The sequence below is a fragment of the Callorhinchus milii genome, unplaced genomic scaffold (genome assembly GCF_018977255.1).
Source record: "Callorhinchus milii isolate IMCB2004 unplaced genomic scaffold, IMCB_Cmil_1.0 Scaffold7, whole genome shotgun sequence".
In the NCBI taxonomy this organism is placed as follows: domain Eukaryota; kingdom Metazoa; phylum Chordata; class Chondrichthyes; order Chimaeriformes; family Callorhinchidae; genus Callorhinchus; species Callorhinchus milii.
The window spans coordinates 15,548,521-15,620,609 of NW_024704748.1; the positions used below are offsets into that span (position 1 = coordinate 15,548,521).

At 41.1% G+C, this 72,089-nt stretch overlaps 3 protein-coding genes across 4 annotated transcripts; 1 reads left to right on the top strand and 2 right to left on the bottom strand.

Annotated features, from left to right (window-relative positions):
• Positions 1-5,391: 5,391 nt before the first annotated feature.
• csgalnact2 (chondroitin sulfate N-acetylgalactosaminyltransferase 2) lies at positions 5,392-25,845 on the top strand. Of its 2 annotated transcripts, none has more exons than XM_042337082.1 (8): positions 5,392-5,414; positions 17,057-18,543; positions 20,961-21,177; positions 21,531-21,632; positions 22,836-23,014; positions 23,335-23,429; positions 24,436-24,517; positions 24,973-25,845. In XM_042337082.1, exons 2-8 carry the CDS (start codon positions 17,898-17,900, stop codon positions 25,263-25,265), a joined length of 1,614 nt encoding a protein of 537 aa, XP_042193016.1. In that variant the 5' UTR covers positions 5,392-5,414; positions 17,057-17,897; the 3' UTR covers positions 25,266-25,845. The 2 variants fall into 2 exon arrangements, with proteins under 2 accessions (XP_042193016.1, XP_007895714.2); XM_007897523.2 differs by lacking the exon at positions 5,392-5,414 and adding an exon at positions 6,392-6,451.
• Positions 25,846-34,258: 8,413 nt separating this feature from the next.
• Positions 34,259-34,762, bottom strand: LOC103182661 (basic phospholipase A2 Sms-N6-like). Its single transcript, XM_007899734.1, has one exon. It carries the CDS (start codon positions 34,760-34,762, stop codon positions 34,259-34,261), a length of 504 nt encoding a protein of 167 aa, XP_007897925.1.
• A 2,220-nt stretch (positions 34,763-36,982) lies between these two features.
• On the bottom strand, positions 36,983-55,881 carry LOC103181192 (ras-GEF domain-containing family member 1A). The gene is made up of 14 exons (XM_007897504.2): positions 55,788-55,881; positions 52,789-52,968; positions 51,073-51,201; positions 47,101-47,238; positions 44,111-44,332; positions 43,733-43,807; positions 42,535-42,630; positions 41,997-42,099; positions 41,771-41,850; positions 39,155-39,250; positions 38,908-39,003; positions 38,681-38,804; positions 38,392-38,464; positions 36,983-38,016 (listed from the first exon to the last, which is right to left on the bottom strand). Exons 1-14 carry the CDS (start codon positions 55,791-55,793, stop codon positions 37,992-37,994), a joined length of 1,443 nt encoding a protein of 480 aa, XP_007895695.1. The 5' UTR covers positions 55,794-55,881; the 3' UTR covers positions 36,983-37,991.
• Positions 55,882-72,089: the final 16,208 nt, after the last annotated feature.

A 72,089-nucleotide genomic window follows, 5' to 3' on the forward strand; every position in this document is an offset into this window, starting at 1 on the left:
CCTCTGGCTGATCTATCCCCTTTTTCTGATGCTGTGATATAATCCCAGTGTTTTGTGTGTGTATGTGTGTGTGTGTATATAATTACTACTGTAAATACAGGCTATTTCAAAGCAAACCTATAGTTTTGGCCTTCCTTGCTTGTTCTTTTTAAATAGTGATTCCTGTTGTAAAGTCATTGGTGTTTGATTCAGAGAGAATGAATTAGGCAGTATTTTTTTAAATGTGTAAAAAAAAGGAAAATCTTATCTGAGAAATGCCATCATATTATGTTAATTAGATCCAATTTATTAATTTTTAAATGAACTATTTAAACTGAGTATTTCAGTGTTTATTCAAGTGTAATATTATTTCCGCATTGGTCATGTAGTTGAAGCAGGCGCGATATTGATGAACTGTTATGCAATAATAATGTATTACGGATGTAAATGGTTTTGCATAAGAATAAAAGGTTACTCTCACACTCTAAGGTCTTTTGCTTCAAATTATTAAGAAGTTAGTTGTTAAACCCATTGAAAACAGGAGTTGACGTGTTGTTCACATTGACAAGGTGTCGGGCGGCTGGTCTGTGTCCCTTCTGAAGTTCTGTGGTGAATTAATCTTCTTGAAGTATAATTTCGATTTTAAAAAAATCCATTTTGAATTGCCACATTGGTATTGTAATGCACCAAAAGAACAAAGGAATAAAAAACACATAACTCTAAAGAGAATAAAAAGATCTCGGAATTTAAGATGTACAGATGTCCACAAATACTTATCTCCAAGTTTAGCAGCTTCTATTCCTAAGGATGTCACAGGGTGGTGGAATAAGCACAGAACACTCAAGGTTTACGGAGGAGACGTTCAGAACAGATGAGCACTGATCTTCACTCCACGTTATGTGTGTTCCTGCTACACTTTCTCTTATGTTCTGACTGTTTGTGGGACGGGCGTGGATGTACACAAATCACCTGCCACTTTCACCTACAAAGTACATGGTCATTACACTTTACAGTATATATTCTGTGAAGCAATTTGAGATGTTGTAGCAAATGGAAAGATGATGATTATTATGTGGATTCCTGGCTCACTCAGTAATGCCGTAGCTATAAATAATTCAGTTTATTTTTAAATCCATAAACTTAACAACAACTTTTACACAATGTACAAGATCCAATAACATTGGGAGCCTTTATTTTTACATTTGGGATTCTCTTTCTGTAGCAAATATGATATTGAAGATTCACGTTCTCTTCTTAATCAAATCTGATTTGGGTGATTTGCTGGGCACAAATACATTCATGAAATCAGCACATCTCTAATCCTTTGGCCTCACATATAAGATGAGTCTCTTTTCCATTCAGAGTTTTTTTTAACTTTTTAGTAGAGTAGTCACCACTGATGACTGGATAGAAACTTAGTTTGAATCATAATTTAATCTGGATTCTCCAAATTGTTCATTGCTTAGACTTGCTTAGTTTATTCAGCGCCTTGGGACGTCCTCCTGACATGAAAGGCGCTATACAAATGTAATCTTGTTGTTGGTGTAGACTTGGGTTGTGTCATTGGGCACAAGGTTGATATAACCCAAAGAGACGAAAAAGGCTTTGCTGATCTGTAGGAGTGAGCAGAACTGCTCGGTCCACTATTGATCCCAATAGATGTCAACCTGACTCTGACCACGTTTTTTTTTGCTTTGGGGTAGTACTGCCTGCCAGAGGTATTTCTCTTTAGAAACAATCTCTTTTGTGGTGTCGGGAGCCTGCAGAGGTAACAGTGCCAATTTGTTTATTTTATTAGTGCTGTGCTGACACAGCAGAACACAAGGTAAGAATCTTTAGCTTTTCTTCATCATAGAAGGATTATGAGATTTCAAATTAACTTAATGGAGACAAAGCCAAAGCAGAATTGGTCAATCAGGTTGCTTTAGTTGCAGAATTCACAGTTTGTAGTGGTTTTGTGTTTGTTTTCTGTAAGTAGATATTTTGCATTTGAATGAATTCCTATGGACTCAAAAAGGTCTTCTATAATGCTTGGCACATGTATGTGCAGAAAGACAACCAGCAGTTTTTAATATTTCCTAAACTGGGGCAGATGTTTGCTGTATGTTGAACTGCAGCTCTTAATGCTTTAAAGACTGAGATCTTGCGCAGTCTTGTACTTTACTTTCTTAAACCGGCACTGACTGGACCTCTGCTAACAGATTTCTGTGGTTTCGAATGGCTGATTACAAGATTAGGTTCCTCATCTCTCAGCTTTCATGTTCCAGCCAATGCTACTTCTCAAACAATACAAACACACAATCTCCTTGCAATGTAATAAATGTATATCTTAATACAAAGCCATCTGTGTTTTACAGAGTTTTTTTCCCTGACAGAACTCTCCTTTTCTCTCATTATTGTCTTTAAATCTAACAGCGCAATAAGGACTATGAACTAAACCTAATACAAACCTGGAGGAGTGAAAACTTTGGGGATAGCGAATTGTAGTAACATCTCTTCTGGTTCCCTTGTTGTTCACATTATTCAGAAACAATATGGAAGTGTAAAGTTTGAATGTAAAACTATAGATTCTCCTTGTGTATTTCTAGTGAATTGTCTAATGTAACACTGAGTCATACAAGTCAAGAAAGATCCATCCAAGCATGAGTAATAGAGAAAAACAGATGGCTCTGACTTTTTCGGCCCCTGAAAGTCCAGATGTGTGGGTGAGAACAAAAACCAGACTTTGCTATGATCGCACCGAGAATAACACGTCCCTCAGTTGCCTAATACGTTCTATTAAGGATTTTGTCATTTTGAGTGGGGATTCATACTACAGAATGATCTTGTTTTACTCCTCTGGGACCAGGACTCGGCTGATCAGTTGTAAATGTTTTAACTGCTGTAAGGATTCTATGTGAAGTGAGATCACAGACAGACTGGACCCAGTTCCTTATGGGTATGTATGGTCTCATGGAAAAAAACAGCCTCTAGTTTGGCATAATTTGAAAGTCTGATTTGCCATCTGACTTAGAAGGGCCTCAAGCATACTTTATGTGAGAAAGGAACATTTCACTATATCAGTCAAGGGTGTTCTTCTGAGCTTAGGTAAAGGCATGTTGCTTTGATAGACTGGAGATGCTCGTAGAAACTTCTGTCAGTGCTTGATGTTAAGTGTACAGGACAGAAAAATGTTCCCTTCTGCAACACCGTTATGCTGATGAACAGAGACTAACAAAATCATCAAGAAATATAAATTTAAAGGAAATATACTGTGTTTATTTCTGTCGCAAGATTATGCTGCTGAAACTTTTCTCTTTAAATGTTCATTTTTGTCACAATGCAATGCAATTTTACCTGTACTTTTCATTGCAAACTATTTATGCACGTGCTATGCAATTTTCACTTCTATTTTCTATCATGCAACATTTATTGTTGTGTAATTTTATAGTGCAGCTGTAACGTATTTGCGGTTTAAGCAATGTCTATTGCACAGTGCAGTCCAGCTTTAATGCCAAGATCTATTGTAACACTTGAATCTTTCGCAAATTCTCACCGACAGATATACTCAGAATATTGACAGAACATTTATTCTGTTATTTTGATTTTAAACACTCCTGAAATCTATTTTCCTGCCTGTTCTCCGGGCTAAGTTTTTTTTCTTTCTATTCATATTTTCTGTGTAGTTGAGAAGATTCCCCCTTCCTCTAACAGTGCTAACATTATGTTAACATAGTATAATTGTATTCCCAATGACCATTATGATATAGAGTAATACTAGAAATTATTTCTATCTGTTTAAGATTTTTTTTAAAAGATACACTGTTGGAAAAAGAGTTTTATTTTAACGACCAGTGGAAAATAGTGGGTGGGTATTCTGGAGGGATGAGATCAGATGGGCTGAAGGGCCTTCTTCAGTCAAGCCAATCTTGTGACCCCAAAGATTGCTCAAAGTCATATGAGGTGCAAATTAAGTTCTTAAGCTTTACTTGTTTAGAGAGATTAGTTTGGCTCAGTTTGTAGCACTCTCGCCTCTGAGACGGAAGGTTGTGGATTTAAGCCCCACATTGAGACTTTGAGCTCACGGTTTTGACTTACATTCCAGTACAGTATACTGCACCACTGTATTGTCTAAGGTGCAATTTTTTGGATGAGACAATAACCATGGACCTGTTTGCCTGTTTGGGTGAATGTTAAAGGCTTTAAATTTCTTTATTCCACTATCGGCCGTCGGGTCTTCAGCCTTTCTGCCCCCATCCTCTGGAACTCTATCCTGGAGCCCCTCTGCCTCACCAACCCCCACCCCTTGCCTCCTTCAAGGCCCATCTCAGGACCTTCCTTTTCGACCATCCCTTCGGTCATCTTCCCTCCTCCACCCATTTGGCCTCCACCCCTCTCTGAATCAACCTGAGGCTCAGGTGCAAACCCTTCATTGTCCAGCCCCTTGGGACATTCCCCGACATGAAAATGCACTACATAAAATGTAATTTGTTGTTGTTAGCAATGTGTTATGGACGTACCGATGAAATAATGAAGGGTCATTCTTAGTCCTGCATGTATTGGTAATCTTAAAAACGATCAAAATATAATATACATTTAAAATATCTGAAAGCACTGCACAATCAATTACGGCCTAGTGTAGTGACTGCGCATTTGTTGTCAAAATCGACAGCACGGCAAGTTCCCACCAAGACACACAAAGCGAGAGACAATGGAATCATCTGGAAGAATGTGTTGGCCAGGACATCGGGAGAAACTCCCTTCTTTTTTTTTAAAAACAAAAATAGCGTCGCCGGTTCTTTAACATCCACGTAAACAGGCAAATGGGACCTCAGTTTAGCGGCTCATCCGAAGGACAGCACCTCTGACAATGCGGCGCTCCCCCCCCCCACCCACCCCCACCCGGGGCACTGCGCTGGGTGTCCGCCTGGACTGCGACAAGGTCTGGATGTGGAGCTCGAATCCACGAGCCTGAGCCAAGGGAAGGGTCCGGCTAACCGTGGGCTGCCCACAGCACACCCCACCGACACGGGGGCAAAGCTTCCAACTGGGCGACAACAACAAAATAACGTTGGTACAGAGAGCCTTTCACGTCAGGAGCGCGTCCCGACGCGCCGAGCGCAGCGTCTGGTGGTAATGATGGACGGGGCCGCTCGTCCACTCAGCAGCGCCCGTGTCCCCATGTAAGCCTTCCCCCGCTCACTTCCGGCGCGCTTTGTGTCCCGCACACTCGTTCCCTTCCGGTTTGTTCGTAGGTTCCGTCCCTCACACGCACACACACGCATACACGACCTCTCCCCCCACACACCTCCTCCCTCCACCTCCCCCCCACCCTCACCCCTCCTCCCCCCCCCCCCCCCCACCCGTCTCCCCTCCTCTTCGGGAATGGCTCCCGTCGCGCCGCGGGCTCGGTCGCCTCCTGTCACCCACCGCTCCTCGGCCGCCCTCACGTGCCGGTGAGTAACGTAACGGTCTTTCCTTCAAACCCGACTCCAGCGTCTCTCACATTAACCACGAACCGCGACAACAGCCGCCCCGAGAGGGAGAGAGAGAGAGAGAGAGCGGCCTCCGCCACCACAACACATGTACACTGACCCCCACACTGACACTGACCCCCACACTGACACTGACCCCCACACTGACACTGACCCCCACACTGACACTGACCCCCACACTGACACTGACCCCCCACACTGACACTGACCCCCACACTGACACTGACCCCCACACTGACACTGACCCCCACACTGACACTGACCCCCACACTGACACTGACCCCCACACTGACACTGACCCCCACACTGACACTGACCCCCACACTGACACTGACCCCCACACTGACACTGACCCCCACACTGACACTGCCCCCCACACTGACACTGACCCCCACACTGACACTGACCCCCACACTGACACCAACCGTGACACTGACCCCCACACTATCATTGACCCCGACACTGACACCAACCCTGACCTTCACACAACACTGTCCTCGACAATGACTGACCAAGACACTGATACCCATTCTGACACTGACCCCGAAACTGACCCTCACACAATACTGACCCTGACACTAACCCTCACACAACACGTACCCCAACACTGACACCCGATCTGACACTGACTCTAATACTAATACGGACACTAACCCCGACACTGATGTCCATTCTGACCCTTAACCATCCTTTCCACCCCACATCCATGCCATGACCCGCTCTGCCTTCCCACACCTCCGCAACATCGCCCGGCTCCGCCACTGTCTCACAGTGCAGACTGCCAAGACCCTCATGCACGCATTCATAACATCCTGGCTCGACTACGCAAACTCCCTGCTTGTGCCAACAGGGAGTTGGGCCATTCCCCATTTCTCCATAGGCTGCAGAACACCAGAACTCTGCAGCCGTGTTCTCTCCTGCACCAGGTTCCACTGCCCTATCACCCCCATCCTCGCCCAACTCCACTGGCTCGGTTGCAATTTGGATGTCTACCTCTGGTATTTTTGTATATCTTTTGAAGTATTTATTTTGTTTTTTTTTGCACAACATTCTGTTGCCGTCACGTGTGAAGACTACTGGTTGGAACATGACCATTGAGGCCCAGGGTGATTCCATTTTTAACTATAGATTATGTAAGAGGCAAACAGGAAACAATTCAATAACTGCAAAAACGAGTGAGAGAAATAAACTGCGGTCCAATGGTGAATAGTAGCCTCAGGCTAAAGAATCCCCAAATATTGTACGCAGCTGTATTTTATGAGGGTTACTAAGATATTGGAGAAAAACAGGAATGCTACAATGCAAATTTGTATGCTAATATATTTACTAAAATCAACTGTTAGTGCTGATCTAGTGTTACTGTTAGTGCTATCTGAACACTGTGTCGATAGGTTATGCCATTAGCATTCAGAACCATAGCTAAACCAGTGTGCATATATACAAATTGGCTTATACAGAGGACATTGGTACAACCAGAAGTTACAATATTGAATCCAGTTGTCTTCTCCTTTGCTAAATGTTTAAAACTTTATGCACATGTGACTTAAATCTTTAGATAGAATGTAAACCCAGACCTACTCTGGATTTGCGCTGTGTGTGTGTGTATATATATATATATATATATATACTATATATAAACACATTGTAAGGGGTAAAAACAAATCCTGGTCATGCTTGAAAGTACATTTAATTTCATATCTCTCTTCATTAGAGTCTACCTTTTAGAAAAATACTTAGAAACAAATTCACACCAGATATTTTAAAATAAACGTTGCTTATGAATGAAACATTGCAGTTTATATCGTGTGTGCTGCAAAAAGAGGCTATGGTTCCACCCACAAAATATACAGTCAATTCACTTTACACTATATTCTGTGAAGCACTTTGGGACATCTCAACAACGTGATAAGGCGCTATATCAAATGCAAGGAAAATTATTATTTTATACTGTTTTCCAAGGTTCAGTATCAAGAGTAGTGTCAATACCAGGTTCAGTATCAGGATCAGTGCCAGAGTCAGGGTTAGTATCTGGTTCAGGGTCAGTGATAGTGTCGGAGTTACTGTCGGAGTTAGTGTTGGAGTTAGTGTCAGTATCAGAGTCAGTGTTAGTGTCAGGGTTACCGTTGTGTTAGTGTTGGGGTTAGTATCAGTCTCAGTATAAGAGTCAGTGTCGGGATTAGTAACCAGGTCAGGGTTAGAATTAGTGTCAGGATCTGGTTTAGTGTCAGAGTGGGTATCAGTGTCGGGATCAGTGTTACAACAACAACAAAATTACATTTGTATAGCGCCTTTCACATTGGGATCATATCCCAAGGCGCTGGATAATCAGTGTTTCGGACCCTAGCTGAGGATCGGGGAGGGTGGAGTGAACTCAGTGAAGGAGGGTGACTTAACCCACGGTCAAAGAGGAGGATCTTGAGATGGGTCTTGAAGGAGGCTAGGGAGTGGGGCGAGGTAGTGGGATTTCGGGATGGAGTTCCAGAGGATGGGGGCAGAGTGGCTGAAGGCCCGCCCACCAATGGTGGGGTGGGCGAGCTGGGGGACGTACTGCAGGCCAGAGCCCGCTGAGCGGAGGGAGTGGGCAGGTTGATAGGGGGTTGGGAGATCGCAGAGGTAGGGGGGAAGCAAGACCATGGAGGGCTTTAAAGATAAAGACCAAGATCTTGAATTGTATCCTCTGTGTGAAGTGAAGCCAGTGGAGTCGGGCGAGGATGGGGTTGATAGGGTCACGAAGGAGAGGACACGGGCTGCAGAGTTCTGGATGATCTGCAGCCTATGGAGGGAGGATATTAAAAAGCATTAATATTAATTAATAAACCTTAACATTACTGTACTTTTTTTTGTTGTTCCATGACTGAAGCTGCATAGTAAGTCATGTATGAGTTAAATAGACCAAACTGCAAGCCAAGGAAAAGAAACAGTTTGTTCCCTCACAGTATTTTGTTTATGTGGCCATTGGGCTTTGCGTTTTTGAAAGTTAATAATATTAGGACCATTCTTGTATTGAATTTCCTTGTGTTGGCCTGGGTCCTGTGGGAGTATTGGCTGCTGATGGTGAACTGGTTGAAAGTTAGCTCAGGTGATTAGCCATCCCAGAATTGTACAGAATTGATGTGATACTGATATGCGGTGGAATAAGGGTGTATCGCAGTGGAGCAGCTGGAAAAGGGATTCTGCTGTTCCAGAGAGTTTTTGTGGTTTGCTCTTGTGGCATATGTTTGGTGTCTAGCCAATGAATGATTTTTAGTTTGGGTGAACAATTTTCATGCGACTAAACACAACTCTTATTTAACTGTAATAACTTAGGACAGGAAGATGATCAGGTAAGGATGTGATTTCATACAGATGCAGCCATCCTAGATGTACATATAATTCTTCCATACTTTACCTTTGATGTGTTCTTGTGTGCAGCGCACTATAAGCAGAGATTGTTCATCTACCTTTATAGCACTTTTGTCACAATGCTGGTGTGGTGTAAATTTGTGTAGTGGAGCTGTGTTTTGAAAAAACGGTTACAGCTTTTTGGTTCATTGTTCTAGTTGGTGTGCTAGCTTCTGTAATTGAAACAAGAATCCTGGTTTGCAAATACTGTAGATAGTGCTAGAGACATTTTTTGTGGCGGCTGGATTTTTCCGCCAGACTGGGTAGGTCAGAATACTGGGAGGAGATTTTGTTTGTATCGTGGCAGAATTATATCCAGTCAGTATAATTGTCTGTTCCTCTTTGACTGCCTTCTAGATACCAATACTCCCACAAGACCCACGCCGTTGACTTTTTTTTAGATACCATTATTCCAACTGGTCCTGGCCAGCAGTTTTTAGAAGCTCTTGACTGGCCAGTTTTTACCGGAAGTGAGTTTCTGATGAGGCTCTATCTGAAGAAAGATCTTTGTTGTGCTGATTGGGGGGGCTGTCCTGTGGTACTAGGCAAGTGCTTTTGTTCAACTTATAAGTAACAAACCAGACCTGCCAACATTTGTTGAAACAGAATCTGAATTGTTTGCCCGTGCCAAACAAACGTCAAATGAAAAAAAATACTGTGGATGGTTTGGTACAAGAAGAGAGAAAATTGATCTATAATAATAATAATAATAATCCTTGCATTTGATATAGCGCTTTTCACGTCGGGAGGACATCCCAAAGCGCTTCACAGAACACACTGTAAAGTGAATTGACTGTATATTTGTGGGCGAACGCGGCAGCCAATTGCGCACAGCAATGTCCCACAAACAGTCGTAGATTGAAGATGACCAATTTATTATTGTTTTTGGAGGGATTATTATTAGGCTCTGTGTGGAGTAAGGAAACTAAGACATGCTATGAATAGGATTCTGGAGTTAAATTTCTTTTTTAACACCCACTGTTTACCTTTTTTTTGGCATTTTTTTCAGCTTTGGTATCTACTGACCCGGGTCTCTGAATTGCCTGGGTGTTTACTGTAAATACTGTCTGCAAGGCAAGGGTGGTGGTGGGGGTGGGGGGTTGATGTGAAAGGATAATAAAGCTGCTACCCTTTAGCTTCCATGTATTTAAAAAAATATTCTGCTTCATTTTGATACAGCTCCCAGCCATTTGGAATAAGACCCCCGAGACCAGAGGAATGTTAACTTTTCTGAAACCAGCCTCCATGATTTAGTTGTTTTGTCAGATGTTCTGCCACTATCCTCTTTTCTCCTCTTTACCTCCTCCCATTTTTCTTTCTCTTTACCCGTCTCTCCCTTCTCCCACCCCCTGTGATTTTATAGCTATTATGGCCACTTCCTCCCGAAGACAAACTTTATAGCTTTAAAAGCAGTGCTGTCTGTATTGCAAGTGCCCACGTTAATGACAAACATATGAGGAAGCTCGCTTTGAGCAAGACATTTTGCAATTTCGCTGATGGATAGTGCGTTGTTTCCTTTTTCGTTCAAGCTGCTTGCTGTGACTGTGTTGTAAGCGATTGGAAAGTGAGAGGAATATTTGCTGGAGCCAGCCTTCATTAGGGTGGATTTAATATGTGGGTGATACGACTATTTGGATAAGGTACCTTTTTAATGTAGCAATTGAGAGCAGTGATGTCTGTCCATATTGAAACAGTAAACATATATGTTCAGATATGTTCCCCTGTTAACTCGTAAATCTCTTATTTTATTGACCAGTTTGTGGCATGCTTATGGGCTTAAAATGCACCTCTCGCTCCCTCTTTCCCTGTAGCAGCAAGTTAGTTGTAACATATATAATACTTAAAAGGGCAGGTAGAATCAGAACAATGTTTAAAAGGTCTGTTGTTTTGTCAAGAATAGGGCCTGGCTTTTCTGATCTTGTTGCAAGAATGTGCTTGCTTTATTGGCGTGGTACATTTGAAAATTAAACCAAACTAATACTGCTCACTTTAATTGACTTGAGGCACTGGCAATGATCTTTGAGTCAGATCTCCCTGCATAGTAGCTAGATTCATTTGCACTCCTGATAGGAGTGTCCCAGAGTGGCTCAATAGGAAACAAACAGCAAGGACGTGACTTCATTCTGGACATGATATAACTCACTGTGAAAACAGTAACTTTAATTCAAGTTGAGGTATTGGACAATTTGATCACTTTACATCATAGGTTCCTTGCTTAGGTGCTCTTGCTTCTGAAGGCAAACATATAATAAGCATATAATAAACTGAAGGCAAACAAGCAGTATCAGAAACAGGTATTCAGGCCGCTTAGTTCTCTTTTATTTAGGACCAATTATCATCTTCTATCTGCCTCAGTGTTAATATTCCTTGACTGTTGATTACTTTTTTGAAATTCTTCAGCTAATCCCTTATTACACTGTCAGTAAAGCAACAGCTGACACGTGTGAACAAGTTGCACTTGAAATGTTTAGCTTGTGATTTCTTCACCTTTTAGCCTCAGGGATGGAGGGAGGAAAGGTAAAGGGGAGGAGGGGAGGGTCTCCTTGGAGCAAAGATGGCTCCAGTGTGACATGCTTGGCAATGGAATATCAGAATTGAGTCAACCCTCTGTGACAGTCTCAGTAGTCGAGTTCTGAGCCAGGCATTTATATTGCACTTATTTTTTTTTAAATGTATTTGACTTATGAAATAAGCCATTTAATTCTTGTTGCAAAAAGAAGAAACTTTATTTTTATAAGAAAATATGTTATTTAATTTTTCTGATGTGTTCTGGTCTATGCTGTTATAGTATCGTGGCGCAATTAGCTGCCATGTCAGGAAGCAGGTGAGGGTCTAGTTAGCCTCAGGACACTCGGGTTAAGGACAGGATTGTCAAATCACCTGCCTGCATTTGCTCTCAAGACTCACAAATGACTAATGGCTACTTGAGCAAGGTACTGGAAAGTGACTAGCACCATGTAACTGTACCCCAATAGTATAATAATAATAATAATCCTTGCATTTGATATAGCGCTTTTCACGTCGGGAGGACGTCCCAAAGCGCTTCACAGAGTACACTGTAAAGTGAATTGACTGTATACTTGTGGGCGAACGCGGCAGCCAATTGCGCACAGCAATGTCCCACAAACAGTCGTAGATTGAAAATGACCAATTTATTATTGTTTTTGTATGACAAGTTAGTCCAATACTTTGAGGAAAGGAGGACCTGAGGAGGGGGGAAATTGGCAGAATTATTTTTACTTCTGCCATAAGTGCAGCCTTGTACTAGCATTAATAAATAATTGATGGTTCACTCTAGCAGTCCAAACGCTGTAGAGGCTCATTAACTGCACAGTCCTGTAGTTCAGAGTTTTGAACAGGCTGTGTTCCAGATGCCATTAATCTGTGATTCTGTTTGCACTACTAGCTTTGGGCATTTTGTTTTAATAATAACATCCAACACTCATGTCTACATTTGTAAATGATTTGAAATTAATTCAACTTTTTAACCAAATGAAACAAAACTTCAATAATTAAGTTGTTTTTCAGGGATAATGAAAGCATATCGGAGCCTTGGCTTCTCCCAGTGGCTTCAGAGCTGGCTGAAGAGTAATCCAGTTACCATGTAGTTTTAAAATACTGTAGTGCTTAAAATAAAACTTTCTTCTTGAATTTTAATATAACAATAATATAATAATCGTTGTATTTAATATAGTGCCTCATCATGTCGTCGAGACATCTCAAAGTACTTCACAGAGTCTTACTTAAGGGTAGAATTTAAGAGTGTGTTTTATATTATAATAGGACGATGGCCTTGGTCTGATAATAATGATTATTTTAGAGCTGACTGCTCAAATGGCCATTTGACTGATATGCAGCCAAAAACAAGTTAAGAGAATCATTGTAGGATTTTGGAGAAAAAAAAACCTTACCTCTGAAATTCAAACTAGGAATACAAAACACTGATTCTAGCTTTTTCTGAACCAAATTGAAAGCAAATATGATTTTTTAAACATTAAATGAGGTGAGAAATTTTAACCCACTGAGTTTAGTTTCTGAGATTATTATTTCTGCGTACTTTTTCTCATTTTATAACAAAGACTGTGCATCCATCAGAGACCCTCGTCAGTGCTTCCTTTCAATGTTGTGTACTGTAGTGGCAGCACCGTAGGCACACTAGACAGTAGATTTGATCTTGTAGTTGGAGAATGTTGCTTGAATCACAGTCTTAATAATAATCCTTTCATTTAATATAACGCCTCATCACGTCATTGGGATATCGCAAAGCGCTTCACAGAATATATTATCAAGTGAATTGACTATGTTTTGTGAGCGAAACATGGCATCCAATTGCGCACAGCAGTGTCCCACAGTTGTGGTTTGAGTGACCAAAAGTTTTTTTGGAGGGATTATTAATATTGAAATGCACACCCTGGATTAATCCAGAGGTGGTGTTTTGCTGCTCTCAGCTTTGATCATTCGGGGCACAGAAGCCAGGAAAAAAGGGTGCTTTGTGCTATGTGTTAAATTAACTAGTCATACTGATACCAATGTTAGACAGTAGATATCTAAGGGTATTCCCAGGGTTTATGTAAGGTTTTTCTTATCTAAAAAAATTAGATATTTCTAAATTTTTCCCACTTTCCTCTGACCTTGGGAAGAATAGATCAGTTGGATTCTGGTCCTTTTGTTATTGGCCCTCTGAAACCGCCTGAAACTCTCCGAAACTGACTGTCCATTGCCTTGGGACATCCTCTCGATGTGAAAGGCGCTATACAAATGGAATTTTGTTGTTGTAGTTGTCTGCTAGGCATGTGAGCTCCATCACACCAACTGCTGCAATGCTGGAATCAAGAACATAGCATTGGCCTCACAAAGTCTTAACGGTTGTCTGGTGTCACACTTTTTAATGTCTGTGCTTTCTGTACATTATGTATGAAGATATTCCTGATTTGACAGCTCTTAATTCGTGTAGGTAATATAGTAAATTAAATTATTTTGAAAATAAAATTGAGAAAAATCAAATCTATCTCGCAGACATTTTGGTTTAAGTAATTGCCATTCATGTCCTGACCCCTGGAGTTTTCTTCTCCTGTATGTGTGCACTCAAATAGCTTGAAGGTAGCATCCAGCTATTAAATGGAACATATTAAATGCAATCTGTAGGCTCCCCACTGTCAGTTTACATATAAAATGTTTTTAATTGTTAGTTTCCTAATTAAAACTTCCTGAGAACAATTAGATTCTCAGCAGTCAAACATCTGGAAAGAGCTGCTGATTATGTGCAATGTGGCATTTCGGGAACAAGCCTCTTTAGAGCTTCAGACTTCAGTGCACTAAAGGTTGTATTGTGGTCAAACATCCAATGGTAGCAGATATGAAAGACATAAAAAGTGACCATTCTTACACAATAGTAGCGTATCACAATGATGATGTCTTTCAACGGTTCAATAAGGATTCTTACACAATTGTGGCTACGATTTATTTCGAGCTAGCTGAGTAAATCCTATATTGAAATAAACAACATGTTCTTTCACCCCTTAGTGGTGGAGGTCAACTAAGACAGAGCTGTAGACAGAGGTGTTCGTCTAGAAAACAAATACAGTCACTCAAGGTCTTGACATGAAAGGCCCTGTATCAGATGCTCGGAATATTATTATAGAGAGGTGAATAGATTTTCTGTATAAACAATCTTTTTTTATTTATATAGTGTATTAAATATCGGATTTTAGATTGTGATCTTGTGATAGTGGCAAGGACGATTTGTTTACAAGCTAAGAGATCAGTGAACCAGACAATATATGTTTTAAAATTGGAATAAAATAGGAAACTTCTTTCAATAGGTAAGATTTGATGAGCATCCTACAAACTACTTGGAAGTGAAATGCACTGACTGCTCTGTTATATACCCCTCCCCCCACCCTCCTCCTCATATCAGTACCAAGTATACGAGTAGAGCTAGTTGAGTTTTAAGATCACTTTAATCCTATGAGTTCCGAATGCAGGTTTATTTGCTTTTACAAAAATGTGGTTTATGCTTGCATTGCTAGCAGTATTGAAGTCCCATCTTCAGTAGTAACCTTATGCAGTTAATGAGTTAACAATATAACTTTTAAGAGAGAAATAGAAAATTATTTGGGGAGGACAAGTTTGGAGGGCTATGAGGAGAGCGTGGGGGAGTGGGATTGATTTGAATAGCTCTTTTCAAAGAGCTGACACAGACACGATGGGCCGAATCGCCTCATTCTGTGCTGTATAATTCTATAATTCTATGAAACATGGCTGCTATGACACAAACACACAGGATGAGTTGAGTGACTCAGTCTGCTTGTGTAGGTCATCAGTATCATTTTTGACTAGTCATGTGTGGATCTTGCCCAGCCATTTGGGTGCATACATTGTTCAGCAATTGCCACAAATTGTGGCTGCTTTCTTGAGCAATCCCTTCTAAAATATAAGTAGAACAAATACAAAAGCTTTTGAACTCTAGGACCATACTTTGTAATATACATAGTGGATAATAGTTGCTTCATTTTAACCGTTTTGTTCTCTTGCTGTCCCCCCTCCACCCAATTGTGTAAACTACCCCGACAATTGGGCCCCTAATTGGGAGGAGATAGATGGTTTGAGTCAATGTTCCAGCTTGGTACTACAGTAATGGTGTGCACTGCGGGTTTCCTCCTTCATTTTTTTTCCTTTCCTTCCCCTTGGGCCTCTGATACTTGACCATCTGGAACAGCCTCTCTTGGATTTAAGTCACAATATGTCACCAGCAGCATCATTAAAAAACAACTGCTACAGAATTAATAATTGTTACATCTTTAGCAATTTTTCTTTTTTAAATTGAAATGTGACAAACCAGTTTGGAAGAATCCCTCTTCAGTGAGAGGGAGCAATCTTAACTAGACAATCTTAACCAGCGTCTTGGGACATCCTCCCGACGTGAAAGGAGCTATCCAAATGTAATTTTGTACTGTAGACTATGGAAGGCACAGAGTCCTAAGGGGTGAGTTCACCTGGGTTGGCCTGCTAAACCCTAGAGTACCAGTAGATGCAGCTGGGAAGAAGGATATAACTTCAGAGCTGTTGTCATTCCTGGTTAGATTGTGCGGTAGATTACTACCCAAGTGGAAGCACTGACAGCAGGAAATGGAAACACTGACGAGCAGGTGCTAAAACCCACCACAAGTTATAAATATGAAAAACCTAAGAATGCATTTCAGCTTTTAAAGCGTTTTTCCCTCTGACAGTGACACTGGCTGGAAAATAAATGTGCATAAATATGTCAAAAGAATAATTCCACTTAGGGTACTAAAAAAAGAATAACCAACAAGAACTATGTAAGAATGGACATGAGACACAATTTTTTAAGGATTTACTAAAATCTTCAAAATAGGCAATGTTTATGTGATGTTATTCTTAGGAATGGAGGAAGATCAGTGTCGTCTCCGATGAAGGGCAGTGTAACACACCCAGCTAATTCCCTGAAGTTGATAATTATGTTGGGAAGCTATCGAGGGCAATTGCATAGTGGTTTTAAAGACTGTTTAAGATTACCATTGGCTAGTTAACGGACTATAATTCCTGCTTGAATCATGTCTTCGAACAAGAGACTTTTTAAAAGCATTGGCATAAAAGAACATAGAAGTGTTTCATTTCTATGGTTTTTATGAGGTTGGTAGCCCTGAAATACAACTTATTGTATCAGGTGATCATTGTATTTAGCATCTTCTATAAAGAATGAAGTTAAAGATAAGTAATCTACAGTAAAAGTAAAAGCAATCTGCAAATTGACTAACAACCGGGTTCCTACTTATTGCTATGTAAACAAAGCCGCGTGGAGTAAGGAAACTTGTTCAACATTTTGCCCTGCCAGGAAACGAACCCAGGTCTCTCACTTGCGAGGCGAGTGCTTTAACCACTGAGCTACAGGACTCCACATTGTGCAGGATACAGTTTTTTTTTCAAAAGGAGGTAATGACTTGGAGAGAATTGAAAGTAACATTTCATTCTCCCAGTTCTCTTGCTGTGCTGGTCTCTGGCAATGTCTGAACCTTTTGATTATGCAATGTATCTTGCAGCTTGACCCTTCCTCTCCTTATTCTGCAGTTACACATTTCCCAGGTGTTAGGTGGGTTGAGTTTGCAGAGTACATTCAGCTGTTTCCATTTGCTTCTTTGAGGTATGGTGTGAGACCTTTTTGCTTCTAGAGGTAATTTTTTTTTTTTTCTCTTCAATTTCAGGAGGTCGGCTCCCCTGTTGTTTCCTATTGCTCTGCAGCTCATTTCATTTGGAAGCTAAACCCATGAAGGCAGCCAATGCCATACTGATATGATGCCCTGAACATAGAAAACTAAAGCAGTTTTAAGAAATGCTGCAAAAGGCTATTGACTCAGCAATATCTCATGATGAAAACCCTTTAAGTGTTTTGCTGGAGTCCAGCGACAGTACAAAGCCATACAAAGCCTGCTCTAGCCATTATAATTAGCTATAATTATAGCTATACAGTAGCTATACAGTGGGTCTGCTCTTGATCAGATACTCTTTGAGGTTTTTCCTGCCTGTGTGCAACTTGATGGACACCCAGGTTTGCTTTAAATTGCTGCCTTCGATCCTAATAGGATCCAGATTAATACCAATAAGCTGAGGTTGCGTCATTCAATGGAGTTCCAGTTGCTTTTAAAGAGGCCTCATGTGAAATCAACTGAACACCACTGCAGATCCGAAGGAACAGAGCCATAATGTAGTAAAATAAAATCATCCAAACTAAGTACTGTTAGAATTCAAATCTGGCTCACGATCCTTCCTGTTTGGATTATTTTATGGTCCAAGTTGGTAATAGTTGCCATGTTCTCTAGGGGCTTTTATTTTCCAAAAGCGCAAGAATATTAATCATCAATTGCATTTTTGTGTTTTTGGAGAATGACGATGCAACTCGACTGGCAAGAAATGAACTTGGCAATCCATCGTTGCCTTTAATACAGAGCAGCTCTGAAGTTGGCTAGACGTAAGTAATCTCTACATCGATGAGGTGATGAGAAGTGTCTGCAGAAGTGTGACCAGGGAAGTCTAATTATTGTAGCGATGCCTCGTCGAGGACTTCTGGTGCAGGCGTGGACACGGGGGCTGCTGCTAGGCTTGGCTCTGTTTTTTTGTCTGATTTCCCTTTTGTACTTGCTGGAGTGTACGCCTCGGCCAGACAATGGCTCACCCCTTCTCGGAGTCCCAGGGAAGCCTTATGGCAAAGAGTACTATCAGGCTCTCCTGCAGGAACAGGAGGAGCACTATCTGACTCGTGCTGCAAGTCTCAAGCAGCAGATCACACAGCTGAAGCAGGAACTTCAAGAAATGAGTGAGAAATTGAAATCTGTGCAGGAGAAAAAGGGGCCAGCTCTGAATGGTGGAGCACCCCAGAACAGCAAAGAAAATGCCCCGAATGATCTTCTTGAGTTCTTGCACTCACAGATTGATAAGGCGGAGGTTTCCACTGGTGCTAGGCTATCCAGCGAGTACGCCGTCGTGCCCTTTGAAAGCTTCACTCTGACGAAGGTGTACCAGCTCGAGATGGGTTTGACCCGGCATCCTGAAGAGAAACCGGTGAGGAAAGATCGAAGGGATGACTTGGCAGAAGCCATTGAGGCTGGACTGGAGGTACTGAATAATCCTGATGAAGAAGAGGATGGTGAACGAATACAGAAACACACCTACACTGAGAATGACTTCATTGAAGGTACAGTGCAATACAGTATATGTTGAAATGGGTAACTGATCAGGAGTAATGGAGTTTAGATTTAGTCATAGGAAAACTTACTTTAACTGACACGGCAAGCGTCAGATATTTTCTAGATCAAATGCTGTTATTGTCTGATGGATATTTTGATAAGAAAGTTACTTCTTGTGAATTAGCGTGTATAATTTATAGCAGAGCATTGATGACAAGGCAGGAATCTACTTAAGGAATTCAGGTATTTCACAAAGATAATAGTAAATATCTGCATAGTGATTACCTTGCAGTAAGCTAAAGGTTATTGCAGGAACACACTGGTTTTATTGTACCTATATGGTTAACCCATGACTCTCCAGACATTCGGTTACTTATCTTAGATGTATCTTGGTGCTGAGTCGTGAACAGAATCTGCTTGGCAGGTAATAAAACCAGGCTATTAATTTGAGCCACTTTGCAGTCCCACCTATTAGCCAGTTGTGCCATTCAATCTTTTTTAGGTATTAATGATGCTGAGCCTTATTTGCTGACTGAACATATTTTAATTTTTGCACTCAAATGTACTTTTCCCAAGAGCATTAATTCTACAACTGCTTCTCAGATGAAAAATATTTCCAGATTCTACCTTACTTTCAGTAATGATGTGACGGTAATTTTAGTTGAAGTTTAAAGAAGTTCTGCTGGAAAAATAACTATGGTTTGTGAGAGTTGCACTTTATTTCATTTCTGTAAGTAAGAAAAAAAGTATAGAACATGTATTTAGCTACATTAGTCAAGTGACCTTTGTTTATGGTATTACAGCTTTAAGGCATTTCTCAGGCTCTTTTTTAGAGCGTTTCTGCAATTGAAAATACTGCAGAAGTGGAAAGCTGAGGGCTGAAGCCAGAGCTTCCTTGACAGCATAAAATGTTGCATTGATATAGTCCTTTTCATCCCTTGGTATGAAAAACTGGATTGTAGTTTTGTAAACCAAAATGATCTTCTGTTGATTTATTGATTGTTTTATTTAAGGAATTGACATTTAGGAAAAGGCTCATGAATATGGTTTTATGTTACATTCCTGGAGTATGTCTTACAGCATTAGCATTGGGTTTCTGTTTATTAGAAACATAATATGTTATAAAATATGAGTTTATAGAGGTTAAGTAAAAGGGTAGTTTAAATGAGAGATTCAGAGGAGTTTCCTAAACCTCATGCGTTTCTCTCTTGAGATTGTAATGTTAATTTGAAACCATGAATTTATTTACAGCATTGTCACTGAATCACAGACATTAACTTTGAAGCCAGTAATAATAATCAAAGATTTGATATAGTGCTTTATCACGTCACTGAGACATCTCAAAGCACTCCACAGAATACACTGCAAAGTGAATTGACTGTATATTTTGTGGGCGAAACACGCCAGCCAATTGCGCACAGCAGTGTGCTACAAACACAAACAGTATGTGTATATGAATGGCTAATACTATAGCCATAGGTTTTAGATCAGAGGATAGAACTATTGCTGAATTAATATTAATTCGGAGTCTAGTTTTTGGAGCAAACATGATGAAATAAAAGGAAAGATGCATATTTTCTTGGTCAACCTGGCGTCTGACACACATGGATACCCATCATCATGCTGAAGAGTATCCAAACCAGATGCATATATACATCCCTATATCGATTGGTGTATGCAGTCTGTTCCTAGAGGAACACACTCTTCTTAACAAATTCTAAAAAGTATTAAAAACAAGGCTCAAGGACCATAGAGTGTGAGTGGGTTACTGTTGAAGTTAACCAGCTAAAATTGAGTAGCACTTTCAGCTGCTTGTCCAGCTAGAAACACCCAACTCATTCCTGCTTTATTTTAACGTGAGCCAAATGAAAGATCCCTGCTTCCTTGGGTATCTACAAGATGGATAGTAGATACCAAGAACTCCTTACCAGCCTCTTGGTTAATCAGCACAACTTAGCATGAAATGTGTGAGAACGCACAGCCCTATTAACTTAGCAGATGTTCCATGTCAGGAGTTTCAGCGGCAGTTGCTTGCTGACCTCTCTGCACCTCAATCAAGATACTCCCCCCTTCCCGCCCTCCTTCCCTTCTGATCCCAACTCCCACTGCCAGCTCGGGTTCAAAACTCCTGATTGTCCAGCGCCCTAGGACGCCTTCCGACATGAAGGGCACTATACAAGTATAATTTATTGTTATTGTTGATACCAATTTTTTTTAGAGAAGAAATAAAATGGTAATATCCTTTTACTTGTAGCAACTAGCTATGCTTTTAAATAAAAGAGGTTCTAGTGACTGTCTATATCGGTGCCTGAATCAGTCATATTTTGGACTGTATGTTAATTATACAAACTATACGTTAACTATACAAACCAAAATCTCCGTTTGCCATTCCATTTTATTGTTCATTTTTTTTTGTTTCTTTCAGGTTACTATCGTACGGAGAGAGACAAAGGGACCCTGTATGAGCTGTTCTACAAAAAGGAATTCCTGGAAGAATTCCAGCATGTGACGCTCTTCCGGCCATTCGGACCCCTCATGAAAGTCAAGAGTGAAGTAATTGATACTTTGAACCAAATCATTAATATCATTGTCCCCTTATCTGGCAGGACAGAAGCCTTCTCTCAGTTCATGCACAATTTCAGGTAATAGTACTCTAAATTTACAGTCTTGTCAAAATGATCTGTTCATAGATGTTTTAGAGATTTAAATCCTGGCTAACAGGTCATTTCTGTAAAAAAATGTGTTTTATAATACAATAGTACACATCTATAATGTGCATAATTGTTGTAATGACTAACTCTGCAGTAAACCCACCTGGATTGTTCCAGATGTTTACAGGTTCTTTAGGGTGACAGGAAGATGTTCTTTCTTGTTATTATTTGCACTTTTTTTGTATAATTAGTGTCCTTGTATCTCAAGCTCTCTGTTTGTGATGTTTATATCCCTACTCACCAGTTTAAATAAAATCTAAGCTTGGATATGTTGTTTTGTACAGGGAGGTGTGCATATTCCAGGACAAGTTTGTGCACCTCACAATTGTCTATTTTGGGCAGGAAGGATTGGATGAAGTGAAGAGGATCCTGGAGACCATTGCCAGGTGAAATAAGTAGAGCATTTTTATTAAAATGTTCACAATATTGCCTGTGAATTGTGGGGGCTTTGTGATTGACGTATTTGCTGAAGTTATGGAGAGATCAAAACTTAAATGTGTTGGACTAAGTTATCTAGCTTGTGTATGTGTAGTTAAAAAATGTTATAGCTTATTGAATCTTATAGCTTCTCACTCACTAAAACTGTACAAAACCCACCATATGTAATAAAATGCAGTGTTCCTTGGTGTTATAGTGAATTGTTGTAACAATTCTATTACATGCTGATCTCTTAACATTTATAAACACTTTTCCTTAAAGTGTTTGTAATGGATAATTCCATTTTTAACACAAAATGAACAATTTCTAGTGTTATCAATCAAGCCATAATAGACCTGGCTATACTTGTGGGATGGATACAGATTGACATATATGACTCTGCTATGTTGAGTTGAGTGGGGAAATAGCAGTCGACATGATCATTGAGATACTTTGCCAGAACAACTTTCATTTATATAGCACCCTTCATGGCAGATAAAGTCTCGGAGAGGAGTAGAGTCGTGGGGACTTTATAATCCTCTGGTCTCAATATTGATTTCAACAATTTCAGACCATAATAGCTCACATTTCCCCTCCCCCTCTTCTGTGACTGTTACCACATCATCTTGGTTCCAGACACACCTTTTCTCTCTCTGATCTGTCTGTTTTGTTGCAATTCCCCCCCCCCCCCCCGCCACACACTTTGTTCTGCAATATTAACACCTCAATGCCCCTGCTTTGTTGCAATCCCCCACCCTTTGTTTTGCATCAATACCTCTTTAACCCATCATCCCCCGTCCTTAACCCTATTTTCTCCTTGGTCTTCCTTGCCCTGCCTCGCCTCTCTTTGTTAGCCCTTAAAAGCCTCTCCCTCCCAACATTCCCTAGTTCTGATGAAGGGTCGTGGACCCGAAATGTTGACTCACTTTCCTTTCTCCATAGATGTTGTCTGACCTGCTGAATGTTCCCAGCGACTTCTGGTTTTGTTAGTAGAGTGGTGGGGTTGCTGGTGGATGCTGAGCATGGGAGAAGGGACAGGGGAAGTGATCGTAGGCTATCTTAGGTTAAAGATGATGTCTATTGATAATCCAGGTTCATCAATAGGAGCTCCAGTGATAATGATTTAAAATTCATTGGAGTAAATTTACTTTTATTTTTTTATTTCTTGGTAGTGAAACCAATTTTCAAAACTACAGCCTGGTTCCATTGGTTGAAGAGTTTTCTCGTGGGCATGGCCTGGATATGGGTGCCCGGACTTGGGATAAGGGCGAGGTGTTGATGTTTTTCTGTGATGTCGATATCTATATCTCTCCTGAGTTCCTCAATAGTTGCCGGGTAAACACAGAGCCTGGTGAGTCACTGACGCTTGTGTTGTAATAAAGATTACAGTTGTGAGCGAATATTTTTAAAAAGGTTATTTTGAGAGTTAAGAGTTAGGTTAGTTATATGAATTGGGAGTGGGACTGTGTATCATGCAGGCATCAGTGAAAATTATAAGCATCATTTCTAAATGTGTTTGTTGGCATTTTGTTTAGATTCTTTGGAAGTAATTTTCCGACTAACCTTAACTCGCCAGAATGTCTGTTGGTGTCAATATCTTCACTACCTGCTCTCATTTGTTTTAAGACAATAGACCTGTAGCATTCAGTAAAACTGATGATCTTTTTACAGGTAAAAAAGTGTTCTATCCAGTTGTGTTCAGCTTATACAATCCTGCTATCGTCTATGCCTACCTAGATGGTTCACCGTCCATTGAACAACAACTGGTGAGTAGGTTATTTGAAGTTATGCTATTATGTTTTTTCTTAAACTTCCCTTGTAAGTTTTGCAACATGAGTTTTAGTCTCAACCTCTGAAGAGGCTTTTCCATTTTCAAATTCAACTATTCCTAAGTTGACTTGGGGAAAGTGGGGAAGAACGAGAGTTGAACTTGATCAAATATAGGTCCTAGGGGAAGTTCCTGGGCATAAAGCTATTGGGAGATGGAGGCTCCTGATTTTAAAATGAGTGCTTTGTTACTGCAAATAGAATGAACCTCCACACATAGGAGAAATCTGTAAAGTAGCAGCGTGAAATGCACATTGCGAAGGAGAATCTGTCATTTGTAACAGTAATACAAAACTCGCATCAGTTAAAACTTACAGTGGATTGAACTGATCTGAAACCCTTACTAATGTGACCAGTCTGACAATGCGAGCCATATCAACAACAACAACAACAAGATTCCATTTATAGAGCGCCTTTCACGTCAGGAGGACGTCCCAAGGCGCTGCACAGTTGGGTCATGACCCGAGCAGGGGGGAAATGGTCAGGGGGAGGGGAGGGAGCGAGGAGGGGGGAAATGGTCAGGGTGAGGGGAGGGAAGGGAGGGAGAGAGGAGGGGGGAAATGGTCAGGGTGAGGGGAGGGAAGGGAGGGAGCGAGGAGGAGGAAGAGAGTCGAGAGGGGAGCTGAAGGCACGGTCAAAGAGAATATGAAACCTAATACACATTACCAGTCGAAGAATACTATTAAACACTAGCAACAAATTGCAAAATGTGGGCATTAAATCCCTGGTTTTATTACTGTCTGCATGCTTTTGCTTTATATCTTTGAGCAGTTCCCAAACCAGCCACTAAGAAGCACTATATGCTTTATTGTGTAACAGAAAAAGTGATAGAATGCTACATTCTTTACTAAAATTGCACCATCCAGGAATGGGAACATGAAATTTTACCTTTCTGAAAGTTACAAACTTTCTAAAATGTCATTGTCTTTTTAACCTTTTGCACAGGTACATAAAAAAGATTCTGGGTTCTGGCGAGATTTTGGATTTGGAATGACCTGTCAATATCGCTCAGATTTCCTTAGCATTGGTATGTGTCTTTCAGTTCAAATTACCAAATAACTTCACAGAAAGAACCTGGTATGATACTGTAATAATAATAATCCTAAAAGCGCTTCACAGAATATACTGTAAAGTAAATTTTTGTGGGTGAAACACAGACAGTTGCACACAGCAGTGTCCCACAAACAGTCGTGGATTGAGTGACCAAATTATTATTGCTTTTTCTTGAGGGATTATTATCAGGCATGTGGAGTAAAGAAACTTGCCCAAGGTTTCGTCCTGCCAGCAATTGAACCCAGGTCTCTGGCTTGCGAGGCGAGTGCTCTAACCACTAAGCTGTAGGACTATATGATATTTCCTGAATTCATGTTGTATGTTGACCTGTCTGCCACTCAAGAGATGATGGAGCTTCAATGTTGAGTCTGGTCTAAGAAAATATTCTTTGAGGAAAGCAGTGCTGACTATCATGCTTTCTCTTTGCAGGCGGCTTTGACTTAGATGTGAAAGGTTGGGGTGGTGAGGATGTCCATCTCTATCGCAAGTACCTGCACAGTGACCTGATTGTGGTGCGGACACCAATATCAAGCCTTTTCCACCTCTGGCACGAGAAACATTGTGCGGATGAGCTGACACCAGAGCAGTATCGAATGTGCATTCAGTCAAAAGCCATGAACGAGGCTTCGCAGGCTCATCTTGGAATGCTGGTTTTCCGGGAGGAGATTGAGGCCCATCTCCGGAAGCAAGCCTACAGAACTGACGGTGAAACTCCTGATTGAGCTGGAGAACGCTTTACGCCTGTTTTTCTAAATGCTTGCAGTTTCCACCAGACTCGTATCAAACTGTGGGGACCACAGCAGGCTAAATGGATGTTTTACAGTGTGCTGTTGCTGTTCTTGTTTACTGTCTCTAGTTACACAGCAAGTTTACATATTTACATCTCATCAGGGCTGCATTTTAAAGCATACTGTTTACACTCACAGTTAAAGGCCTATATCACAGCTTCCAAGTACCACAAGTATTTCTATGTTCACAAGAAATAGCCGCTTAGCCTCTACCCTGGGCCAGCTTTTCTTCACTTCCCCCTCCCCCTTTTCAGTCACTGCTGGTCCAGGTCTGTGCTCTCTCAGTAGCTGTGAGCACCAGTTCAAGATTGTGCATACATAGCACAGAAAGGTGGTGCCTTTTAGTTTAAATAATAATCCTTGTAATTGATATAGCGCCTATCAGGTCATAACATCTAGGAGCGCTTCACAGTTTTCTGCAAAGTGTAAGGACTAGTTTTGTTTAGGCAAGCAAATGCGATAGCCAAATTACACACAGCACTATCCCACAAAAAGTTACAAAGAAAATACATTTTTTACCTATGGATTCTTGACCAGGATACCAGGTTAAACTTCCTTCTCTTTTTGAACAGTGCCATAAAATCTTCAATGTCCACCTGAACATGCAGATGAGGCCTCTGTTCAGCATCACATCTGACAGATGGCAGCTCTGGCAATGCAGCACTCTCTCAGCAATGCCAACCTAGATTATCAGTCAAAGTCCTGATGTGGAGATTGTGTCAAAAGCTTCTGACTCAGAGAGAAAAGCGCTAGCACAGGTTGACACTTAACTGAATTATAAGAAGCTATGAAAAGAAAGCGTCATTTATTATTTACAAAATAACACCACAGTTGCTGTGTTTCCAGGCTTTTTTTATATAGGCTTTGACAGTAGAAAGGAAGATGCTAAAGTTACACAAGAATGTTTTGGTGAAAGACGACAAGAGCTGAGACCTGCAGTCTAAGTGGGACAGTGACTGACATTTATGCAGATAGGACATTGAAAACCATGTCTCACAGGTGCACCTACCATTTGTAACCATGGAAATCGTATTTCAATTATGACACCTCAGCCTAAACAGTGTTGAGCCTTGTATACAGTGTCAGTGGATTATGGCAGCAGCACACTGCAGCAAGACCTGAGGTTATTTGTTTAATAGTCAAAAGCAATGGTGTATCTTGAGTAACAAAGAAAATATGTTGACACTCACGTCTTGGACTGTTATTTCCTGAGCATTTCCAATTCCCCTCCTTCCCAAGTGAGAGGTAAGGTTTTATTTTCCGTGACTTTGGCAGGCAATTTTTCCAATGGCATAGGTTCATGAGACCATTTAAAATAAATAATAATAACTTCAAAGAACTACATCAGACAAGCAGAATCATGATAGTAATTGTCATGCTGATCAAGATGGAATGTTTTGAATTGAGAGGGAAGAAGATTGAAAATAATGCAGCAAATTATACGTCATACATAGCAATACATTACTGCAGAACTCTGCCTCGCTGTGGAGGATTGGAACTCTGTATAATATTCATATCATTTACTTCTTTAAGTAGTTCTTTAAGTAGGTACAGGTGTACAGCTTCAAGTTAAATGGTCTGAGTTACTGAAAATTGATTCTGTCAGTCTTTTAGCCTTTTTTTGATAAAGCATTGCCGAAGTCTGCTAATGCTATTAAATCATGCCTTACAGAATTTACCTTCAGATTTTAGTATTTTTAGGACACTTGAGATGTTCAAGCAGCTTTTAACTTTCATGTCTATTGGCATGGTGTCTGTTAAAGTTTTAAAAACTTATCAGACTAGTTGTGTCTCAGCTCATTGTTCAGATGTGGTCAAATTGTAGTTTTGCAAAATTTTATTTCAGTGAAGATAAGTCTTCAAGCACCACTAAATCTGGCCCCTCTCTCTCTGGAATTCTATCTCAAAGTCCCTCTAACTCATTCCCTCCCTCCTCTATTTTAAGGCACACCTCTTGCACCTCTTCGACCATGGTTTTGGTCCTCGTTCCCCCTCCCCCCCACCCCCTGGCTCCCACCCCCAACTTGAATACCCATCAACACTGTGAAGCGCTTTGAGACAATCTCACAATATGAAAGGCGCTATATAAATTAAATTGTTTTGCAGAGGAGATTACTGGCAGAAAGTGGGACTGTTACATATTCTCTGGGGCATAATTTTATTGCTCACTATATCTGGTTATTAGTAACCACAGCCAGTATTATTAACAAGCAGAAACTTTGCTTTCTTTCCCACAATCCAGTAGTAATAGGGAGTTGTTGCTGGGGTATGGAGAAAGAGGAGTCGACGGCATTACTAAAGTACAGTACACAATTAAAGGAGAAAAGAATCCTCGTCTTTCTATCAGCGACTGAGATGCAATCATTTAAACAAGGTCTTATTATGCTTACCTTGGTCATTTTTCATTAATTCCTTCTACACCTCTGAAAATAAATACAGGGATAGAATCTTGTCTGTGAGCACTATATATAAGGAAGGTGTTGCATGTGCACTTTCATTTCAAATCTAAGGTAAATAGAGCTGATGGATGTTTGAGGCAGGGTGCAAGCTCAATGTTTAAATAAAAGCTGAAGCACTGTTTCTTTTAGTGTTGTCATTAGCTGCTTTTACAAGTAAATAGAAAATAACCATGGAAACCAAGGAAGACATGAAATGTTAAGAGCAAGATGATGCAATTGAGCAAAGAAGATGTGACCTGACTAGAGGGCAATTGACAATGACTGGTATTCCCTACTATGCTGTCAGTGCCAGGATGCTTCTATATCTCTTGTCAGTGTTGCTGTGAACTGGTTCCCAGGCATGCGGGAGGGGGCTCAGCATGATCTTCTCTCCAGTGAAAAACATTTACTCTTTTATCTGTACTTCTGACTGAGATTGAAAACTCAGCGTGTGGGAACCACTGCACTTCAACCTAACAATGCTTATAAAGCATGCAGAAATGTATCCAGTACCATAATAATAATAATAATCCTTGCATTTGATATAGTGCTTTTCACGTCTTCAAGATGTCTCAAAGCACTTCACAGAATATGCTGTAAAGTGAATTGACTGTATATTTGTGGGTGAAACCATTCCCGGAGTCCCAATTTTCATGACTGTCAGCCTGCTAAGTGGTTCCCATTTCAATATACCGGTAAGAGAAAAATCTGTTTAAGTCAGAAGTAGTTAAGTATACGTTGGCTCTCCCTGCACTAAGGCACCTCGTTAAAACGTGCAGAAGTTTGCACTAGATGGAGAGAAGACTTCCGGGCCTTCAGACGAGGCATTAATTAAAGTTGAGCAAATTCTGTTGCCTTCACTGATTTGAAAACAATGCACCTTGTCTTACAGGGCAGTGAACAGAGTGCTGCAACACAGCATGAGTTCTGAGTACAAGTTCTACTTTACAGCTTGTTCGTACTGTTTTTATAATTAGGCTGAATAATTACCAACAAGCACATTTAAAAATGGAATCAAGTGTGAAACCAGCAGCTGCCATTTTATTAACTGTTTGTGAAAAGCTTTTCCACCGTGCAACTTTTTTCATGATTCGTGATCTTCACCGAGATTCTTTTAAACAAGATAATTAGTAACTCCAGACACTGCTACTTATTTTTTTAAATTGAAATTTAAATTCATTGTTTCTCTTTGCCCCCCCCTTTGCAAAAGAGGTACTTTTTTTTTAAAAAAAAGCACAGCTTCAAAAGCAATTTTTTGATCTTGGTGATTAGATTAGATTTAATAATAATACTTGCATTTGATATAGCGCCTTATCATGTCTTCGAGAAGTCTCAAAGAGCGTCACAGAATATACTGTAAAGTGAATTGACTGCATTTTGTGGGCGAAACACTGCAGATATGAGAAATAATCTAGATTGTTACTCTAGAACATATTGATAATTGAGAATTTCATGTTATTATTTGGAATCCTCCAATAAATGGACCTTTGTAAATGTGAATTTGCTAGTACAGTATTTAATTAAAATCACTCGTGGGACACTGCTGCTGGGTTACACCCACAACGTATACAGTCAATTCACTTTACAGTATATTTTGTGAAGTGCTTTGAGACATCTCAACGACATGATAAGGCGCTATATGAAATGCAAGGATTGTTATATGTGATTTAACCAGGCATCTGAAGTGCTTGTATCTACCCATGAGGGGGCGCCAATGGACTTTAATATCAATAATACTGCATAGTACAGTATTACACAAAGTCCCTGGTCCACCTTGTGGTACATGAGTGGTACTATATGTTGACATTTCTTTAGAGTAAGATAAAACTACTGGAGCCATGGCCTTTGTGATTTATAAGATGAGCTTTGTGGCACAAGGGTGATTATCTAATATAATCACAGTCTTTGCCATGTCTCATTAGGTTCATCCAGTCGTTAGAAAGTTGCACAGAGGAACTTTTGTATTTTCAATGCTTTTTTTGTTGTTTTAAGAGTAATTGGAAAAACAGTTTACACTTCCATTAGTCCTTTCCTTGGGCAGATTTTTTAATATGTGGAGGGTTGAGAGTTTAGGAGCTGCAGTGGAAGCTCCTCCCAAATGGGCCACCCAGTTTTTGTTAAAGAAGAAATTAATACAAATGTTTTGCAACAATCTAATATGTGTTATTTCCTCATGTTTAGTTTTTATCAATAAAGTGAAAAAATGTAGGTTGGCAGTAATATGTAACCACCACCACTGACTTTGGTATCAGTAATTTCTTTTGTTTCCTGTAGCAAGTACATGTTCAGTGAGCAGCCTCAAGGTAACCAAATCACAGCATCTCATTGCATTTTAATTTTCAGTCAGTGACAGATGTGGAGCTGCCCACACTTTGCACCCTTTGATGTGGTAGTTGTTGGTCAATTCTTGAAGCTAAAACTCCATTAAGGTTTAAGCCCGAGGAACTGTTTTTAATCAAAGTTTCAATTGAAGTTCAAATTCCTTTGTGTGTCTGCAGTTATTGAAATATCATATATGTATATATGAAATCGTATTTTCTTGATATATTGTATATGTGTTATATATAATATATAAACTATATAATATATTCTCCTTTTTAAGTTTCCCTCCCCAAAGACAGGAGATGCAAATAAACCGCTCCCAGCTGTCTGCTAATTGTGTGTTGACCGCCATGACTTTCAGCTGATCTCACGAGCACAGTGGACAGCTATTTCCCTTGCTGATTATCCTGGAAGGGCAGACCAGTCACTGGGGGTAAGGGAGTCATCCCACTCAGCTCCTGTTATCTCTGCACCCGCATGGGTAGAGTGTTCCATTCCAACAATCTGTCTCTGGGATTTCCATGTGTATGTGGGAGCCATGGAAATCTCAGCTTGGTTTGAATACTCTTAAGCATGATAACAACAGCAACAACTTGGATTCATATAGCGTCCTCCATGCCGGACAGCGTCTCAGAGCGCTTCACAGTAACGGATCCCAGGGCCGAGCCAGGGGGAGGGGGAGGAAGGTGACCAAAGGCACGGTCGAAAAGAAAGGTCTTCAGCAGAGACCTGAAAGTAGGAAGAGAAGGGGCGAGGTGAAGGTAGTGAGGAAGGGGGTTCCAGAGCCTCGGGGCATAGTGGCTAAAGGCATGGCTGCCGAGGGTGGGGCGGAAGACTCGGGGGACGAGGAGGCCAGACCCGGAGGAACAAAGGCAATGGGCACTGTTTTGAGGAGAGAGGAGGTCAGAGAGATAGGGGGGTGTGGAGGGATTTGAAGACAAGGGTGAGGATCTTGAAATCGATCCTCTCTGGGACAGGGAGTCAGTGCAGGCTGGCAAGGACTGGGGTAATTCGGGATGATGATGATGGGTTTCCGCATGTGTCAGACACTCGGCTGTCCCCAAAAAATCACTTTCCTTGTGGAAAGGGCCCGGGTGTCTGTTTTCCCCCGACTGCCTAACTCCAAGATCCTGAACCATGACTTTGAACCTGTCTGTGCGATTGCATTTGCCCCATTCGCAAAGTGTTCTGCTATTATTTTGTTTATTCATGATTGATTTGTGAAATCACTGTCTTTGACCCTTGCTAACCAGTGATTTGTTGGTCCCTTCCAAGCAGCGTGGAAGCTGGCTGTGTTGTGCTATGACCTGCTTGTGTGACTTGGTGCCTCCTCTGGCCAGATAAAGGCCGTGGGAATGAATGTACTGGTGCCACAAGATGCCCTAAGCATTGCACAGAGGTTGAGCCACTGGCACTGTTCCATTCCACACTGCAACAGCATTGACACAGGACTCGGAACAGATTGCGTGTCCTGCCTGATTGTTAGGAAATCAACATTAGGCTAGTAAAGTGTATGACTATAAACTAGATGATTCACTATTTGGCCCATTTTTGGAGAGATACTTGGTTATTTATACACTCATATAATTGTAATCCCTTTACAGGGTTGAAACAAGTTATTCATTATCTTGTAGTAACATACTGGAGCACAGCTGTTGGGCTATAAATCATGTTACTGTATTAGTTTTGTTAGCAGTCAAGCACTAGGTTTTTATGTTCGATTCATGGTGGATAGACGATTGTCTACTGAAAAACATATGGCTGCATAGACTTAGTGTGAGGAGGTGTCCACAGAGAGAATGATTGGAACGGATTGTGGATTGGAAGGAATGTATCAGAGAGGGGTGAGTAAAATCGAGAGAGTGTGAAGGGAATGAAGACAGACAGAGCAATCACCAGGAAAATAAATGAAATAACATCAGGGAAAGGCAGTGAGAGATGAAATGCTTTGATTATGAGAGATCTGTTTCTTCAGTAGATTTGTGATTCGTTCTGTTTATTGGTGAGGATACGAGTCCTTTTATTTTACTTTTCCCAGTTGTTACTGGTCTCCCAATGGGCCACTCACCAACTGCATCCTAATGTTATTGTGTTGTGCAGCTGACTGCCAGAGCGCTCTCATTACCACTTGGAATTGCCTCTGGAGAGCAGTTGAGGTACTGTTCAATTTTTTTTGCTCTTGGGCTTTGGTCACATGGTGTGACTGAGATTGACAGCTTTGTGATGTAAGAAATGAGAGGCTTGAAAAATATGCTTTTCAATGGTGGCAGAAAGTACAGGCACATGTTCTGCCTGCTCGTTTTTCCACTCACTGATAGCATCGTGTGAGGGGGGGTGTTCAAGAAAAGGTTATCAATGAGGGCTGCATCTTTATACCTTGTGCTCTTGCACACTCTCAAGAGATCTGCGTAAATGCTACAGGTCTAAATTCAGCAATGCTTTGCATCCCATGGGTGAAGCTACCTTCAAGCCTACCTCCACCCATTCCCTTCACTTGTCAGGCAGGACAGATGCAGGAAAATCACTTAGTTATTTACACATTGTTAAAAATTTCCTTTGGAAGCTTACACTCAGAGTTGCAAGTTCAAACTACCAAAAAAAATGTGAGTTCAACAGGGCAGTGCTGTACAAGCACATTGTGATACCAACTTAATATTAAACTGTTTTGAAGTATTAATAATCCTTACACATGATTTGTGATTTGTTCTGTTTATTGGTGAGGATGTGCTTATTCATATCAGGAGCATGTCTCAAAGTGCTTCACAGGATTTTGTATTTTGTAGGCAAATGTGGTAGCTCATTTGCACAGAGCAATGTCCTACAAACAATATAAAGTGAATAGTTTTAGCTGGGATTGGTCAGGACACCAGTGGAAATTCCCTTCTCTTTTTGAATAGTGGAATCTTTAATGTCCACTTGGACAGGAGGCAAGATCTCAGTTTAACATCTCATCTGAAGGACCTCCAGCAATGTAGCAACACTGTGCTATCAGCCTAGACATGGGAGTTCAAAGTCCCAATGTAAGGCTTGAACCCACCACCTTGTGATTCAGAGTGCTAGCAACTGAGCCAGGCTGACACCTTCTGGAGCAAATGTAATACTTTAATTTGAAAATAAACTGCAAATAAAATAAGGTCAGTTGCTCCTTTAAGTCTCGGATAAGATTCGTAATATACCAACTGCATATATGAAGGATTAAATCTATCAGCGTCTCCTGTAGCTTCGCATAACAACCTCTATTATCCCTTGTCGTGCTAGAGGTAAATCAGCAGCTTAATGGAAGAAGTTCATCACTACCTCTACGTAACTAGCTATTCTCTCCACAATTGTGAAATGGATTACTTTGTCGCTCCCACTGCATCTTATTTTTGCAAAAACAGGCTGCTTAGCTTGAAAGATTTCTATTGTGATGTTGCTATACCTCTGCCCACCCCCCACCCATTGCTTTATTGCTCTCCCAAACTGTTCTGCTATATTTTGCATTACTACATTCTTGTACCCAGTAGCACAATGGCTGTGAACCAAAGAGATAGCATTAATATGTGTCCTTTATCTCACTCATGGATCTTGGCTCAGATTCAACTCTGCCAACTTGTTTTTCTGAAGTATAACCGACTCCGGCTGATAGGGAGTCAAGTAGAAATGTTCTGCATGGATGCCCAACAAGTCTCAGAGTGAATCAACTGCTTTAGTTACTACTATTTCTTTTTCCCCCCTTCCTAAATTCTCAGACTCTCGTGTGTCTCTGCCACCACTTTAATTTCCTTCAGCTAGAGGATGGGTGACTTGTATTGTGGTGTTTTCCACCATGCCTCTGAATTGTTTGAGGAGAGCAACTTTGCAGGATGAAAACAAATTATCGGTGCTCATCGTATTATTCTGCAGTATTCAAACTGCCTAAAGCCTGAGAACCTCTGTAACCTGAGAAGCTGTATTTATCATCAACCAAATCCCTCCACTGAGTGTAACCTCAGTTAAATATCCGCCAAGGCAGTGAGTGTCACTGAGCTCTTCCCTCCCAACCACTGTGCGACTTCATATCACTCCCAGGTCTGAAGCTACAGAAAGTTTGAGGAGAAATGCCTCCTTTGGTAAAAATGTGCATGTTTGGATGTAAATAGAGTGGGGGGAAAGAAAAATAATGATTTCAGATTGAGGCAGAGATCTTTACTTTCTTGTGTCTGCCTCCATGTTGATCTTCTCCTCATGTGGACATTTCTGCTTGGGTTCACTGCACAACTTGTGGTGGTAGTTGCTGTAATTGTGGTGGAATGTAGCTATAGCCAGACATTCCCCAAACTGCTTGTCACAGAGGCAGAGGTCACTGGAGCAGGGGTCTGACCACTCAGGGCACTCGGCCCTTCCTAGTTTGCACTGGGAATAGTTTGGCTTCAGGTAGATGCTGGTTCCCTTCCAGCATGATGTGTGTAGTGCCCTGTCGTAGCAGCAATCATGTGTGAAACAGCACCTGTCGAACTCGTCCAGTGGGATGCCATCACCTCCCCTTCCGCAGTAGCACCCGTAGCCATTCACTTGGTAGATGGAGAAGCTATAGTGATTCTTGTAGCACCACAAGACGAACGCTATGTCCAGTACGCTCCTCCGTGAGATATTCCGACTGTAGAGGCTGCCACTTTTCTCCTGGGGGTCCACGCAAATCAACAAGGGCATCACTTGATAGAGTAAAAACAGATGGAAGAGTAAAGGGTACCTTGTACACTCCATGGCTTATATACTAACCTGTGAATGAACAGTCATTCACTAGTGATGATGATGATGACCTTCCTTCCATAAGGGGTCTCCAGGGTCCAGTGATGAACCACATCAGGGAGATGGGCACATTCCCTGATCGTTTGGTTTGTGGCTTTCCCAGGTGACAATGAAATGAGACAGTTGAGCTGGTTTATGTATAAATGGGATTCTAGAATGGCACAGGCTAGTTCTAGCATAGCCAAATACACAGGAAAGATTCTGCTGCTCTCCACCACCCGTGAGCCTTAATCTGGACATTTAGTACTTGATCACTGAATCTACCTCCTCCTCAGGTTCCCACACTGTTTCCAACCGACCCTGACTCCGCCTCAGATTATTTTTCTGTCGCCGTCTCGAGTCAAGACTCCAGCCCCAGCACCTATTCATACTCTACATTCCAGCTACCGGTAACACTCTAGTGCTGGTTCTTGGTCCCTGTATCCCTGTGTTAAAATTACACTGTTTAAGTCTCAGTTCAGTTCTGTAGGATCTCAGTTTTGTAGTTTAACAAAAACTTCAAAGGAGGCAGAACACTTAAGTAGGAAATCATTTCCATTCTTTGGTAAATTTACCAACCAGCATTTTCCTTTTGAAGTGGTGCCCATACCAAGTGAGTTTACACAAACAGAAATGTTTCTAAAAGAAGTCACAATTCACTAAGGGATGACTGCAGAGTTTTAACAATCTGTTTCATTCCATAAATAAACTTTTCTTAATACCAAAGATAAAGCTCATTTGGAAATGTCAATTGAAAAGAAGAAACATTTATTATTTTCACATAATTTATTTTCTGTCACTGTATCTTTATAAAACCAATGGATAAAACGTTAACAGACTTACACTGTGCTCCACTATCAATGGTTCTTAATGCATTCATGAGTAATTCCTTAAGGAATTGCTTTGGAACAAAATGAATGAAAGATTCATTTTGCAGTTCTGTTTTTTTTCAATTGGGAAGATGGAAGAGAAGAAAGCGCTTTTACAGGAGAGCAGAAGAAGGGTCCTCCCAGTCCATCAGGTGGGTTGATTTTTGTCTCTTTTTATATTCCGATAAATTGCTTGCATGCCTCAAATTGCAAAATAGACGAGGATACATCCTAATTTGTGCTAAGAGTCTCCACAAGTGAGGCTCACTGAACAGCACACGCAGGTTTGTGGTCAGCTTTGTTACTTTAAAGAGATGTGAAATTTGCACGTGTAACCTTTTTTTAAACAAAAATTAAGATTCAGCAAGAAAGGAATTTAGTGACTCAATGGAATTAATTATTTAGCTTGCACATTTTAAAAACTAATTGTAAGGAAGAAGCTCGAGAGAAATCAAATCATTAGGAGCCTCGTCTTATTTGTAGTGAGAAAACATGCTGCTTTCAAAGAAAAGGCTTTCAATATATACAACATCCTTTTTTCAACCTCAGTCCTTTGAGATGTTGCAATAATATCCCTTCCCCTATTCAATATGACAATTGAAGTCAATAATTAAGCCGCTCAACTGCCATACGGAGGTGTACAGATGTGTGCCAGTGATGCAGATGTGCAAACAAAACCCCATAAAACATTTATACTGTCAAGCCAAACAACAAAATGACTGCCAAATTTTTGGACTTGTGCTTTTTACCTTAGTTGAAGGTTTTAACCTTACCGTTGAAGGGGGGCCACTGTCACTGGACTCTTAGCATTTTGATCGAGGCAGAGTCTTGGAAATAACTTTTTCAGAAAACTGCTAGGCACTCATTGGCTGGCAGGGAAAGTGCTTGTTTTATCTTATATAAATCTTGCAGTAAAACTATTTTTGCAGCAGATATTATGTCACCTGGCTATTGTTAATGTGGTCATCTCTCTTCAAACCTGGTTAAAATCCAGCCAACATTATCAGGATACTTCCTTTAAACAGAATATAGTGTGTTGTGCAGCACATCCTGCTTCATTGCAGAATTGCAGTCACTTTATAGAGAATGGGGAAGAGGAGATGATCAACTTTATAACATTGGAGAGGATTCTAGCACAATATACTTAGCAAAGTTCTATACAATAACCTTTGGGAAATCTTAAGAAGTGAGTGGAAATTTTGTTTAAGAGCTTGTCAGTCTAGCGTGGATTTTCTTATTAAAACATCTTCATTGTTTATTAAAATTACACACATTAAAAATAAATCATTTATTTTTAAAAGAGGCAAAGTCAGATCATTGTCACAGCAGCAACATGCACCCTCCAGTATGGCAGAACAGGGACCCTCTACTCCAAGAGACACTACTGTACACACCAGGGTATAATGGAAAACAATTAAAGCACACTCCAAAAGGGCGAAGTCCATTCCAGTGGTACAGTCCAAACCTTGCTCTATAATTTGTTAAGCAGTGCACACTCTCAACACAAAGGCAGAAAAGGGTCCTTCACTCCAGCAGAACAACAAATCTCTGAACTATATTCTGTAATGTAAAACAATCAATGCACACTTCACTATGGAATGATCTTCAGGCCTCAAAACAGTTAAAATATTGTCGACAGGCTGCAGCATAAAACAAATCAGTGCACATTCCATATGCTGGAATAGATGCCTGTTACTCCAGCAGGACAATCTATATATAGTTTGCTTGAATTCTGCTAAACATTTCCCCCTCCCAAAGACAGTGCAACAGATTTCAGTCCAGTGCAATGTTACCTTGCCAGCATTGTTTATACCCGTAAGTATCTCTCTCTTAGAAGCAGTGAGTTATTCCAAAACAAATAAGTGGAAGGAATTTCCCACATGTTGCCATTGTCTTATTTATTTTCTACTGAAGTCCAGAGAAACAGTAGCCAGAGATTTCTCATGATGCCTTTGTTCATTAAAGGGTCCTGCCCCCATGACAAAAAAACTTTTTCTTCGACTTCTTTTTGTTTTTACAAGTGTCTTTAAGTGAAAGCACAATGTTGTTTGTGAAGTCTATAGAATAGAGATACCCACACGTCCCAGCTAGGGGATCAGTATCCCTTGCTTTGCTTGGTCACTTTCTCTACACAGTCACGATCCGTACCCGAATCAAGCAAATCAAAAAAAACTAGAAATAAAATATAACATGTCCGAATCAAGTGCCAGGCTTCCAACTGGGGCTCTAATCGATTGCAGTGCAAATGATACGCAATGTCTGGTATATGCAGGCTGCCTTCTTCATGCCCTATTCAGCAGTGTGGCCCTGCCAGGAGAGAGACAAGCAGTTCGTTAGGAATGCTTTATTATATATGAATCATTCAAATAAACATTGCCATACTTTTGCCCAGTTTTAAACAAGCAGACAGCTATGATCAATCTTCTTTAAAAACTTCCATTTCATTAATGTGCCCAGACTCGTGCAAGTCAAAATCTCATGAAGCTTCATTTTGGAGCAGCTTTACGCACTTCTCATTTATATCTTTTTAGCAGTTAAAATATCTAATATTAGAATTACATCACCTATGATTTGCTCGGCTTGTTTCTTTAATCAAAATTAAATACTGTTTCTCTTAAGAGGAATTAGACATAATTAATGCCAGCCTTTCGTCAATAAGTCAGATATAATGAAAAATGTTACCTGAGCGTCTTCCAGCTGTCCTTCTCCATATGATTCTCAGGACCTTCACTCTCAAATGAAGCCAGGTAGAGAGCTGGAAAATAAAGAAAGAGGAACATTACAGCCATTCCTATTCATTTTGAATCTCAACATTCTCATGTGGAGTTTATTTGCATGTTTGATTTAGTTAGATTTCTTAACTACTATAACATTTCGATTTTATTGTGAGGGATGTCAGTGGTGTAAAATGGTTCAATTTTCCAATTTTTGCAACCTCCTCAAGTACATTCAGATAGTCAAGAGATCTTACCTTCTTCTGTGTAAACAGGGGCTGTTGTAAGGTAGTTTTTGATCTTCTTGTCCTTCTCAAAGGGACAGTCCACTTGTTTCCACATCATGAACTCACTAATCTGTTTGGCGATTTCCCAGAATTTCTGTGGAGAAAGAAAGATTTTCACATTTTTTACCTTTCCAAATTATGGGGTGGCCTACCTGATGTGGGACTGGGAGTTGTTATTTTGGTGCTGATATGCTCACCTTAAAGTTGATTTGTCCATTTGGTAGCTGATTTGAGTGAATTTTGTTGAGAAAGTAAATGTCTTTGATGAAGAGATTAAAAACTGGAATTACAACCTGAAAAAAAAAAAGGTAACAGTTTATTTCCACCTTGCGATTGTTTGCAAATAAATATTTTACTAATTTTAATAGAAAAATTGGAAGAGGAGAATCATGACATTTTATTTTATTCTCTGATATCACGACTGCATTGTGATGGATTCTGTACCTTCTCGCGGTTGCTGTGTGCTGTCTGTGATCGCTGGGCTGCTCCCTGTAGTGCTGTTCGATAGTGAGAGAAATTGCTGGAGGGGTCCATGTGATTCTATTCAAGCAACACAGAGAGAAAAACAACATGGATTAGTTCTAACCTCCTTGCGGGTAGGATAATAAGATGGGCATGTCTGAGTTGTGCAAGGAGGGAGGAGTGCATAGAAGCTGTACAGACTTGAGATCTGCTTCAATCCCTGCTCTGATTGGTGGCAGAGGTTTGTTCTGTGAATATGAATGTGACCAAGAATATTGTTGGGTGAAGAGGTCATTCTTTTCTGGGATTAAGCCTCTGTCCATGCATAATGTCCAATGAATATTAAATGGGTTTTAAAATGCAACATGTTGTCAAGGCTACTTTTAGAATAATAACTGACTTTAGATTTGAACGTGTTCAATTTATATCAGCCACAGCATTAGATAATTTTTTTAATCTGCTTTTGAAAAAAATTCTAATGAAACCTGAACATCTGACCAATTTGCACAGACAGAAACAAGTCACAACATGACTAGAGTTGAGCAGAGGAAGCATGGTACATATATACAGTCAATTCACTTTACAGTATATTCTGTGAAGCACTTTTGAGATGTCTAGAAGATGGGATAAAGCATGATACCAAATGCAAGGATTATTATATTATTATTGTTATATACTTCTGTCTCTGATAGTCTGGAGTTTAAGATGAAGGTGGAGGCTAATTGGAAAATGAAGCAAGTGGCAAGTACAAATGATCATTCATTTATTTTTTAAAAAAATAATCCAAGAGCGGTGACCCTGTTCAACATTAGTCACTTCACTCCTGTGGATGCTGGATCATTAAGGACAGCTACAGCTCAGGCAAGTTCATATCACAGTGATGGTGAACATGTGGGTTCATCCATAGTACTACACTCAGGCAGGGTGACAGAGGTAAATATCAATCTGCTACCAGTTTTACAAAACTGCTTAAAATTGGTTTGGAGAAGGGTAGAGAGAGGTAATGGGAGAGGCGATGGCTTACATGGAGTATAAACACTAACATGCTCAACCTCGGCCAAATGGTTTGTTTGCATGTTTGTTATGTAATTCTATGTTTTACTTTAAATATTTTTACGCACATTGTGAAGCAATAGAACAAAATCAGTCTGGAATTAACATCAAGATGAACTGCCTACACTAATAAATTGCTTGCTCTCTGAGCAGTAGTGCTTTGAAGTTACAAGATAAAAAAATCTTGCCTTTCATTCTGTTAACATATAATAAACACACCCAATGGCATTGACTTTTACAAGCATTTGTGTCATGTACAAACAAACATCTCCTTGACAATAGTTGCTAGCAATTCCACCAAGTACAGGACCATCCAACCAATGCACTGTCTCAATGTTACCAGAAGGTGGTGATGTAACCAAAGATCAGACAAGCCAGTGGCGAGGGTTTACTAAATGATACAACAGAGTTCAACAGAAGGCAACAAAATAATAATAATATTCCTTGCATTTGATATAGCGCCTTATCACGTCTTCAAGACATCTCTCACAGCTCTTCACAGAATATACTGTAAAGTGAATTGACTATATATTTTGTTGGCAAAACGTGGCAGCCAATTATGCACAGCAGTGTCCCACAAACAGTCCCGGATTGAAGTGACCAATTTATTATTTATTTTTTTGACGGAATTATTACCCCCAGAAAAGCAATCCTCCAATCGACTAACAAGCGGGTTCCTATTTACTGTTAGGTAAACAGAGGCGTGTGGACTAAGGAAACTTGCCCAACATTTCACCCCGCCAGGAAGCGAACTCAGGTCTCTCACTTACGAGGTGAGGCTAACCACTGAGCTACTGGACTCCGTATGATGTTTCATAGATTGGCCATTAGGTGTGTGGGGCTCAGAAAAACGTAATGAAATTGTACAAGCGGGCAGATGACAGGTTTCCTATAGGCTCATACATGTTCCAACATTCCTAGTTTAGGAAGGGGGTGGTTCTGTCATATTACATCTTCTGATGAGATTTTGTTCATGGGAATGAGCTACTATGTACCTCATCAACAATAGATACAAGACAAAGAGACACATGCTGAGAAAGGAGGAAATAACAACTTCCAATGCAAAGGAAAACTTAGGCATATGAGATCTAAGTGAAAAGCTACAACAGCTAACTAAAACAGCTAAAAATATTATCAATCAGCAAAGGAAATGCAAGAACCTACTTCAGTCCTTCAGTTGATGGTGCTCACTTTAGTCATCAATATCACCTCAGTGACCATTTTAATTACCAGTACAGTAAAACTCGCAGAAATCTGAACTGTATAAACCATATAATCACCTAAGTTGTGCATCTGCTCAAGTCCCATTGTATTTCCTATAACTATTACAAGTTTCACACAACTCATACTTTGCATAAGTCATATTAAATGTATGGTCCCAATTGATATGTATGGTCCAAAGAACCCTGGCTGTCCAGTGCCCTGGGATGCCTTTCCGACATGAAGGGCGCTATACAAGTGTAATTTCTTGTCGTGGTTGATATGACTTATGTGAGGTTTACTGTATCACTACAGTGACCACTTTAGTTAGCAGCGAGCACTTACTTCTAAGACTTCAAATTTAGCCTTTTTGACCTTCGACCAGGTTTTCCTCAATCTGGCGACAGGGTTCAGGTTCATGCCAGCTGCAGGCAGACGAAAGAAAGAAAACAAACTTAAGAGGAGAAATTCAACTTCTTTAAAGAATGCAGCAAATGAAGAAACCTAGAAATTCTCTCTATGACTACTTGTATTCTTTTACTATTCAAGCAATCAAATGAATTCTACTCACAGATGATAGCCATCAGCGAGTTGAAGTTGCCAATGTTAAAACATTCTCTTGCAACATCGATGAAAAACTCCACCACACGTGTCCTCTGCTTCTTTTTCCCAACCTACAGGTGACAGAAAAGGGATAAGAGAATACAATGAAGCTGAATGTGTATAACAAAAACAATTTTAGAACGTATTACTGAAGAGTGTATTTTGATCTGATTTCAGAGTACATAACTTAAGTGAAAAGACTCCATTATGTAAACAGGTGAGAATGTGTAATAGTGGTTTCTTTCATTCGGTTTCAAATATTGTATTAAAAATAGTCTGTGGCAACAGAATGCTTTCATAAAGAAATTACAGAATTTTAAATTCAATATAAAATTATGATTTTAAAAATTGCATTAACATTCCTGCCCACATTCAGCTGCAAATGCTTGTGATTTTCTGTGTATAGCATAAAATAAAAGTAACAAACCTACACCATGCAATATGGGCAGCTGAAGTGACTAATCATTTACCAGAAAAAAAGTGTCATTTCTATTTACAGTACTTACTCTGCATATTTCAGTAGCTACCAGCGAACTGAGACGATTAAACCAGTTGTCATATGCCTCCAAGTTGTATGTCTTCTTAATGTCACTACGACAACTCTAGAAAAGAAGTAAAATAGAAAAAAAATCATCTTAAAGAACAATATCAGATGTCTGGCTGACAGCCTAATTCTGCAGCTTTGATAAAGATCTTTTTTGATTCTTCTTCTCATTGCCAATTAAGCGCAATGATTTTATGGTTTAGACCATTTGAGAGTGTAAATACGCAACTGCTGTTCAGGGTTTTAGGTTTCAAATTAGCTTGGCACCTTCTCTTTCCAGCTGGTTGTTCACTGTTGGAACTCCATACCAGCTGCAATTCTGATCAGGTATTTACAACTGCATTTGTTTGTCAACATGTTATTTTAGGACTTGAAATTCTGTAATTCTTTTAAAGTTACCGTGCAACAATGTGTCCATTCAGTCCCAGTTCCTTCCTCCCTCATTCTTCAATACTAATAATAATCCTTGCATTTGACATAGGGCCTTATCACGTGAGATGTCTCAAAGCGCTTCACAAATTATACTGTTAAGTAAATTGGCTGTATATTTTGTGGGTGTTATTCGCATCGCTGTCTCTTGGACAAGCAGATCCCACTCCTACACCTAAACCTTTCCCTCTTTGGAATGTTCACACTGGCGGGTACTGGGGGAAGAAAACTGCCCTGGGGATTGGAAACTCACAGTTAATGGGGAAATGTTTTTACTGTTATGAACAATTCACTTTCCACTCATTTCTTTGCACAGTGTTGGAGATATTTTTCCCACATAGTTTTTCACACACCAAAGAATAAATAGAAGCTAAGCTATATAAATGTGGACAATGTTGCTATGCAACTAGAATTAAAATGTGCCTCTTTTGAAAGAAAGATTACAGTAATCCTGGGATAGAACTGAATGGATGAGTTCTGAGCTAAAGTAGAGAGCTTGCTCAAGGTGCGGAGATTCTTCCCTGGTACCTAGTGCATGAAAAGTAAAGGCTTTGCCATGGCTTATTAGACCACACTGTTCATACTATTGCTAAAATAAATACATTATAACTATGCTGGAATCCAAGTGACCAGTTAACCTTCAAGGACTGGAGTCATTTGTTTTACATGTTATGTGATGTTATGTAGATTATCTAATTTAGATAGGAAGAGGAAAATGAGCCTTTTCTTACCTTATGGTTGTCCAGTGAATCCATCTGACTGAATATGTGCACCAATTCCTCTGGTGAGATCTGAGTTAATCGTTCCTAAGGACATCAAGAAACCGACAATTCAATTGATTACATTCAGGACAACGCAAATTCAAAGCTTCAAATATTGATTGACACAAAGGGTTCAGAAATTGGTTTTTCACACCTGGAGTTTAATTAAACAGATGACAGTCCAGTAAGCGATGTGGGTCCCTCATGTAAAAGGATAGTGTTGTAACAAACTTGCCACATTTGCCCAGTCTTAGTAATAATAGTGTGAACATTGTTTTATTATTAGTGATACACCAAACTATACAACATATGGGTGGATCACTGCTGCCGAGTCCAGTAGTTACCTACCATTTCAATATGAGTGAGCTGCTGGGCTACGACACAGGGGTCATTGCATACGCTCAGTATATCCTTCAGACTGGACTGACTCTTGGGTTTGAGGATTGTCTGCTTGTCTGTGACGGAGGGTTTGATTATGTCCCGTGGCTCCTGGTACTGACTGTGGGTTGAGAGTTTGCGGATCAGACTTTGAGTCATCTGACTGATGCTTTTCTTCACACTGGCATTATCCTGATTGGAATGAAAAGGAAACATGAGCCATTTAATAGTCTACACAATGCCATGGACACCGTCCAGCTAGTGTGCATGCAACATGCAGTATGTGCAAGGAACATACACTATTAATATGGGAGGGTGTATGGCATCAATCACTAAACAAATGTGCGTTCCACAACCAGCAAAATAGATTCTTGAACTTTTAAATACCAGTTTATCTGTTGTGAACATACAACGTGCCTAACGTGTAAGATGCACATTGTACTTATCGGAGACTAACATTAGACATATAGGAACAGTCATCTTTTTTCCCCAAATGTACTGTTCAACAATTGATTACAATTTTAAAAGACACTCTTCTGTACGAAGAGATCACTTAGAGGACTAAAGACAGAAAAGTGATCCTGAGGAATGTCTTATGTCAGCACTACGGAGTGCTCTAGAGGTGCATGTTGCCCTCACGTGTGAGGTATGCCCATGTTTTACAGTCAGCTGGATGCTCTAGGAGTTTTATATGATTTCCTTTACAGTTCTCCCCGAAAGATGACATTGGCGGAAACCACAAAGAAGGTTTAGTTTACCAACCTCATTTGGCCACCTGCCCAACCTCTCAGGCTAGGGCTCCACATGAAGCAGACGCAATTACAAAGGAGGGGCATGTTAAGAACAGGGAGTAGAAAAGGAAATATTTACTTATTAGAGCCATTCATCTTTGACATTGGGGATTGAGAACAGTAGCAATGCGTCATTTGCATAGTGATGACGTTTGGATGTTGATGCAACAGACTGTCACACTTCAACCTAATTTGCAACTTTTTGTTGCAGTGTTTGGGAAATACAGGAAAAAAGTTTGACAATCGTGTTAATCATAAAGACTAGTCTCCTTTTACGATTTGGTCATCACGGCAGTGATTTTTCAGAAACAAACTGTAGGGCTGGGTTTGAGGCCAATTTGCAACACATGGTTTTCTTCTGCCCTGGATCCGTCATTTCTTTACGTGCAGCATTTCACTAACGGCTTCCTGTGGTTGCAGCTGTTGTGAGTGGAAGTAGCTGAGGAGCCGAATGCACTGTGCACGTCCAGAGGTCTTAAGATCAGAAGACAGAATGTGCTGGCTTTGATTTACTAAAACATTCCACTAATAGCTGAAGGTAGACTAAATCCCTTCCCCCTCTCCCTTTACATAATATGGATAAGTATTTCCAGACAGTTAGTAATGTCCAAAGTGCTGTTCAACCTTCTCACTGAACTCTACTCCCAGTTCACAGCTTGGCCTCCGTTGTGGAAATGCTTTGTTACTCCCATACATGGAATGAGTTACTGTCAATGGGAGCTGGGTCAAAATCAGACACGATTCAGAAAAGACGCTCCATTTATTAATCTTCATTTGCTATATAAACCTTCATTTCACTTTCTGCTGATGCCTTTGATGATCCCAGGAATGCCTTACAGCTAGCTATACTGGACTCACAGTGAGAGATTTGGCCTGTGGGATTACCCAAGAGTAGGTGATGATATTTTCTGGCAAAGAGGAAGGGAGATGGTCGAGTCCAGGGGGAAATAAAGATCAAATGACTCTTTTTCTAGAAAGGGTTAACAATCCCACACACACTGATTGAACTATCTCTAGCATTAATAATCCTGAAAGTCAACACTGGAGATTCAGGGAGCTGAGAATTCAGGAGTGTTGTGGTTACATTTTTCATGCATTTTTGCACTGCAGACAGAATTCATTAGTCTTGCATGCCTCGGGAGCTCAGTGAACCATTGTTTTAGGTAGCTTATGAGTTTACTACTTCTCAAATTCCTTCTCCCATCAGGAGAGTGGCTAACAGCAGCACCTCACCATGACTGGCATTGTCCTCAAGATATGACATGCCAGGTGGCCAAGCTTCTTTGAAACTTTATGGAGCTATACTCAACTCTCAAACAGAATTTAAGTTCCCCTCCCTCACTGTGTTCCCCCCCCCATCTCACAATCAAGCTGTTTGATGGAGCTGTACACCACAGGGAATGCATTCTCTCTCAAGACAGGAAGCGCTGTCAGGAGTGGTCCGACTAGGGTGGTTTTTTAAAATCTTATTCCTTAGTTAAGAACAGGAAGGGTGGCTGAAGGCAGCATGAATGAACTCATTTAAGAAACAGCTTGACGTTGTAATGGGAAAACGATAGGTTGATATTTTGGAAGAGATTAAATGGGTCAAAAGGCCACCTTCATCAAACCTCGCTTGATGACCACAAAGTTGTGATATCTACCCTATTAACTAAAAAAACAAAAATATCATAATTTCTTTAAGATTTATTAGACATTGTAATGGTATGATAACTTTTTGGTCACCCTGGACATATTAATTTTTCATTCAAATATTAATTTCTCAAAACTTAGCGACAGGTACTAAATTCCTAAAATAAAACGTGCCTTTCGGTGTAGATGAAGATGTTTTCAATTGTTGCAAAGAGCTGCAACAAACCCCACAAAGGATCAGGTACTAAACAACTGAGGATCTAAGAGGAGCATTGATACCACAAGCTTCATCAGCTATACCAGAGATAAACAATAACTGTCCAGCTGACCAAATGAAAAATTTCAATCTTGATCCAGCTCCAGTGGAAGAGTGCTTATCTGCTGGTTATTTACACAACAGGGTTAACTGTGGGAATTCTGAACCCGTTACTTGGATTGTCATTTAATCTATAGCCGGTAGTATGCCGAGAGAAGATGAATATAACAGAATGGGAGAAATAACTGGGCACATTTCAGTGGCACATTTCACTCACTCACCTCATCACATTGCGCTATCTGGAGCGTTATCTCCTTCAGTTCCTTCATTGCCTTCTCGTCCTGAAAGTCGTGTGGGAATGTTTCAGTCCACTCTGTTAGTAGCTGGATGATCTTTGGGACAAATGCCTTCATTTTAACCTGGGAGAAATAAATGATCCAAAATGTCATTGACATGGTATTGACAAAGAACTGCCACAACATCATGATATCTGTGTTGGATTAAAACACACTAGTCCCTGTTAATCAAGATGTTACCTTAGCCTAAATGTAGATACTACATTAGCAGAAAATTACAGAATGTAAATTAGACCTATTACATGCCAAAATACTGACGACCATGCAGAGATTCAGGATATTGAGCATCTGCTCTACTTTTCTCGTGGCAAGAGTATGCTGGAGCTGCCACATTTATAACTGGGCAATGATTATTTATTGCTATCATTTGCAGGAAAGTGAATGGTCAAGATCTCACTGATGATCATATGACTCGAGCTACAACCAGTTTCGACAAGCTCACTTTTTCCTGACCCGTGAATGCTGATTTCAGTTGTGGGCAACCATGGAACTCAAAGTCACAGCCCTTCATTGGAGGGGAATGGAGAGCTTTAATACTCAACTTATCACATCAGCTGTCAAAGGAAACTTCAAATATTTCTTCCAGCAACTGTATGTTGGTGCTGGAAAAAAAAATCTCTCCTTCCAACAGAATGAAAATAGATCAATACCAGGCGTTGTCAGGAACAGTGCACACAGAGCTGGCGATAATCAAAGGCTGATTTAAAAAATTTCTTCCCTGAATCTACCCTGGCTAGTACCCCTGTGAATAACCGTCAAAGTATTGTTTTTGATATGAAGCGATTCAAAGAATTTTTGAAGTTACGTTTTTAGTTTTGATCATTTTCAACGCGGAAGGTCTATGAAAGTTAAACTTTGCACAAGATATAAAACTGTATATTAGCAGATACAAACAGCATTGCTGCCAGTTGTGGGCCAGTCGGTGCATCACACGGAAACTCTGCTCCAACATCATCTACACACACAGTCTCATCAGAGTTCCCACGGGTCAGTATGATGCTTTTACTGGTACCAACATGAGTCACCAATTTTGAGAGTACCACTCGATTAAAATCTCTATGTACTGATTCTTAACTAGAGATACCCCACTCATAACAGTAAAACTTAAACTTAAAGCATGCCACAGTATTCTAACCCTGAACAGTCTAGCCATACAGACTTTTTGATGTACTGTATTCTCCATGACAACTGTTTTCATCTGATTTTGCAATGTCTTCTTACCTCAGCAAAGATAGCTAGGTCCTGTTAAAGGTAACAAATCTCTTGTGTGTTTACACACACACACACTCATCTGTGAGTGCCATACATCAAGATTTGAGCTGGCTTTTCGATGTTGTACAAATATAATGTGATTGGCAGAAACCATGGTGTCTCGTGACTGGCCCCTCTCGATCCCTGTTATTAGGGAATAGGCTGTTGAAATGGTTAACTGGATATTCAGTAATATTGGTGTTCTTAGATTTATGGAAAGAATTTTGCAGCAAATGAGCCATAACATCAGCAGCAATAGCGTGTGAAGCTGGCTGAAGCTGGATTGCTGCCATGCTGAACTTTTTGCATAGCACTGCCTTGTTTTCTCCAGTTTGACGTCACTGCATACAACTTTCGGCATTATGCCAGGAGGCGAATGTTGTCAGATGTTAGCACTCAAAGCTTGTTTGTACTGAGTACTGAATAGGTAGATAAGAATGTGTGTGTGTGTGGTGGGGGGGAGGGAAAGAGAACACATTAGTTCTCTGGTTATTTCCATCGGTTACAATCAATTCATAATTACATTCTAATTCCACAATGATAACAATAAAATTATATAACCAGCTTGTCACTGAGCCAGTTTCCATTGGATAATAATAATCCCTGCATTTGATATAGTGCCTCATCACGTCTAAATACACGGCTGAATAAATATTTGATCTGGTTCTTCATTCTCATGTCACAAGAGTCTACTGATATCCTTGCAAAATTCATGGGATGATAGATAGCTGGCTTAGAGTTACAAGTCCAATTCAATTGGGATATTTCAGTGACATCAAATACCCAGAGACTGAATTACTGGTTTAACCTGACTAACCTGAATAATATAAAGCACTTATTATTTGTTATAATAGCGTACTGCCTTATTGTTTGTTTTTAAATAACAATGTTTTATATTACTTTTCTTATCATTATGCAATATGTATACTAAGGACAGAAATGTAAGTGGAAGTTAGGTGTAATGACCTGACAGGAAGGAACTACAGCATGATATGGCTCTTTTGAAGCTGCATATGAACTTTCTTTAGGGATTTTATACCATTATATAAACCTTACAGTTCTTCTTCCCTATGTTGCTTTCACATAGTCTCATGCCAACTCACTGTTTTCCGTGTCATCAAGAAGTATGTTTTACCTCCATCAGTCTTCCCTTCCCGGTATAGGCTTTTGAAACCCAAGCTTCGCGATACCTGATCTAGTTTCTTTGGCCTATAGTCATGTATTACATTGGGGTCTTGTCTCTTTAACTAGGTTTCTCATTAGTGTAAAACCATCTGCTGCTAGATAATGTTTTTTTGAAAAAGTATCATACATTTCTGTGCAAGTGTACTAAAAAAATTAAACTACCCTTCCTGCTTCACCTTTTAATCTTTTGCGGTCCTATTTCTGCTATTAAGGTGCAACGTTCTGCTAGGCAGCTTAAAGGCCACGCGGAAGCAATCATGAGGTAAAGACATGACAAAGCAATGAAGAACATGAGAAGAATGAGTAGTATCAGGTTTTGGACATCAAAGGCACAGTATGGGTGAAGCCCCTCAATCCTGCCCTGCACTACCAGCTGAGCCAGACAATAGCACAGAACAAGAAATACCATATAAACACCATACAACAGTACACAATGAGAAGGGGGAAATAAAGGGGTGATGTGATAGTAAACAAAAAGTTCTAAGTAACAATATCGCAACAAATTTACAATAAAATAATTTGTTAAAATTATCACTGATAATTCTGCTTGGCATCACTTAGTTGTTTGTAAATATATAAACATATATAGGGAGTATAATAATAATACTCGCAATTTAAATTGAGCCTCATCGTATTGTTGAAATGCCTCAGAGCGCTTCACAGGGTTTCGTCCACGAAATATACAGTCAATTCACTTTTACAGTATAATTTGTGAAGCACTTTGAGAAGATGTGAAATGGTTCTATGTCAAATGCAAGGATATTATTATATTATAATATAGTACAACAGGCCAGAAACCAAGCTTCAACAAACAGTTTATAAAACACAGCAACATATTGTGGGAAGAAGGAGTACTTATTATTTGATTCAGAGAGGCTGCAGACAAACAGATGAGTCATAGCCAATACCCCTAGGCAAAGTCAAATTTAAACTAACAACCGTTAAAACTGCCTTCCGCTACCCAGCTGAATATTTCCATATTTCACAACAACCTTCTGCAAATCGCTTTCCCGCATCACATGCAATTCCTGTTGAACAAATAGCTACAAAATGAGACCTGCCAGATTTCACACATTAGACTCAAGGCTCCTGCATTTGGAGGCTGTCAAACACACATCTTTAAATCTTGTATAGCAATTCAATGGCACGCATTGTCTCATCTGTTCAAGATGACTATTTATTTGGCTAAAGGGGCCTTCTCCCACCTCCATTTTTTCTGAGATGGAATTCTTGACTTATGGTACGGGTATTGAAATAAAGATTGCCTTGATCCATATAGGGCTAGCAGTAGTGATTTTTTTCTCCATTTGCTCAGCGCATACAACAATTGGCCCCTATAAACATAATCCTTACAGTACCAGCAGCGAGAGAAGTGTCAGCTCTCATCTGGTCTATGCTACTGGTGAATAACAATGTTGTCCATATTAATGAATGTAAATGCTGTGGGATTGTAATTTGTACCTTATCTGCCTCAGCTCCAGTCTCCAGCTGCTGCTGCTGCTTTGTGCAGATCTGCCCGACCTTCGCCAGCAGCTCTTGCGGGTGGATGAAGATGCGTGAACTCAGCAGAAAGGTGAAGATATACGTCCTCTGCAATACAGATACATCCTCAATCACTGAATGTTTAAATTGCTTAAAGTTTTGTTTGATGATTGATCATTGCATCACAATGATCTGCGGGGAAAAGGGGAGAGCATTAAGGGGGAAAGAGTCTTGATCAAAAGGAGCAGGCATTCTAGTGAAAGTTAATACTGTGCTCAACCTGCACTGCTGCGAGTTTTAATGACCTTGTTAGAATACAAATATAAACTCATTTCAGCTTTTCCACTTTATTTTAATCCTGCAGATACTCTGCCTTTGCAAGAGGGATTTCTAACCATTAATTAAAACACGAGAGACGACGAATGCCTGGAAATTACTTCCCATGCTGTGAAAGGGGCCATGGGGTGGATGCAGACCTCTGAGGTGATCAGCCTTTTTGCTGATGCTCGGCAACAAGATTGGTAACTGCACTGTAACCACTGAGGTCTAAAGGGGAACAATCTGCAGTCAATAGACTGATTTTTTTCTGGAGCAATTTATAAGTAGTCATCATGCAGGGAAGTCAAGAGGGAGTACAACCTGCAGTTTGTGCCTGGTCTTGCACAACTATGGAGGAAAGTTAAGTATTATATGTGTGGGACCAGTTCACCTGTTGCACACACTTTTACCTACCATAAAGACAAAGGGGAGGGGAGCAGAAGCCTTGCTAAGAGCTCTTACACTCTACCCGTGTAGGCCGTTATATAAATTCAATTTGTTGTTGCCGGTGTATATTTTCAAGCAGAGGGAAGGGGAACACAGATGTAGAAGATCTGTAGATGGGATGGCTTCAGTTTGTATCACAACACTGTGACCCTGATGTTATATTGCTTAGCTGGGCACTGTGCCTACTCCAGCCTTGGAAGTACAGCTGACACAATATTTCCAATAATAATAAAAATAGTTGAGGTTGATATAGGGCCTTAACATGCCAAATTGTCCCAAAACACTTCCCAGAGTTTTCTGTAAAATATAGTGATTGTGTATTTGTAGGCAAATGCAGCAGCCAATTTGCAGGCAAACAGCCAGGAAACTAATGATCAATATTTTATTAGGGGAATTGTTAGCCCAGACACTCCCTTCTTTCTAATACTGCCACGTGAACAGTACTTCTCCAACATTGCTCTGGAGTGTCAATTTACCCTTGACAATAAGGTCAAAGTCTCAACTGGGACTCCAATCATCTGACTCAAAGGTGAGAGTGCTACCAATTGAACTTGCCTGACACCTTTTATGCTGGGATCAGATTAACTACCTACATGATCTCATTGAATTTATGTAACTGGTGTAAATGTAAGTATGAAAATTCTAGTACAAAAGGGCCACAGTTTGTTATCCTTACAAAATTTCAAACTCATTCAAGCACATGCAGACACACACACACACAAAGCATCAGCTCATAACTCGTGCTCTCACTTTCTCATACAATAGATTATACTTGTGGTAGCTCATCAATACTGGTTCAGATAAATTGCTGGCAAAAAAAAGCCAAGCATCTTTGTGGAACCTGCCCCAATCATCAAGTGTATATTTAGGGCAAACGCTGAAACAATTGAAAAACCCAATGGGCTAAGAAGTGAAACAGTTAATACTCACATCAGGATAATAATCAACTGTAGGGACCAAGCGTTCAATGAGCACTTCTAGGGAACCAGAAACGAGACTGCCATCCTGGTACACAGGGTCACTACATTTCTCCTCCATATCTGGTTGTATGTGGCCACTACAACTGGTGCCAAGCATGCTTGGAAAAATGGGAGTCTGGGGCATAGTTTCCTAGAAAGAGAAAAAGATCAGGTCATCAACAATGGGAGTTTTTCTCATTAACAAAATAAACTTGTAGTTTCCTTTTCTTCATGTAGAGGCTACAGAACACACCCATGCTTGCACTCGCTCTGCCAAATTCTCAATCACTGCTTACAATGAGACTATGACTGACTATATCTATGGTCACCTTCTTTCCCCTTCCCACCCTGTTTGGTGTCTGACCCAGTCATTATTATCCTATTTGAAGGGTGCTATATAAATGCAAGTTGTTGTTGAGGACCAGTAGGTGGCAGAATTATTTTCTTGCCCCCTCCCAACTGAACTCGTTGTGCACATCATCCCTACTTACACTGTTATTTCACTGGAGGTCAACACTAATTGCACAGATCAGGATTGAGAAGCATGAACAGGAATTAAGAATGCCTGTAACAGCAAAGGGACCCTCCCTGTCAAAAGAACAGCCCATTTGTCATCATTGTACCTGGCAGACATAGGATTCATATTCAACAGCTCATTCAAGCCTTTCAACACCAAAACTATATGTAATAAATAAAATCAAGAATACAGAAGAGGAGACTGGATTTGGAATCTAATGGTAAAAAGGATTAAAATCAATTATGATCCCCAAAGGACACCAAATGCACTGAAATTCTTTCTGCAGATTGAAGAATAAGACCTGTTTGAATTGTTCGATGACCAGATTGGTTCCCATAGACACTCCCAGGTCTTGCTTATTATCTTTTAAAAACAACAGACTTAACCTTCTCTCCATTGTGTGTTCTTGCCCAGTGCAACAGGATGCTCGCCCACATCCAGCCTGCACTAGTCTTCAGGACAAACATTTGATATGGGCAAAGGAAAACACACCCAACTACATAAGCAGGAACTGAGGAACTCTTCTGTTGTGTTTCCTGTACCCTGATTTCAACCCTGAGAAATAACTTGGTTGTTGGTTTGTAACACAGCATCTGCGACACAACAAACGCTGAAACATAAAGCACTTCACAATACTGTATCGAGGAATTGGAACTGCCCCACAGTGACTCTTTGAGTCACATTTTGATCGATATGTGATTTTTACTGGTTAAATGGGAGGAGGGTGGGGGAATAATAATCCGATTCCCCAAAGCCATCAGCTCGTGTTTTCTCCAGCCTAGTCAAGGAGTGGGAGGGTTACATTACGAAGAACCTCCAACAATACCCCAGGTGAAACTGAGCATTCACTTGGGAGTGGGTAGGACGACGACTCCAAACTAACTATGTTCAATGATTCAGTGGTTTCTACAAGAATGTATTTGCATCACATAAACTATCCCCCCTCCCCCCACCACAACATTTCGACATTTCATGAAACCACCCAGAGCTCAGCAAAAGTCTGGGTAATGTAGTAACGGCTAAATATACTCGACAGTGTTTCATTGTTTATCCCAGTAAAGTCATGGATCTTCTGTAAAAATAGTGTACAGTGTGAACCCTACAGCCGTTACAGAACTGTGCCCACACCCACACTGGCACAGCCCTGAGCCGGTGCCCCACACTGGCACAGCCCTGAGCCGGTGCCCCACACTGGCACAGCCCTGAGCCGGTGCCCCACACTGGCACAGCCCTGAGCCGGTGCCCCACACTGGCACAGCCCTGAGCCGGTGCCCCACACTGGCACAGCATAGTTCTAGGGTTTGTATTGCTTCCACACCCAGTGTCAAGTAAAAACACTGCTCTGAGGATATAGCACTTTGCTCACTCTACTCCGACAAAGAGTAGAAGTCGACAGTTTTCACATTGCTGAAATTTTTCCTCCCTAAAAAAAAATCACACAAAAATGTTTTGCTTGAACTTTTGTCAGCGAGACTGTACTTTGTTCCATATCATATCTCATGTGCTGTAACTATTGGAGATGTTTGAACAAATAACACAGCACAACCTGCCCTGTTCCTCTGTACTATGCTGCGTACGCAACTCAACTGATCTAACAAGAGTTCATGTGGGGCAGAGAAAACACAGTACAAAGTACAAGAATTGGCAAGTTTCTGTCCAGTATTTGCTGTACATGAAATACCAAAACACACAGCACCAGATAAGAGGAAAGCCTCTGCTCTTTTTTCCAGTTTGCAGTACACTAGGAGAGTTAACACTGAAACACAACTGGACACACACCACCCACCACAAGATCTAATCGAAAGTCAGCTTCCATACAATAATCCCTCCAAAACCAAAAAAAAACAATAATAAATTGGTCATTTTCAATCTACGACTGTTTGTGGGACATTGCTGTGCGCAATTGGCTGCCGCGTTCGCCCACAAATATACAGTCAATTCACTTTACAGTGTGTTCTGTGAAGCGCTTTGGGACGTCCTCCCGACGTGAAAAGCGCTATATCAAATGCAAGGATTATTATTATTATTATTATTATTACTGTAACAACAGTGATCGAGTGTTGGCAGCGCTCAAGACACACAGACTCAGCTCCAAGGGCTCTGCTGCCCAGAAATGACCTGTTGCTTAACTGACTGCGGGCAGAGAGGGGTTAGTGCTGAGACAGACGCTCGACACCAAAAAGCTTTGGATAATCCAATGCTTACTTACGCCTTCCGGAGTTTATCATCGAAACACAAAAGTGCCAAAGCCTTTGCAACGGTCGCAAGGGATGAGCACCGAGACAACACGGGACAGATGCACAGCCACACGGGGGAACTGGTCCGTATTTACTGCGGTGGGTTTTTTTTTAAAAAAAAAGAAAGAAAAATAGAAAGAGCGATCCCCTCCAACATCAGGCAAATCGGGATTCAAATCTTATCCATGAAAATTCAAAGAGAAAGTGAGCCCTTACCCTCATCCTCGGCGATGGTGCGCAACACGCAGAGACTCCGCTCTTTTTGCTGGAAGGCTGTTGGTTTGCGGGAGGGGGGGAGTGGGGAGGGGGAGTGGGGAGGGCTGGAGTTTGGGCAATAACAGCCAGAAACTGGAGCTGCCAACTTTCACCGAAAGAAAAAAAAAAACTGATTTGACACCCAAAGACCCAAAGAAATAATGGCACACGGGAGCGCTCCCCAGAAATCAACCCCTCCCGACAGCAGCACCGGCTTCACAGGGCATTCCCTCCCTCCCTCCCTCCCTCCCTCCCTCCCCTCCTCCTCCCCCTCTGCGGCTGTTGTTACCGAAGTCGATGACTTCTACGAGTGGAAAAAACACACACACACACACACACACAAGAAGAAAAATTTCCGATGGGTAACTCCCACCGCTGTGTGTGTCTGCGCTGCGCTGCTCTGCGCTGTGCCGTGTGAGAGCTTCTGTAAATAAGGAAGCAGACTTCAGCCCTCCTCCTGCTCTTCCTCTTTACACACATATATATATATATATATATTTGGCACAGGATCCGAACTAACAGGTTGGGCAGAGTTCCTGGGCTGTCCTTCGCAGCGAGACAGAGATTATACACTACTGCACTTCACAGACCTCGGGCAGCAGTCATCACCACAGCGGTGCCTCGTGTTAGGGAGAGTCTCAAAACTTCACCCAAAGCCCCGAGTGCACATGATTTGTTTGGGATGATCCGTTCTTCTTTTATAATAATAATAATAATAATAATAATAATAATCTCTGCTGATCTCTTGGGCGATGGAAATGGTCCCTACTTTTCCCGACTCGCACAATGCTGTGTGTAACCTCGTGCGTAAGTGGCCTCTCCGAGAGTGACTGTTCCCCGGTACGGTTACTGCTTTGCCTTAAGATCAAGTAAGGTCGAAGAGATCAAAGCAACAACGCAACGCACCTAAAAGTAGTAACTCGCAATGCATCGGGAGGATTGAAATCCAACAGAGCCCACAACAGCACACTCCCACTGCACTTTGCCGTGATAACATCAGTGGAGTCAGAGTCTGCACCAGTACCTTAGATAGGAAGAGAAGTACAGGACGATAGGAGCAGGAGACCATTCAGATCACAAGCCAGATCTTTTAATCCTATTTCTCCACTTTTCCCCATACCCGTACTTAAGAAACTATCCAGTCCTGTAGCTCAGTGGTTAGAGCACTCGCTTTGCAAGCGAGAGACCTGAGTTCAATCCCAGGCACAGGGCGAAACCTTGGGCAAGTTTCCTTACTCCACACAGAGCCTAATAATAATCCCTCCAAAATCAAAAACAATAATAAATTGGTCATTTTCAATCTACGACTGTTTGTGGGACATTGCTGTGCGCAATTGGCTGCCGCGTTCGCCCACAAATATACAGTCAATTCACCTTACAGTGTCTTCTGTGAAGCGCTTTGGGACGTCCTCCCGATGTGAAAAGTGCTATATCAAATGCAAGGATTATTATTATTATTATTATCCACATGCAACTCCAGTTCAAATATCCCAATCGATTCTGCCTTCTGCAAACACCAATTCCTTTACATGTCTCCGCAAGTAACTCAAATGCAGTCAATACTTTCTCAATCTTTGATGGAGGGGCTATTATCATTCGATTATTAGCTACGAAACACGATGATTAGTTCTTATTTACACATTCAAATTAGGTTTGTTCAAAATATGCTTTGCCCACATTAGACTGGAGAACTGTAATTATTATGATATTAGAAATGACACATTATTGAATTGGGCCAATTAGTCTCAATTCGCATCATGTAATTTACATCATGTAAATTAAGTGAAAATAGTGTTTAAATCGAATCTTTTCAATTGCTGAATCGCAATCAAATTGATTTAGGGGATCAGTGCACTCTGAACAACTGACGTCTGATGTTCCTCTCTCTCCTCCCTCCACCTGGAAAGACAGTGATGGTGTAGTATTTGCTGCTACAGTTTTGGCTGTTCTGCACCAAGTAATAATAATAATGTCACCACAGCAGAGCAGCATGAAATGGTGAAATGGTGAGAGCGAAGAGGATGGGGAAGGGGTGGGGAGGGGGGGGGGGGGGGGTGTGTGTGGGGGGGTGGAGAAAGAGAACTCACACAGTATTGACAGGGTGGTTGGAGCTCCACCAACAGAACATCAACAGCAAGTGTTTTTTCAGATAGTCCCTGAGACACTCACACACACATGCAGAGGCCCAGCTTTGTACACACAGGGAAATAGGAGCAGCTGAAATTCAAACGTACGTTCATGGCCAGTGCTTCCTCCTGGCATTTGGTTTGACATCAGCTGAACTGGAGCACTTTTATGTACCTTGATGTTCCACACAGAGCTTGTGAGCAGAAGCGTCACGGAACCAAATGTTGATCCCTTACAACGATGCTTGGTATTTTTGCCCACAGCGTCAGCTGCTATTTTTAAACTCGAGCATAATATGTTTTCTTCCAAAAAAAAAGAGTTTATTGCTAGCACATACCAGCCATACTCTCTATCTCACACAGTTGCGTGATATGGCTTTCATGGTAGATGTACAAAGTTGCAGCTTTATTGACAATCCAGTGATGTAGTGATAACACACTGCTGGTGTTTTAACGTGTGTTCTAACAGAAGTGAAATATTTATCCGAAAAGGGGGCATGGTCTTAGTTTTACTGCTGTCACATCACTTTACTGTCCAATTCACTTTAAAGTATATTCTGTGAAGTCCTTTGAGACTTCTCGAAGCTGTAATAAGCCGCTATATCAAATGCAAGGATTATCATTATTATGATTTACCAGGCTTTGCTGGTGTCTTAACCAGATTGTTTTTGTATTGTTTCCTCCTCAACACTGATCCACCCTAACGTCACCTACTGTGGGTTTGGGGGAAGGGTATCTGTGACCCCAGCTCCCAGGCCACACAGCAGCAAAGCTCGGAAATGTGGAAGGGCAGGTTCTCTGCTTCTCACCCGTCACTGTGGGGAAACACCTGGTCATCTTCAGAGCTTCCCGCTGGGTGGGGTACAGAATGACAAATCATCAGAGGTGGAGATTGTGGGCACACGCCAACTTGTTGCCCTTCACAGCTGACATTTACACAGGGACATCTCACACAGGAAGGCATAAAGTAAAACAAAACAAACCTACACGCAGTACTTCAATAACACAGGGGAGAATGATTCATTCAGCAGTGCCTCCTCACTGCCTTTTCACCTCGACGATTAAGTCCAATAGGATGAAAATCTCTTCATCCTGAAGCCTGGAAGATCCTGTGTGAAATGAGTTTAGACTTTCTCAATCCACAGTGAATACCGAAACAGCACAAAAACATTTACACTTTGGCCTAAAAGTACTAAAGTGTCAGGTCACTCACCGGGGTTATAATAACGGGAAATAGGGTGTGCGGGGGGAATTCATCTCAAAAGAAACCTGGCATAAGTAAGGATACCATGGGTTAACAAATTTACCTCAAGCTGTCATTTGGACTTTATTTTGAATGGTTGTTTCTGTCACATTTTTAAAAAAATATAAGTATTGAGCAGCCTTGTGATACAGCTGTGACAGAGGTGGGGGTGCTGGCGAGGTATGGCTCATATCCCCGTATTTGGCTCGGGTGCTCTTAGCAATGATGAAATTCCTCTTTACGCTTTTCACCTTTCACCTTCTTAGCAGTTTCACTAAACTCCTGTGGAGTCCAGTAACTCAGTGGTTAGAGCACTCGCTTTGCAAGCGAGAGACTTGAGTTCAATTCCAGGCAGGGCGAAACCTTGGGCAAGTTTCCTTACTCCACACGCCTAATAATAATCCCTCCAAAAACTAAAAACAATAATAAATTGGTCATTTTCAATTTACGACTGTTTGTGGGACATTGCTGTGCGCAATTGGCTGCGGCATTCGCCTACAAATATACAGTCAATTCACTTTACAGTGTGTTCTGTGCAGCGCTTTGGGACGTCCTCCTGACGTGAAAAGCCCTATATCAAATTATTATAATAATCCTTACATTTAATATAGCGCTTTTCACATCCTCTAGACGTTTCAAAGCGCTTCACAGAATAGACTGTAAAGTGAATTGACTGTATATTTGTGGGCAAAATGCGGCAGCCAATTGCGCACAGCCATGTCTCACAACAGTCGTGGATTGAAATGACCAATTTTTTTTGTGGGATTATTACAGGCGTGTGGAGTAAGGAAACTTGCCCAAGGTTTCACCATGCCTACAATCGAACCCAGGTCACTTGCTTGCAAAGCGAGTGCTCTAATCACTGAGCTATAGGACTCCACAAAATAGTCACACTTCTCCAGTTATAAAACATTTGCAAAGGCCAGCTTTGCTCGTCACATGACTGGTTATGTACATACACAGAGGAAACATCTTATCCTGAAGAATATTTGGAAATCGCAGTTAGAGAATTGTGAAATGCAGCACGCTGTCTGGTGCACAAGAGGCACAGCTGCACAAGAATGGATTCAACAACAACAATTTGCACTTATATAGCACCCTCCACGCAGGGTAGCGTCTCAGAGCAGTTGTGGTATGTAACCACACAGACACAAGACAGCATGGTCTTCCCTCTAACAACTAGAAAGTCTACATTACATCGTCTCCTCACGATAGAACTTTGATCTCAGCCAATTGTACATTTCCTGCCGTGCTGTGCTGAACACTTTTACAGTTGGTCGTGCAGTTCAAAGGCTCAAACCTCAACACGATGCCCTGTCAAAACCCCACTCACCCACCTCCAACCCTCTCTCATCACATGCCTTCACATTGCGAATTCAATGCATTTGTCAACAAGTTTGAATTGTTGAAAATTCAAATACACAGTAAGTAGGGAATTCATCAGCTTGCTCTGTTACCACTCAGGCAGGCAGTCAATCGGTTTAAAGTGGATGTCAATAGCAGAATCCACCTGCTCCTAGGAGTTCTATTGTCAAGGTCATCAAGGCCAAGCACAAGATGCTTCTAGAATTTTCCAGGCACGTTTTCAACCCTGGGATGTTTAACTGTCAATATGTTTGGAAAGCTCTGTGTAGATTGCTGACATCAGTGAGATGCAAGGAGCAGGAATTTGTTTTCACAGATGTGAAAGCAAAAGAGAAAAATGGATAAATGTTTGAAAATCATAGATTAACCATAGTGGCCTAGGAAGTAAAACAAAACACTCTGGTCAGGGTTATGTTAGCTGATATCTGTTTGGGGAGCAGTGGGGTGCTACCTTTAGCACTCGCTTTGCAAGTGAGAGACCTGAGTTCAATTCCAGGCAGGGCGAAACCTTGGGCAAGTTTCCTTACTCCACACGCCTAATAATAATCCCTCCAAAAAAACAAAACAATAATAAATTGGTCATTTTCAATCTACGACTGTTTGTGGGACATTGCTGTGCGCAATTGGCTGCCGCGTTCGCCCACAAATATACAGTCAATTCACTTTACAGTGTGTTCTGTGAAGCGCTTTGGGACGTCCTCCCGACGTGAAAAGCGCTATATCAAATGCAAGGATTATTATTATTATTGGCTAGGATTTGAAAACTGGTGCTCGTGGAACAAACCCCAGAGAGAGACAGCATCCCACAAGAGGGGAGGAAAATAAGAATTTTTTTGTTTGGGTGAGAGGGAAAGTTTGCCCACAGAATTGTAAAAATGGGTTTGTATTGCAATCCACCAGAAGTTTAGCTCCCAATCCTAATCATGGTGCTGAAAGCATAGGCCTGGAGCTTAATTATAAAGAAAAGGTCTCATCTTGATACATTCTCAACCACCCTGGTAAATAGAGCATCACAATTCCCGCCTGACGGTAAGTGGCGAAAATACATTAACCAAAAACAATGTCTCAACTTTAAAGAAAAACAAAATCTGTTTCCAGTCCGCTGGTAGACAGAGCTTCAGGTGTGTTTTGCAATTGTCTGCTTTGTATTAATAAGGTCTGGCTGAACTTGAGTGAACCCATAAATACCAGGCTGCTCTTTGAGACTGACAGGACCTGTCATGCTAAGGGGTACACAAGATACTTGGATGTCATTATGTAAAGAGACTCTGTAAGCTTCCCTTCACATAGAGGGTGAGAGCTGTGGAGAGTGCAATAAAGGTAGAAGTGTTCAGCAGACATTTATTTAACTTAGTTACACCCCACTGCACTATGGTGGAAATCAAATTTGAACACATCGCTGTCACTGATGCTTGATGTCACTGTGGCAATAAAAAGTCGCCATAACTTCCTGACTTTACTCCTAAGATTTCTTCCTGATGAGAATAGCCTTAAATTGTCTGCACCTCACTTAGCTCTCAGACAAGTGCTACAGGTGACCTGTCATCAATCTGCAGTTACTTAATCCATTTCTGGGCACGTTTAGTGGTATGGTGGGCGGTCCTTAACTGTATTTCTAAATGCTGCTATACAGAGTTTACATTTTTTATGGGTTGAGCAGTTTTACAGACTTCATGATGCAATTCATGTTATTGAAACCTCAGTGCCTAAGATTTAGTACATTTGAGAGTCACTACTCACTGGCAAGGCTGGGATCATCCAAGCAGGAGGAGATGTTTTTTCTCTCTGACTGGGCCAATCTCATTTTACTTACCTTGGAGGTCGTAAAGGACAGCTACCAGATGTCGTCACAGTCAACCTCACACAAGTTGTACCAGTTGGGACCATACATGTAATATGGCATGCAAAGTATGAGTTACGTCAAACTTGCATAGAATATAAAATCTTGAACAGGACTTGGGCAGATGTACAATTTAGGCAATCATACGATTTATACAGATCAGACATGCGAGTTTGACTGTATGAGGTGGTGAGGAGCTGTCCAGGCTTTCAGCCTTTCCCAGTGTTACAACAACAACAAGATTCCATTTATAGAGCGCCTTTCACGTCGGGAGGACGTCCCAGGCGCTGGACAGTTGGGTCAGGACCCGAGGAGGGGGGAAATGGTCAGGGTGAGGGGAGGGAAGGGAGGGAGCGAGGAGGGGGTAGAGAGTCGAGAGGGGAGCTGAAGGCACAGTCAAAGAGAAAGGTCTTGAGACCGGTCTTGAAGGAGGAAAGGGAGGAGGCGGCGAAGGCACTGGAGGATGGAGTTCCAGAGCCTTGGGGCTGAGAGGCTGAAGGCATGGCCACCGATGGTAGGGCGGTTGGGGCGGGGGATGTGGAGCAGACCGGAACCAGAGGAACGGAGGGTACCGGCAGGTAAGTAGGGGGAATAGTAGGTCGGAGAGGTAGGAGGGAGCAAGGCCATGAATGGCCTTGTAGGTGAGGATGAGGATCTTGAATTCGATCCTGTGGGGGATGGGGAGCCAGTGGAGGTGAGCGAGGGTGGAAGTGATGTGGTCGCGAAGCCTGGTGCGGGACAGTACACGGGCTGCAGAGTGCTGAATGACCTGCAGCTTGTGGAGGGAGGTGCCGGGAAAGCCGGCGAGGAGAGAGTTCCCATAGTCCAGCGTTGAGGTGATAAAGGCGTGGACCAGAGTTTCAGCAGCGTAACGGGTGAGGTAGTGCCGTAGTCTGGCGATGTTTCGGAGGTTGTGTCACGGATATGAGGAAGAAAGGACAGCTCAGGGTTGAACAGAACACAGAGGCTCCTGACTGGCTTTGAGCGGTGGAGAGTGCAGCCTTGGATGCTGATGCTGTCAGGGCAGTATTGAGTACGGGAACCAATATGTGTACAGGTGCAGGTGTTCTGCACTGTGGAAGTCCAGTTCTAGTAGGGTTGATTTATATCAAAGTTTGGAATGTCCGTGGTTTTGGAACAATATGAACTCGGAGTTGGGGGGAAAATCCTGTTTTGCACAGTGGAATTTGTTGACAAGCCAATAATAATAATCCTTGCATTTGATACAGCGCTTTTCACATCTTCTAGAATTTACTGCAAAGTGAATGGACTACATTTGTGGGTGAAACACTGCAGCCAATTGCGCACAGCAGTGTCTTACGAACAATCGTGGATTGAAGTGACCAATTTCTTTTTAAGTTTAGTTAGAACACACAGTTCTCCAAGGGTGTGGACTGTAGCTTTTAAACTGTTCCATGACAAACACCCTGTTTGAATTTAAAAATGCTTGTTCGGAAATAACTATCCCTTAGTAAGTAAGAAACAGAAGTCCAGCGTCTAATTCTGTTTGCACTGCCGAATAATTAGTTTCTAAGCTTGTAACATGACGCTTTTTAATATTAGTTTCTTATTTTAAATGGCAAAGTACTGCAGATGCTGGTAATCTGGTTTAAACGCAGAAGTTGCTGGGAACACACAGCAGGTCAGGCAGCATCCATGGAGAAAGGAAAATAAATTAAGATTTCAGGTCAATAACCTTTCGTTTTTTGACAAGTCACTTGAGGGGTGTGTTCAGGCTCTTACGAAGGTGTTTGTCGTTTCTAACTCAAGTCATAAGCCACTCAAGACATAAACACAGTGTTGAAAACGCCATGAAAGAAACCCGCAAATTTAACACAACGGACCAGTTAGAAACCAGTCAGTTTAGTCGATCTGATCCTGCGAAACAGCTCACGAGGTTATGAATGTTCACGGCTATAGAAATGAAAAAAATGTCTAAAATGTTTTCACCCTTCTTTGTTAAGTATATCTGTGTTGTATACCATTCCCCAAATAAGAGAGATCTCAGAATATTTGCTCTCAACTCTGAACAAAACTGCCCCAATTTGCTGTTTGATTTTTCCACTGTGTATGTGGGGAGACGGGGAAGATCCCCTCTATTACTTTACTGCTCTCTCTCTCCTTCTGGACATCTTAGTCAGAAGCCCAGCAACTAAACATGCAGGGAAACAGCACCAATGATACTTGATGTTGCTGCTTAGATTGCTGTTCTGCTGGGTTCTGATAAAGAGCTTCACAGGAGAGCACTTTAGATACAATTTGGTAATAATAATAAATCTTACCTTTTATATTGGGCGTTATCACGCATAAGTGTAGTGACTGTGTATGTGTAGACAAACATGATGCAATACATTTAGACACTGTTATGACTAGTGTATTGCAAAATGGCTGATCTTAATAAATGTGACATTTCATGGAAATTGTGTCTGATAATGTACTACTGTGAACACCACTAGGGAACACTGGTAAATCACAGGGGTCTAAGCAGCCCCTCCATGCCAGGACTGGTATCCAGGGTGCCAGTGGTCTGCCTGTCAGCACATGGTTCTGGTGTAGAGCTTATAAAGGAAGAGACTGATATAGCCTGAAAAGATAATGACTTTACTTCTCCAAAATCATTCCTTAAATTTATACTTAGGTTTGCAGGCTGTTCATTCTTTGCAATTGAGTCTGAATTTTGTGGACATCATGGTGATGAGTGACACTGGTTTGGGAGCCATTTGCCACTTAGCAGTTTTGCTTGTGTTAATATATCATTATAGTAGTTGTGCTCAGCTATAAAGTGTATTCATATGCCAGCTTAGCAGCAAGGACTTTGGGGAAACTGTGCACAGAATAATGGATACCAGGAGTAAATAAAAGTCAGTGACCATCACGGCTGGTAAATTTATACATAGAATAAGATTCCTAAGGGCTCTTATAAGACAATATTCTTATTAAGGGGCAGGTCAGATAGAGAAAAATCAATACCTAGACATGGACTTGAGCTCATAGTCAACCTAGACTGATATTCCACTGTTTTGTCAGAGGTGCTATCTTTCAGATGAGACATTAAACCGAGGTCCCATCTGACTGTTTAGGTGAAGGATTTCTGAATTATTCAAAAAAGGAGTTTTCCTGTTGCCCTGACTTCTTCCAGAATGATTTTTCATTCCCTCATGTCTGGTGTATCTGTATTAATTACCTGTGAAGTGCTTGGAGACATTTCCACGTGATAAGATGCTAAAAAAAATCGCAAGTTCTTTCTTTAATAGGAGGAACATTCACAATGATCACCTCAAGCCTAAGATTAAATTGTTGCTTTGGAATCATTCCTGCTGATCTAATATTTTTATTTTAGCCATGCATTGTAGAGTGAGTGGGACAATTCTCTTCTGTTGTCACTCTGTTTAATGTAGGTATTAGGAGGCTACTAACAGCTGATGTAAGACGGCATGTTTCCTGAAGCATTGAATGCAAGTTTGTTGAGCGATAATGAAGAATTGATGACCAGGGAATAGCACCATCACGTTTCAGGAATTTGTTCACGTGCAGGGTGAGGTTGAGTAAATCTCTTCATTTGTGAGTTTTATAAACATCTCATATTACATTCTTGCAAAAAGACATCAACACACCTCAGTAAGGCAGGTGAGGCAGCCAGGTATTTGTCTGAAAAATGTGTGAACAATAGGCTTGCTCACAGGAGGGAAGAATTGCAAGACCATGACATCTGATATCAGCTCTTTTTTTGTAAAACAATGTTCCACTGAGCATCATGCAAAGGTTGGCACAAAAAGCAGAAAAACTGGTACAAAATGGATCAGGTCCCAAAAGGTATCACACACACAACCAAGGCAACGTGTCAAGTACATTTTTACTGCATATTGTTGGGGACAGTAATAATTCTCTTTCCCCACACCACCACCACCACCAAGTAACCAACTGAGCCAGATTGGAAATTTATTGCAACAATTTCCATCCTATTGGCTGAAAAGTTTCTCCCTGCCCACCGAGAGAGCTGGGGCTATACCGATGTTACGCACAAGTAATCTGTGGTATATCAGAACCAGGGTACAATAGATCAGCGCTATATATTTATGGGATCCAGATTTTAATTTGAAAAAGCACACATTGTAACAGAGCTGACACTCACAAGTGCCACTGAACATCACAAGTGGCAGCAGTTTCAACTGTAACACAATGTTTAGTGGAACTGGGTGGCTCATCTGAACACAAAACCTTTCCTTTCCCAGCAACCGTCCTGTGATGTTCAGGAGAGAATGTGAGAAAATGGAGAAGAAAATATAAATTTTTACTCCTACTAATGCAGAGTCGTCTTGGTAACATCATTTTACCAGATTCAGTGTGACAATGTCACAGTGTATTACACTGGACTTGCCTACTAAATATTTCCTCTTTAAAAAGCAAACTAAACCATTGAAAACTACTTTGCAGTCTATGATGCGAAAGTGAGCACTGCATCTCCAGGGACCAATGGTGTGGGAGGTGCGAAGCCTGGCACCCAACTCACTGAAACCAATGGCAAAGCTTCTTGAAACACATTAATGATAACGATAACTATTTTTGCTTTAAAGCTCACAGGCACACATAGAGAATTGTGCAAAGCTTCTCCCCAGACTCTCACCTCAGCAGCCAGTGTGATTAGAATTGCAGATCATAAGCTTCTAGGTATTCTGCAGCAAGTCTATTCAACAGTTAACGCCTCACAGATTTGCAACACGCCCCCGCACACAACTCACTGCAAAGCTTTTAACGCCAACACATCAGCAATTTATTCCATTTATTTTTCCTTTAAAATCTCCTGAATTTTTGTCGAAGAGATGTTATTGCTGGGAAATGTTTCTTTTTGCATGCAGTGTTAGAATCGAGAAACATAGCAATTGTTAGATGATGAGGAACTGGACCAGAGATGAACCAATTCAAGAGGACGGACTGTCTCTTTTCATGACAATGTAACATATCCTTTACATTTTTATCGCTTTTCTGAGAAAACTAGCAAATTTATTTATGGACTACATAGACCATTCAATGCCACGGATGCACACCCGCTAGGCCCTAAGTTTAACACATCTAACCACATTAATACAGAACCTGTACAGGCAGCAAGAGAAAGGGGATATTATTTGTGTCACTCAGGGCGAGCTTCAAATACAGGTCTGAGGATGGCCTAGGATGTAATAGGTTCTTAATAACATTACATTAGCAACGTTGATTTCAACATGCGTCATAGCACAAAACAGCCTTTGTAACATGTGAAACATTACACAATCATACAGGAGTGTTTAATGTGAACATGTGGAATGGGAAATGCAAATGAGGTATTTTAAAAGTTAAGGAATTTGAAATATGTGGACATCTCAGGTTTGGATATTCTTAAGCACAGTTTAAGAAGTGGTTTCTCCCCCACATCCCCCGCCCCAACCGCCCTACCATCGGTGGCCGGGCCTTCAGCCTCTCAGCTCTGGAACTCTATCCCCCAGTGCTTTCGCCTTGCCTCCTCCCTTTCCTCCTTCAAGGCCGGTCTCAAGACCTTTCTCTTTGACCGTGCCTTCAGCTCCCCTCTCGACTCTCTACCCCCTCCTCGCTCCCTCCCTTCCCTCCCCTCACCCTGACCATTTCCCCCCTGCTCGGGTCCTGACCCAACTGTACAGCGCCTTGGGACGTCCTCCCGACGTGAAAGGCGCTCTATAAATGGAATCTTGTTGTTGTTGTTCTCCACTTCTGTCAGATACCTAGCTGACCAAAAAAAAAGTAAATCAGGTGCAGTAGGAAATATGATTTGATTCCAATATACAAATAATTTGCTGACTGCTCAACACAATGCTGAAAAAGGACAATGTCACTTTGGAGCCAACTGGGTAAAATTCCACCAATCAGCAATTAGTAATTTTGATGGTGGACGCTTCTAATAGGCAATTTAGCCTAGAAATGAGGTTGAATAAAGGACCTATGTAACAACAACTCACTTTTACATGGTGTTTTTCATGTTGGGAGAACATCTCAAAGTGCTTCACAGCTGATTGGGAACCAGAGCTAAGGGTTGTTGGTGGGACTAGAGGAAAGGTGAGTGAAAACCCGCCAAAAAAAAAAAGTCTCCACGTGAGCTTTAAAGGCAGGGGGGAGGGGGAAAGGTGGAAGAACATTGAAATGAAGACTATAATGGGAGAAGGGCTATAGAACAGCACAAAATACATGTCTTGACTTTGCCTTAAATCAATAAATTCTCACAGTGAGAAACAATTCATTGAGGGAAAAATTCCTCCGCTTGGGGGGGGGAAAGATTAGGAACATGCTGAAACTGAGCATAAGGTGGGGCTTTAGGGTGATGTGGGGATAAAAGGATTACTCCACTGTAGAATGGCAGATTAGGCAACTTTTTAAACATTTGTGCAAATAAGATCTGTGTTGTAGATTGACTCTCTCAACACATCGTAGCACAAAGCAGCCTTTGCAACTAAACAAAAGATAATAGGCCAGTAATGCAACCAAAATGTTATCAATGTTATGAGATCAGAATGCAGACAGATACAATCATAACAAGGACAGACATCTGGGGAGGCTGGTAACTGCTAGGAGTGCAGAAAGACTTGGGTGTCCATGAGCCAGCCACACATTTCTTGTACTCTATTGCATAGTTTCACAACCTTGGTTCTGCAAGGGATAGTTAGCTCTGCACTTAAAATACTGCACAGAAGGGAGAGTTTCAGGCAATGGCATCATCTAGTATGGAGATCCATAGGCAGGAGAAACACATGTAGCTTTGCTGCTGGAAATGCATGCAGACCTCTGAACTGGTGCAGAATGCCAAGGTCAATATTGAGGTCTACTTTAAGTGGTAGCAGCTCTTTTATTACTGCTCCAGTCATAACCTCTGAAGGCACTGACATACCGGCTTCAGACCATACTTCTTGCTGTAGCTGATACATATGCTTTGCTCAGCTCTTTATCGCAGTTCACTCTGAACAAAGTGATGCCGATATGTATCTCAGTTCTAGTCACTAAATTTTGGTGAGAGTGTCCCACTGGAACGTTTATTAGTCATGTTAATAACATTAGTTGCTTTGTTGACATGTTTAGACAGTAAGTATTAGAAACTGTTAAGTAAAGTCACACAAATGTACCCCACATTTTGGCAGTAAATAAAATCCGAGTCGTTGGATGATGTGACAAGCAATATTCAGCTTCAGTGTACAACCAGGAAATCAAATGGTGTCACATGCACAGTGTTCCCAGGAGTTTGCTAATGGTTTAACTACAATTTGTCGATAAGATATAATTTCAAGTAACGTTTTTGACAACAGTGTCTTTTGATAATGTTAATACCTTCCTTCATTTTCTTCACAAAGCAACAGTAAAGCAGAGCATTGTCTAATGCCGTAAGAGCACATTATTAGACCACCATTATAGAATGACAAAATCGATTTATTATTGCATAATATCTTTATGCAAATAACCTGTGTAGCATTTCCAATATGTGAACATTATGGAATCTGAAAATGAACAAGCTGGTGGACTGTATGGCCTTTCCTTGTTATTCTCTTAGGCTTTAAAGTATTTAAACAAACGTATTTAACATCAGATGGTGTTGTATACAGCCAGTACTTTGAGCTGTGAGGGAAAACCTTGCTCAGGTAATTTTGAAGAAAAGCAATTCATCAGTGGTCCGATGACAAATATATTCAATCTACATCTTATTAAAAAAAAACTGTATTTCAGTCTGAACTGCTCCCTCTCCCTAATAAGTGAATTCAACACAATAATATGTCAGCCTAGCTCAGTGGTAGCACTCTCTCCACTGAGTCAGAAGATTATGGGTTCAAATCCCACCTCAGGACTTGGAATCACATAACCTAAGATGGCACACCAATGTAGTGCTGAGGGTGTGTTGCATTGTCTGAGGTGCTGTATTTCACATGAGATGATCGCCCAAGGTACCATCTGCAGGTTCAGGTGGACATTAATGGGATCGTTAAAGATTCCATGGCATAATTCAATAAGAAAAGGGAGTTCTCCCGGTGTCCTCGGCAACAATCTCCTGAATAAAATTAGTCATTTGTTTCATTGCTGTTTGTGGGACATTACTGTGCATAATTGTGATGCCACTTTTGCCAACAAATACACAGTCACTCCAAATCACAGTTGATCCTGTCAAGTGCTTTGGGACATCCTTCCAATGTGATAAGATGCTATACCAAATGCAAGGGTTATTATTAGTAGTAGTCATAGTAGTACTGAAGCAAAACCACATTAGGATTCAGAGATTTAAAGATTTGCAGGCCAGGAAGCTGAGGTCTCTATTTATACCTCTATTCTCTGCAAACTCTGCAGACCATGGTTACAATCACAACACATTAAGGCCTCTATCTGCTCAACTGAAGTGTGGAGCAGAAATTCAAACCTCCAACATTGTACTTGGATGGTGAAGGTGGAATTCTTTCCCTTAATATCAACTTCAAATTAAATAAATCTGTACAAAATCCTCAATTTCTTGACATATCTGCCTTATTTTTGTGTCCAGTTTATCTGTGCAGTAGAGTGCATTGATATCACTGGGTCTGGTTTACCACTTGTGCTGTGGTACAAACTGTGCAGGATGACAACTCGGCAGTGGAGAGGTGGGCTAATTAGATCCACCAATTATACTGACAGAATTCCCCCTCCTCCAAATTGTGTGACAGCAGCTGACAAGTCAACCTGCAAATGATGAGTTTTGTACCATACAACACAACACAAATGAATCCCTGAGACATTGGTGCAAATTTAGCGATGAAGACCAATGAAGAATGATGTTGAAGAGGTAAAGAATTCGGGTATTGGGTGCAACACCAAAGTGTTCTGAATAATCTTGGGCTGGAGACATGGAAAAGTTAGCCAAGGGATGAACATGTCCTTGTTTGTGGGCTGTAACTTTTTGGGAAATGACTTTGAGCAGTTCCAGCCTAACTGCTTTTGAGCTGAGTCCTAACAGCGTGAAATTGCATGAATTCGGCAGTAAATCGCCAGTCACACTCAGGAAAGCTGTGTAGGGAAATTAAAATCTTACACTGGTGCTGCAGGGGAGAGAACTACTGTCGGCAAATTCAACAGAGCATGAAACCCTTCCATATAAACGGGCCCACGACTTCACACCTTTGACATTTGGTTAAGGTTTCTGGTACAGCCACATTCCTGGATACAGCAAAAAAAACATTTCCGACTTGGATCAAATTTATAGGATTTGGGGACTCTCTGATTAACCCCCACCCCCCCACACACATGCACACAAACAACCTGATTTGAAAATGTCTGTCTCATATTTTCAGACCTTAACATGGCATCTGTGAGCAATCCAGTCATTTACAACATGCCGCTTATTGACCATGTACAAGACTGGTTTGCCTCCGAGAAGCCATCGTTCAAAATAGGATTTTGTTCTCATTTGCAAGACGTGTCGACTCAGTCACACGAGGACACATATGGTTAACATATCCTACATAACCCTGTTGAAAATAACACATAGAAATATCGCAGTCAGCAGCCAGTTCTTTGCAGTCTGGGATCATTAAGCACAAATAACATTTCAGCTCCAGTTTTGCTGGTTGGGGAGTGGGAGAGACTCACAATTGCATATGGGAGAAGTGTTCCCAAACGTGGCTCGCATTGTATTTTTAATAGAGGAAAATGCAATGATGTTAGAATAGATTTACAAG

Excerpts from the sequence above, each read along its gene's own strand:
- LOC103182661 (XM_007899734.1), bottom strand. The coding sequence starts at position 34,762 with ATGCCCTTGTTGATTTGCGTGGACCCCCAGGAGAAAAGTGGCAGCCTC.
- LOC103181192 (XM_007897504.2), bottom strand. Across the intron at positions 51,202-52,788 it reads CAGTTGATTATTATCCTGAT|AGGACGTATATCTTCACCTT; the intron begins GTGAGTATTAAC and ends TCTGTATTGCAG. Across the intron at positions 43,808-44,110 it reads AGCTCACTCATATTGAAATG|GAACGATTAACTCAGATCTC; the intron begins GTAGGTAACTAC and ends TGATGTCCTTAG.
- csgalnact2 (XM_042337082.1), top strand. The coding sequence starts at position 17,898 with ATGCCTCGTCGAGGACTTCTGGTGCAGGCGTGGACACGGGGGCTGCTG. Across the intron at positions 21,178-21,530 it reads CAGTTCATGCACAATTTCAG|GGAGGTGTGCATATTCCAGG; the intron begins GTAATAGTACTC and ends TGTTTTGTACAG. Across the intron at positions 24,518-24,972 it reads CTCAGATTTCCTTAGCATTG|GCGGCTTTGACTTAGATGTG; the intron begins GTATGTGTCTTT and ends TTCTCTTTGCAG.